This window comes from Cajanus cajan, chromosome 1 (assembly GCF_000230855.2).
Source record: "Cajanus cajan strain Asha chromosome 1, NIPB_CcT2T_4, whole genome shotgun sequence".
Lineage (NCBI taxonomy): Eukaryota > Viridiplantae > Streptophyta > Magnoliopsida > Fabales > Fabaceae > Cajanus > Cajanus cajan.
The window spans coordinates 61,217,457-61,289,545 of NC_138517.1; the positions used below are offsets into that span (position 1 = coordinate 61,217,457).

The 72,089-nt window shown below is 41.6% G+C and overlaps 2 protein-coding genes across 6 annotated transcripts; both read right to left on the reverse strand.

Moving 5' to 3' along the window:
• Positions 1-19,686: 19,686 nt before the first annotated feature.
• On the reverse strand, positions 19,687-49,687 carry LOC109792801 (maltase-glucoamylase, intestinal protein). 5 transcript variants are annotated; one of them, XM_083061313.1, is made up of 4 exons: positions 49,495-49,687; positions 49,163-49,400; positions 47,059-47,111; positions 19,687-20,168 (listed from the first exon to the last, which is right to left on the reverse strand). In XM_083061313.1, exons 1-4 carry the CDS (start codon positions 49,546-49,548, stop codon positions 19,881-19,883), a joined length of 633 nt encoding a protein of 210 aa, XP_082917439.1. In that variant the 5' UTR covers positions 49,549-49,687; the 3' UTR covers positions 19,687-19,880. The 5 variants fall into 5 exon arrangements, with proteins under 5 accessions (XP_082917439.1, XP_082917435.1, XP_082917444.1 ...); XM_083061309.1 differs by having other exon boundaries at positions 49,163-49,403; positions 49,495-49,683; XM_083061318.1 differs by having other exon boundaries at positions 19,687-20,116; positions 49,163-49,403; positions 49,495-49,679.
• On the reverse strand, positions 37,727-42,699 carry LOC145950242 (uncharacterized). Its single transcript, XM_083061304.1, has 2 exons — positions 38,961-42,699; positions 37,727-38,877 (listed from the first exon to the last, which is right to left on the reverse strand). Exons 1-2 carry the CDS (start codon positions 39,802-39,804, stop codon positions 38,816-38,818), a joined length of 906 nt encoding a protein of 301 aa, XP_082917430.1. The 5' UTR covers positions 39,805-42,699; the 3' UTR covers positions 37,727-38,815.
• Positions 49,688-72,089: the final 22,402 nt, after the last annotated feature.

Genomic DNA, 72,089 nt, shown 5'->3' on the forward strand with positions numbered 1-72,089 from the left:
CAAGATATGGCCCATGCAAAACTCTAATTGGGCTTTCCAAGCCCATCGGGCCCATCGGGCCTTGACTGGCCCAAACCTCCATGTCTAGCCAACTCCTCTGGGATCCTTCAATATGTCACCTCTTGCCTTCCTAGGCATGATTCCATCAGCTGGTGCAGCAAGGCCCGTGGGGTCACAGGAGAGTCGGGATCTAGCTGAGTTCCGGAAATGCCATCCTCCGCAATTCAAGGGAGATGCAGACCTAGAGGTAGCTGACCACTGGATCTGTGAGCTAGAGAAAATCTTTATACTGCTGGGATGTTCTCAGGAGAGGAGGCTGGCATATGCTGTGTACATTTTGGTTGGGGAAGCTGAGCATTGGAGGAGGGGTACTCACCATATGCTGACCGCTAGAGGAGTGGTTGTTGATTGGGAGTGCTTTAGGAGGATGTTCTTGGAGAAGTACTTCCCTGAGAGCGTGAGACACGCCAAGGAAGCTAAGTTTATGCGGTTGCACCAGGGAGGGATGACAATATCTAAGTATGTGATGAGATTCGAGCACCTGACTCATTTTTATTCACAGACTATATCTGAGGCCTGGAAATGCAGAAATTTTGCTGAGGGGTTGAAACAGGAGCTGAAGAGGGTGGTGGTGCCTATGGCCATCACTGAGTTTCTGGCCTTAGTGGAGAAGGTGAAGGTTGTTGAGCGGTTGGAAGGTGGCAAACGTGTGGTGAAGACTGTTGAGGGACCAGCTGGGTCTAAGAAAGGAGGAAATCAGAGGAAGCCATATGATAAGCCCCACCCACAGCAAGGGGGTGTCGCCACCGGCCCGAAACGGGGCTTTCGGCATTCGCGAAGGATGGTTGGACTCTTTTATTTGTTTAAAAATGTTGATTGCTAGAATGACTTATTCTCAAACTGAGACCTCGTCAAACGAGCAATTTTATTAAATGTCTCACCAATCCATATTAATCCCAAGCGGGACCCTCCATGGATTAGTGGTTTTCGCAAAAGGAGGGTTCGTGGAGTCGCCACCAATGTTTTGCTCAAAACATTGGAAAAAGGGATAAGGCAATTGATTTTATAAATCAACTTTGGCCATTACAACCAGAGTCGGGTAAGGGAGTCGGTTACGCGTGGGGAAGGTGTTAGCACCCCACAGCGCCCCTTTCGGGTTCCCTATGACAGATTATTTCTAAAATAATAGCGTAAGATTACTAAATTACCCCTATTTATTATAAGCGATTATAAATTAACTATCTACATGATGACAGTTTAAATATGCACACAGAAAGCAGTAAAAGGAAGGATTTAAGAAGAAACCTCTTGAAGCGTGCTTTTATATATTGAGTAAAACTGGGAAGCTTTTTGGCGTTCCCTCGCTCTACAAGCTCGCTCGCTCCTTCCTAAAAACTTTTGACTATGGAAATCCGGAGGATTTCCCTTCGACTAGGTTCGAATCTCCAAGCTAAGTGCTCGGAATTCCAGAACTTCGTCGGATCGACTCCCAGAGAGATTTCTAGGGCAGAACACTGCTCAAAAACCCCAGAATACTCAAGGAGGGAGTCAAAACTGAGTGAAAAAGTGTCGAATGACGTCCAATTGACGTCATATTTATAGGGAATAGGCGCAATACGGCCTACAGGGGCAATACGGCCGTATTGAAATTTTTGAACTTCAATACGGTCGTATTGAAGTTCAATACGGTCGTATTGAAATTCAGAAATTTCAATACGCCCGTATTGAGTTCGCTGCGGTTGTATTGAAGTGTCAATACGGTCGTATTGACTTCAGTACGACCGTATTGAAGTGTCAATACGGTCGTATTGACTTTAGTACGGCCGTATTGGGCTTTTTCCCTCCACTTCCTTATTTTGAGCTATTCTAAGACCTCTAGACCTACAGAGAACCCTCCTAGGGCCTTCGAGGAGTCCTTCTGGCTGATTATCCTTCAGTCTTCGAGAGTCTTCAAGCTTTATTTCCGACCCGGACAATTTTAGGGGTCTACAGCTGCCCCCCCTTTACTTAGTCGGACGGCCTTTTGGTGTATCGGCTGACAAGTAAAGGAGTTGACCCAATTGTCCGGGTATTGTGCCGACCTTCTGACTTGTAGCGTCTTCCGGTGGAAAAATGTTGAGTAGCCTCCCCAGGTGGGTGCATACCTCGGCGCTTCTGACATCCTCGGTAGCTGAGTTTACCTTCTCCAAGGTCAACTTCACTCGCCGCCCGAGCCGGAAGTTGGACATCAACGCGCCTCTGATGACGATGATGGTTGAGTACCCGCCTCTCCAGGCTTAGCTTCACTCTTTGTTCGAGCCGGAAGCTAAGTATCCTTGTGACGACGGTGAGCAGTATGAGTTTTGCCTCTCCAGGCCTAGTCTCGCTCTTTGTTCGAGCCGGAAACCAAGCACCTTTGTGACGACGGTGAGCAGTGTGAGTTTTGCCTCTCCAGGCCTTGCTTTGCTTGTTGCCCAAGCTGGAAGCTGTAAGTACCGTCTCTCCAGGCTTAGCTTCACTCTTCGTTTGAGCCGGAAGCTAAGTACCTTTGTGACAACGGTAAGTGGTGAGTACCCCTTTTCCAGAGATAGCTTCGCTCATTGCCCGAGCCGGAAGCTGCATGCCTCCGTGTTTGTGACGACGGGGTAGCGTGAATATCTCCTTTCCAGGGATTCGTGATGATTTTGTCTCCGCAGTCCACGATGCTGCTTCGACGGTTGTTTCTGATTTTGTGCCACTAGGGGCTGGATAACGCAGGGATCCGTCTAGGGGATGTGCAGTTACTCATAGGTTCTTGTGTCCCAACTTTCCATTGCGTAGTTGGTGTCCACTGGGGAATTTCTGATTCCTTTGGGGTGCAGACACAAAGATGCTCTTTCTGATGTGAGCGGTGCCTTATGATTGGCTGACGTCCTTTCGACGTTGGTGGAGTATCCCGGTTATCCTTGTTCGGGTAACTCTTTTTGATTTTCTGATTTTTTGCTGCCTCTGTGTAGGCTGTTATCCGCTGGGGATTCTGGATGTTGATTTTGTCTCCACAGTCCACGATGCTGCTTCGACGATTGTTTTTGATTTTTGTGCCACTGAGGGCTGGATAACGCAGGGATCCGTCTAGGGGATGTGCAGTCATTCACAGGTTCCTGTGCCCCAACTTGCATTGCATTGTTGGTACCCTTGGGGAATTTCTGACTCCTTGGGGTATAGACACAGATGCTCTTTCTCTCTGAGTTGAGCGATGCCTTATGTTTGGCTGACGTCCTTTTGACGTAGGTGGAGTATCCCGGTTATCCTTATTCGGGTAACTCTTTTTAATTTTTGGATTTTGTTGCCTCTGTGTAGGCTGTTATCCGCTAGGGGATTTTGTCATTAGTTGTGATTGGCCTCTTCTGTTAGGCGTATCAGCTTGACGTTCAATGATTGGCTGAAAAGCCGAATTCCGCTTGGGGAATTGTTGTTGATTTTTCCGATTTTTCTCTTCTTTGAAGGAATGCCTCTGTGTAGGCTGTTACCCGCTGGGGGATTTTGTCGTTGATTTTGATTAGCCTCTTCTGTTAGGCATATCATCTTGATGTTCAATGATTGGCTGAAAAGCCAAATTCAGCTTGGGGATTTGTTATTGATCTTTTGGATCTTTTCTTTTTGAAGAAGTGCCTCTGAGTAGGCGAATTATCTTGATGTTCGGTGTTCGGCTGAGTGCCAGATTCCGCTTGGGGAATAATTATTGATATTTTTTATTTTCTTCTCCTTTTTGCAGGGATGCCTCTTGAGTAGGCGATTGGGGATTTGGGGATCTTATTGTATCCCAGAGTATTATTTAGGAAGCCTCTACAGGCTTAGCCTCGCTCAGCGCTTTGAGTCGGAGAGCTATCTTCCACTGAGGAAGTGTTAAGTCCTTTGACTTGTATATACTGTTTGGATGATCGCACTTCCATTGGGGATTGCGTCGATCTTGCTTTGATAGCTCTCGCTGGGGATTTTCCCGTGAGCTTGAGCTGAGGTTTCCTCTGGGGAGTATTATTTCTGCGAGCCTCTCCAGGCTCATTTATTCTGTACAGTTGGGGAGTATTATTTCTGCAAGCCTCTCCAGGCTTTAGTTATTCTGAGGAAGTATTATTTCTGCAAGCCTCTCCAGGCTCAATTATTCTGAAAGAGTATTATTTCAGCAAGCCTCTCCAGGCTCAGTTATTTTGAGAGTATTATTTCAGCAAGCCTCTCCAGGCTCAGTTATTTTGAGAGTATTATTTCTGCAAGCCTCTCCAGGCTTTATTCTGAAAGATGTGAAATCTTTGTCTTTTTTATCGACTTTTGACTTTTTCTGTATGTTTGCCTTTTTTGTCATTTTTTGGCTTTTTCTGTATTTTTGCCTTTTTTGTCATTTTTGGCTTTTTGCTGTATAGAAATTAAAAGTGCTAAAGAAATTAAATTCAGTTATTATGAGAGAGTATTATTTCGGCGAGCCTCTCCAGGCTCAGTTATTTTGTAGGAGTATTATTTCGACAAGCCTCTCCAGGCTCAATTATTCTGAGAGAGTATTATTTCGGCGAGCCTCTCCAGGCTCAGTTATTCTGAGAGTATTCTTTCGGCAAGCCTCTCCAGGCTCAGTTATTTTGTGGGAGTATTGTTTCGGCAAGCCTCTCCAGGCTCAGTTATTCTGAGAGTATTCTTTCGGCAAGCCTCTCCAGGCTCAGTTATTCTGAGAGTATTCTTTCGGCAAGCCTCTCCAGGCTCAGTTATTCTGTATGACGCTGTTGATTTTCTGAATCTTTGCATTTTGTTTGCTGCTGTCATACACAAGCAATTTTTCTATTTTTTCTATTTTATGTAGTTGCCTCATGACGAGGTCTTTGAAAATTTCTTTATGGCCAATACGGCCGCATCCATTTCAGTACGCCCGTATTGAGTTGAAATTTTGTTCATAACCCTGATTTTAGTACGGGTGTACTGAACATGGTACAGGCGCATTGTTTTTTCTGAAATTTATATTATTTATTATTTTTTGTTTTTTCAATAAACAGAGAATAAGTGATCTTCCAGTACACCTATCATCTGTATGCATGTATGCAGTATGATGCACCTAATTCTATTTGATTCTCTTCTTTTTTTTTTTTTTTTTTTTTTTTTTAAAAGAATTAACCGATGCGTTTTTGTGTTTGGATTTTGCCATTCCTCCAGACGGACTGTGCGCTGCCGACTTCTGTAACCGAGGAATGATGCGTATTATATTTGAGATTTGGTGTCATCAACCAAATGATCCTTCCCTTTCTTTAGAAGATGTGTCAACCCTCCTATTGACCACTATATCTCCATGTTTCCACTAGATTATTCAAAAATCGTTGGGACAAGAGAGAAAAGAAGGAAAGGATATATCTTCAAAAGTTTGTGTTTTAGAGGGGATTATTTTATTTTTGAAAAATTGTTTTTGTAAGCATGGATGGCCAAGGTAGGCTTATTGTGTTTAGGTTTGTTTGTTTAAACACTTATGAGGTTAAGCACATCTTTGTTATTAATGATTGTGCTTTGACAACTTGGATAGCTTTTCTTGAGCCCCTTTGTTGAATTCAATTGATGGTACCATCATGGATTTATTCTGTTTTTTTGATCGTCCTTATTTTTGCCTAAAAACACCCTTCCGTGGTATTTTAGCGGACTTTTGTTTTTGTTCATTATTTTGTAACCCTAATTTTTGCCTAGGTCACCCCTTCGTGGGATTCCTAGCGGGTTTTTGTCTTCATTTTGTAACCCTAACTTTTGCCTAGGTCACCCTTTTGTGGGATTCCTATCGGGTCTTTTGCTCTTATTTTTGCGCAGTCCCCTTTTTGGGTTTCCTGCCGAGCTTATTATCTTTAGGATTTCTTTATCCATGATGGTACTTATTGATGCCAAGAAAAGGTGCTCCAAGCTGTCGTGCACACTTCCACGCAAAATGATGTGGGTTTATTATTTTTAAGACGATTTTAACCTCATTCATGTTTATTCAAACAGGGTTAAATAACGCGGTCTAGAATTTTATTGCAAGCGAGAAAAGAAGCAATAAGAAATAATAATGAATGATTTTATTATAATCATAGTGGAAACATGTGCCCTATCGAGGCTCGGGGGTCGGGCTGTCCCCGAGGAGTGATCTCTAATAGTCACTGAGTCTATACATCCCTATCGGAAGGAGAAGGACACTTGATGACAACAGCTGGCCTTGACGTTTGTGAACTAGCCTTCCTAAAGATCTGGCTTAAAGAACGTCGAGAAGGATCTTGGTTCCTCTTCGTCCTTTGATCTTTGTTAGGGTTGTATCTTAACCCTTGTTTCCCCGGATTGTCTTTGATAATGGGTAGCTCCGGGATTCCTTGGGAGTACTTGCCCAATCCTTGTCCTGGCAAGTATCCGTTCTTTGTGAGCATATGGGCTACCTTCTTCATTTCTCGGGGAAACGTTTCAACATTGGCAATTTCCAATGCTTGGAAGGCGGTTTCCAAAGCTTCCTCTGCTGCATCCACATAAGGTATGTTGGATGGCTTGCTGATGAGTATGTCATCTTCAGCTTGTACAGTCACCAGTTTGTCACCCAGAATGAATTTGACTTTTTGGTGGAGCGTAGAGGGTACAGCTTTCGCATCATGAATCCAAGGTCGGCCTAGGAGACAGCTGTATGCAGGAGTAATATCCATCACTTGGAATTCGACGTTGAAGATGGTAGGTCCAATTTGGATTGGAAGATTGACTTCTCCCACCACTTCTCTTTTAGAACCGTCGAAAGCTCGAACGATCATGTTACTCGGGCGCATTTGGATTCCCTTGATTGCCACTTGATCAAGAGTTCTTTTGGGCATCACATTCAAGGAAGATCCGTTATCCACCAAGACTTTTGCGATGTGGTACTCCTTGCACTTTACAGAGATATGCAAGGGTTTGTTGTGATTAGGTCCCTCGGCGGGGATTTCTTCATCGGTGAAAGTGAGGTGATCATTAGCCGTGATGTGGCTAACAATTCCCTCAAACTTGTCTTGGGAGATGGTATGCGACACATATGCCTCGTTCAAGACCTTCAACAGAGCTTGCCGATGCGGTTCGGAGCTTAGGATCAACGACAACAAAGTGATCTTTGCTGGTGTCTTGTGAAGTTGATCCACGATGGAGTACTCGCTTTGTTTGATGAATTTTAACAACTCATCAGTCTCCTCCTCGGATTCTCTATCTTCCTCGGTTTTCTCCTTTTCTTTTCCTTTACTCTTGGGAGCTTTATCGTGCAGATCTTCGGGAGAGTAGATCCTGCCACTCCTAGTCATGCCCCCAAGTCCAGCGATGTTGGAGATGTCGCTGTCGGCAGAAGAATGGACGTCGTATGTCCATGGCACAGCCTTATTTGTTTTGTAGGGGAAAGGCCTTGGAGCGATGATCCTTAACGGTGTCGGACCTTCCCTTTCGTCTGTCTTGATTACCAACAACGGAGTCGCCGTGTGCTTGCTTGGTGCAGTTGTTGGTTTGCATTTAATGACCAATGGCGTGCGATCCATTCTGAACATACGCATCGATTATTTCTTTCTTTTTATTAATATTTATTATTAAATTACCGGGAGAGATAAATGCAAATGAATGACTATGAAATGCAAAGGCAATAAATCTCAAAAATACTGTTTTATTCATTAAAGAAAGTGTACAACTTTATACAATGCTTTGAAGCAATTTTTTACAATAAGAGAAAAGCCGGTAAAAACCCACAGGCGGGTTCATGTTTCTTTGCCACTCATCTTCGGCTTCCTCGACGTGACGACCCATTGCTTTAATCTGTGTATGGACCGCTTGGCTCATATCGTCACTGATTTTCTGAGCCTCCTTCGCTTTCTGAGTATAGTAGTTGATCATGGCCTGTAGCTCATTAAGCTCGTCTTCGGCTCGATCCTTCTCCTCTCGGAGTCTAGCCATTTGTGCTAGTCCCTCCCTTTCCTTTTTGCGGAAAATGGAAAGGTTTGCGGCTTGTTGTTGAGCAACTTCCCGCCATTGTTGTGCATCGGATCGAGTCAAGAGCAGATCGTCTTGCATGTTCTTGATCAACTGTGCCTGCCTTGCATGTTCGGCTTCAAGGTATGCTATCTTTGCGTTGACTTCTTGGAGTTGACTACTCGGTTCAACCTTTGGCATTTTGGATGCCCGAGTAGTCTCCTCGTTGAGGTTAGCACACTCATCCTTGAGCCGCTCTATCTCGTGGTCTTTTTTCTTGCATTGCCTTTGAAGACCATCAATAGTAAAACTGGATTCTTCATTTTTTTCTTCAAGAAATCTCATTTGAGCTTCCATACTTTCCAGCTTTTTGGTCACGGCGTCGACTTGTTCTTGCATTAACCTCCTTGTGGTTGTGGTTGCGCAAGGGGTGGATGGTTGAGACACCCCTCTCTCGTTCCTCCATATCTCATAGTCGGTGGAGGCGGATACCCGAGGCTTTCCAAGCTCTCGATCTTCCTCATAGATTGGTTTCTCCCACGCTCTAATGACGGCGTGCATGTCCCTCTGATGTTCGGAATCGAAGAAGAAACACAACCCTCCAAGCTCCTCTTTAGTAGGAACAATTTGAGTCCTCATGAGTTGCCTCATAGCCAATCTAGGTGAATAAGTTATGCAACCTCTGAGGCCCATTAATGGTATGCTTGGATAATTGCCGCATCTTGTCAATACATTGTTTGGACGGAACCAAGGACAAACCCACGTGAAGTGCTCAATACTCCACTGTTCCATCTCTTCCTTCCACTCGGAAGCATACCGGCGGCGTACGGGGATCTTCGAAAAACTTCTCAAAGGATCGGGCAAAGTCCCCATATGACTAGAGGCATAAAAGTGTGTGATGCCCCACACATACAACAAGGAGGTACAGCATCGGATAGTTTTCCCTTGCTTCTGTTGAGATAGGCTGACAGAAAGCAAGGTGTCGGCAAGAATGGCAGGCACGGGACTCTTCATATGTACGTCCCAAGCGAAGAAGGCGTCCATGGCAGCATGGTCCACTGTGTTAGCGTGAAAGGGGAATAGGATCGTCCCAAACACAGCTAACGCAAGAGTCTTGTTGAAAGCTAACCAATCTCCCTCACTAGCCAAGGAAGAAAGGTGGTCTTCGATCATAACAAGCTTCCAACCCTTGATACTGCCGTTCCCCACTAAAGCAGATAATCGTGGTGGTAGTTTGACCTGAGTGGCTACTCTCTCTACGGCCACATGGTTCCCCTGAAAAAGGTAGACCCCAGCTGATTTAGGCCACCGTAACATGAGCTCGTACTCCTCTAGAGTAGGAACCAGGTCAAACTGGGGGAACTCAAAACAGTGCAGATCGGGACTCCAGAAATGAACCAATGCCCTCAGAAAAGCCGGATCCACACAAATCCTCATCAAATCGAGAACTCGCCCATAAGATTTCTCAAACTCGACGCGAGCCTCTCTTGACATCAAGGTACAGAGGTGATCCAACCTCTCAGCACGGTATAATAGGAAGTCCACTTTCTTTAATGGCCTTTGCACCTCCCTAGACCTCTCCATAATCTACAATATAATGCATGATATGAGATGATGGCGATGAATATGCATGCATAGTGTTTATTTAACTAAGCATTATCATGTTTTTGGGATTTTCCTAATATGATGCATGATATTGCTTGGTTTGGGTAAATATCATTATTTTTTGATATTTTGTACCTTTTTGTATTTCTTGTATTTTTGGGTGAAAAGGAAAACTACCTATATGAATGCAATAAAGGTAGATGTTAACACCACGTACTAGAAGATCCTTATTTCTATTTATTTTTATTTTACTAGGGATGTTGTATGTTTAAAGAATGCAAATGTATGCTCATACAATGTCACATAAAAATGCACACACAATTCACTCATCCACGAACAGTCACGAGCAAATTACGAGGTAGGGGTCTCCTGCAGAAAAGTGCATATTCAAGGAGGATCTAACTGTTCTCACCAGTCCAAGGCCCCCAAGGTGCCCCCATTATAGGGACCCAATTCCTCTCGTCGTAGGTCGATGGAAAGCTCCAACGCACCGTCGGACTCAAGTTCATGGTTATCACCTTGAGTGATGTTTTCCGACAACGGTCTACGGGCACCTATAGACCCATTCGACAACCGGCCGTACTAACATCCACTCCCTATGGTTAATCACTCATGCCCCCGGGTATAGAGGGAACTGTTGTGTGCAAAGGTTTGTGTGCAGTTTTTATTTCAAACAATTGCGGAATTTAAACATACAACAGTTATTTAAAGCCATATAATAAAACATATTATAATACAAGCAAGGGGTAATGAAGTAGTTTTAACTATTATTTGTTAAAAATAATCTGTCACTAAATGGGACTGACTCTCGAGGCTTCCCCAGTGGAGTCGCCATCTGTCGCCACCGGCCCGAAACGGGGCTTTCGGCATTCGCGAAGGATGGTTGGACTCTTTTATTTGTTTAAAAATGTTGATTGCTAGAATGACTTATTCTCAAACTGAGACCTCGTCAAACGAGCAATTTTATTAAATGTCTCACCAATCCATATTAATCCCAAGCGGGACCCTCCATGGATTAGTGGTTTTCGCAAAAGGAGGGTTCGTGGAGTCGCCACCAATGTTTTGCTCAAAACATTGGAAAAAGGGATAAGGCAATTGATTTTATAAATCAACTTTGGCCATTACAACCAGAGTCGGGTAAGGGAGTCGGTTACGCGTGGGGAAGGTGTTAGCACCCCACAGCGCCCCTTTCGGGTTCCCTATGACAGATTATTTCTAAAATAATAGCGTAAGATTACTAAATTACCCCTATTTATTATAAGCGATTATAAATTAACTATCTACATGATGACAGTTTAAATATGCACACAGAAAGCAGTAAAAGGAAGGATTTAAGAAGAAACCTCTTGAAGCGTGCTTTTATATATTGAGTAAAACTGGGAAGCTTTTTGGCGTTCCCTCGCTCTACAAGCTCGCTCGCTCCTTCCTAAAAACTTTTGACTATGGAAATCCGGAGGATTTCCCTTCGACTAGGTTCGAATCTCCAAGCTAAGTGCTCGGAATTCCAGAACTTCGTCGGATCGACTCCCAGAGAGATTTCTAGGGCAGAACACTGCTCAAAAACCCCAGAATACTCAAGGAGGGAGTCAAAACTGAGTGAAAAAGTGTCGAATGACGTCCAATTGACGTCATATTTATAGGGAATAGGCGCAATACGGCCTACAGGGGCAATACGGCCGTATTGAAATTTTTGAACTTCAATACGGTCGTATTGAAGTTCAATACGGTCGTATTGAAATTCAGAAATTTCAATACGCCCGTATTGAGTTCGCTGCGGTTGTATTGAAGTGTCAATACGGTCGTATTGACTTCAGTACGACCGTATTGAAGTGTCAATACGGTCGTATTGACTTTAGTACGGCCGTATTGGGCTTTTTCCCTCCACTTCCTTATTTTGAGCTATTCTAAGACCTCTAGACCTACAGAGAACCCTCCTAGGGCCTTCGAGGAGTCCTTCTGGCTGATTATCCTTCAGTCTTCGAGAGTCTTCAAGCTTTATTTCCAACCCGGACAATTTTAGGGGTCTACAGGGGGTCCTGTCATTAGGCAACCTTCTGACGCTGCTAGGGGAGGAAGACAGGGTGGAGGTGCCACTCTCAGATGTTACAGGTGTGATGGGCCCCATTTTGTCAAGGATTGTCCACACATGGAGAGCCAGTGTTTCAAGTGCCATTAGATGGGTCATGAGTCGACTAATTGTCCCGCTAGGAACAGACCGGAGAGAGATGCCCAGAGGGGTGGTTGATGGAATAACACTAAGGCCGAGAAGACCAAGAGGTGATATATTAAAGGAGGCAAGAGGAATGGGTTAGTGAGGCCACTTTTGGACCTTAGCTCCTAAGTTCTTGTTAATCATAGAATTTATTTTACTTGTATTTCCAATTTTACCCTTGTATTTTGGGGTGTTTAGGACTTAGAATTTATTTTCCCTTGTATTTCCCTTTTTACCCTTGTATTATGGGGTGCTCTAGATGATTAGGGTTTTTAATTTTGGGCTAGGGTGTTAACTAGAAGGGTGACACATTTTTTTGGTGTTCATTGGATCTATTTTTGGTGTTAGAAAGGCTTAGGCCCAAGTGGAGGGCAAAGGTTGCATGGTCTTATCATGCACCTAGATATAGCCAATCTAAACCCAAAGATTCCATCCTTGGCCACCAAGTTGCATCTAGGGTTCATTTGCATTTCATTTGGAATGCATTTTCCTACTCCAAATGCAACCCTAGATGCCTCCCCTCCTATAAATACCCAACACCCCACACCTTGTAAATACTTTGGATATTGAATATAAAGAGAGCCTTTAGTGCCTTTATATCTTTCCTTAGTCACCCTTGGCTATTTTCGGCCAAACCCTACCATATCCACCTTGAGAGAAACAACCCTAGAAGTGGCCTTCATCATCATAAAGTGAGCCAACCCTAGAGTACCATTCTCAAGCATTTCCTCAAACACCTTCTACCCAACCTTCATTTTCGTCCATTCCATCATCATCCACCCTAAAACCTTGGTCCACCTTTGAAGAACTTGATCCTTGGAGAAGGTGTCCTCCTCCTTGCTCATCATCTCAAGTTCATGCAAGTAAGGATGCCATCAGTGGTGCCCAGAGAGGCGATGCTTAGAGGGGTGACAGACCCACTACAGCTGGTAAAGTATTCGCTTTGACTGGGGCTGAAGCTTCTACTTCCTCAGATCTCGTGAAGGGAAAGGGTAGAGCTGCTGGTAAGGATGTGATGATTCTTTTTGACTCTGGTGCTTTGCATTCCTTTATATCTTATGCTTGTGCTGCTATGCTGGGTGTGCCTGTGTGTGATTTGGGGTTGAGACTGCTAGTGTCGATGCCCGCTTCTACTTCGATAGTTGCTTCTGAGTTGTGTGCTGGCTGTCTTATTGTTGTGAATGAGAAGAGGTACAAGGTGAACCTGATCTGTTTACCTTTGGTGGATATTGACATAATCTTAGGGATTGATTGGTTGTCTGCCAATCGCATCCTTATAGATTGTGCCAATAGGCGGTTGATCTTTCCTCAGGTGGAGGAGGAGCTGTTGATTTCAGCTGGTCAAGCTGAATCATTGCTGAGAGATGGAGCAAAGTTCTTTCTTCTGCTTGCTGCTATGAGTGTGGAGACTGAGAGAGTTATAGCTGATATTGATGTGGTGAGGGACTTTTTTGAGGTGTTCCCTGATGAGGTGTCGGGATTGCCTCCTGTTAGGGAGATGGAGTTTAGCATTGACTTGGTTCTAGGTGCGGGGCTAGTGTCGGTGGCTCCCTATAGGATGCCTCTTGCTGAGCTAGTTGAGTTGAAGGGTCAGTTGGAGGACCTGCTGGAGAAGCAGTTGGTGCGACTGAGTGTATGTCGTGGGGTGCTCCTGTGTTGTTGGTAAAGAAGAAGGATGGAGGTAGTCGACTGTGTGTCGATTTCTGGCTGTTGAACAAGTTGACCATTAAGAACAAATATCCACTTCCTCGAATAGATGACTTAATGGATCAACTAAGGGGAGCATCCGTTTTCTCGAAGATTGACTTGAGGTCGGGTTATCACCAGATTAGGGTGAAGGAGAGTGACATACCGAAGACTTCTTTCATGACTAGCTATGGTCACTACAAATATGTTGTGATGTCGTTCGGTGTGACCAGCGCCCCAGCTGTGTTCATGGATTACATGAATAGGATTTTCCAGCCCTTCTTGGATAAATTCGTGGTGGTATTTATTGATGACATCCTGATTTATTCAAGGACCCCGGAGGAGCATGGAGAGCACTTGCGGTTGGTGCTGGAGATTTTGAAGGCGAAGCAGCTGTACGCTAAGCTTTCAAAATGTGAGTTCTGGTTGAATGAAGTGAAGTTCTTGGGACATGTGATCTCAGCTGAGGGGATTGCTGTTGATCCGGCTAAGGTAGAGTCGGTGTTGCAGTGGGAGCGTCCAAGGACTGTCACTAATATTCGGAGCTTTGTGGGTTTAGCGGGTTACTATCAAAGGTTCATTGAAGGATTCTCTAAGATAGTAGCGCCTCTGACCCAGCTGACAAGGAAGGAGCAGCCATTCATTTGGACAGATGCTTGTGAGCGGAGCTTTGATGAGCTGAAGAGGAGGTTGACTACTTCTCATGTGCTGGTGTTGCTAGATTCTGGTGAACCCTTTGATGTGTACTGTGATGCTTCTCACCAGGGTCTGGGGTGCATGCTGATGCAAAACAGGAAAGTAGTGGCATATGCTTCAAGGCAACTGAAGAATCATGAGAGGAATTATCCCACTCACGACTTGGAGTTAGCAGTTGTGGTGTTTGTCTTGAAGATATGGAGACATTATTTGTATGGTGCTCGGTTCAGTGTCTTCATTGATCACAAGAGTCTGAAGTATCTGTTTGATCAGAAGGAGTTGAACATGAGGCAGAGACGGTGGATGGAATTTTTGAAGGATTATGATTTCCAGTTGATGTATCATCTTGGTAAGGCCAATGTTGTGGCGGATGCGTTGAGTAGGAAATCCATCCACATGTCTAGTATGATGGTGAGAGAGTTGGAGCTGGTTGAGGAGTTCAGAGATCTGAACCTCTGTGTGGAGTTAGCTCAGGATCACATTAGTTGTGGGATGATTACCATAACTAGTGAGTTCTTGAGGCAGGTTGGACTTAAGCAATTGCAAGATGTGGAACTGGTGAAACTTCTTGGTTTGCTGGGTACCGAGAAGGCTGTTGGCTTTGAGCTGGGTGAAGATGGAATCTTGAGGTTCAAAGGCAGAATTTGCCTACCTCAAGATGCTGAGCTGAGGAGAGCTGTGTTGGAGGAAGGCCACAAAAGCAGACTTAGCATACATTCGGGTATGACTAAGATGTACCAAGACCTCAAGAAGACTTTTTGGTGGTCTGGTATGAAGAGGGAGATAGCTGAATATGTGGCGGCCTATCTGACCTGTTAAAAGGCAAAGGTTGAGCATCAGAAGCCGAGTGGGTTGATGCAGCAGATAGAGATTCCGGAATGGAAGTGGGATAGTATCAGTATGGACTTCATCGTCGGGTTGCCTAGGTCAGCTAGGAATAGTGATGCTATCTGGGTGATTGTTGATCGGTTGACCAAGTATGCACATTTCTTGCCTGTCAACATCAAGTGGTCCTTGGAGAAGCTGACGCAGTTGTATGTGAGGGAAATAGTACGGTTGCACGGGGTGCCTTCCAGTATTATTTCAGACAGAGATCCAAGGTTCACTTCCAGATTTTGGCAGAGTCTACATCAAGCCTTAGGCACGAAGCTGAAGCTGAGTTCTGCTTATCATCCGCAGACGGATGGTCAGTCAAAGAGGAAAATCAAGTCCTTGGAGGATCTGTTGAGGGCATGTATGTTAGACCACTTGGGTAGCTGGGAGGAGGTCCTACTGTTGGTTGAGTTCACGTACAATAATAGCTTTCATGCTAGTATTGGGATGGCGCCGTTTGAAGCCTTGTATGGCAGAAGATGTAGGACTCCTCTGTGCTGGTATCAGGATGGTGAGTCAGTGGTTGTGGGACCGGAACTGATCCTACAGACTACTGAGAAAGTGAAGATGATTCAGGAGAAAATGAAGACCACTCAGAGTAGGCAGAAATCTTATGCTGATAAAAGGCGCAAGCCTTTGGAGTTTACTGAAGGGGAACATGTGTTTCTGAAGGTGACCCCGACTTTTGGTGTGGGTAGAGCAGCTAAAGGCAAGGAAGTTGACACTGAGGTTTGTTGGTCCCTATCAGATCATACAGCGTGTGGATCCGGTTGCTTATCGGTTGGCTTTGCCACCGTCTCTTTCAAACCTACACGATGTATTTCATGTGTCCCAGTTGAGGAAGTATGTCCATGACCCAAGTCATGTGGTGGAGCTGGATGATGTGCAGGTGAAGGAGAATTTGACTTTTGAGAAGTTTCCAGTAGCTGTGGTTGATCATAAACTGAAGGAGCTGAGGGGCAAGTCTATTGCTCTGGTGAAGGTGTTGTGGGATGCAGCTACCGGTGAGGCTACTTGGGAGGTGGAACAGTAGTGCAAGGAGCGGTATCCATTTCTTTTCCCAAGTAAGTCTGTTTTCGGGGACGAAAACTTTTGTTGTTGGGGAGGTTGTGAGACCCTGCTTTTTCCTTTTCCTTCTTCCGCTCTCACTCACAACACTCTCTACTCTCACTTTGCTGATTCTCTCCTTCAACCTGGTGTTTCTTTGTTTGGATTCAAGGTGCTGATCCTTGAGGGTTTGGACTTGCTGTGGTGCGGATATTCTTTTCTCCTTTTCTCTTCCCCTTTCTAGCTCGTCTCTTTCCTCGGAAGCTCGAATTTCTTCACCGAGGTAAGGGAAGCTAGGTTTTTGCGGTTTTTGGTTGCGGATGAGCCCTAGAAGCTCATTAGATGCTTGTTGATGGCTGATCTTGGCTCTAATTGAAGAAAATTCGTTTTCGGGTTTCGTGGTTTCGGGTAAAAATTTGGGGTTTTCATTGATTTGTGGTTGCATGAGTAAAAAGATGTTGTTTTTGAACCTTTTGATGTAAATGTGAACTATTAGATGGTTTGCATGTGGATTTCCTGGCTATCTTTGCAGATTTTTGAAGAGATTTTTGAACTTTGGGAGTTGTTGCTGAGCTTCGCGCTGGGCGCCGTTCTTCGCGCCGAGCGTGTGACCATCAGGGGATCCATTTAGGCAAGCCTGCCGGGTGCAAAGGTGTGTGCCGGGCGAGCTTGAAAATGTGAGCCTTTGGATGGCCCACGCCGGGCGTGACTTGGACCACGCCAGGCGCGATATCAGTTATGACATGTTTTGGGTTTTCTGGTGCTGCGCTGGGCGCGATTCTGTCGCGCTGGGCGCGAAGACTCCTTGGGAGTCTCTTCCATGGGGGCACCAGGCGCAATTCGAATTGCGCTGGGCGCGAGACCTTGGGAGGTCTCTGCCTTCCCCGCGCTGGGCTCGGGTTAGGGCGCGCCGGGCGCATGAGACTCTTTAGAGTCTCTACCTAGGTCTGCGCTGGGCACAATTGGTATTGCGCCAGGCACGGGTGAGCCTTGGGCTCTCTGGCTGGGTCACGCCAGGCGCGGGCACTCTTGCGCCGAGCGTGCTGGCCCCTGGTGCTCTCTGGTTGTGCCACGTCGGGCGCGACCATGAGTGCACCGGGCGCGTATGATGAGGTGGAATTATATGCTGAAATTGTTGATAGATGTTGTTTATGCCGAACTAACCTGTAATTGATGAATATGCTGTGCTGACTAGGTGATAATGCTGAATAATGATGTTAAGCTGTAATAGAGGTATATTGTCGTGCTAAGATGGGCTGTTATTGATGATTTTTAAATGTTGAATTATAATATTATTGTACTATAGACTATTGAGCTGAGTTGTGAGTAGTAAGTTGTGCTGAATACTACTTAGGTGTGTTGTATGCTGATTTGCTGTGTTGTGTTATGATGTGAGCTGTGTTAGCTGGGCTGTTAAGTTGTGTTGTGTGATGTTTTGCCACTAAGTGGTGCTGTTATAGCCGCTAAGTCGGTGCTGTTATTGCCGCTAAGCGGTGCTATTATAGCCACTAGAGTGGTGCTATTATTGCTGCTATGCAGTGCTGGTATTGCCGTTTTGCGGTGCTGATATTGCTAAATGTTGTGATGTATTATAAGCTGATCGATGTGCTGATAGCTGTAGCTATTTTCCATTCATATTGTTATATATGTATGTTGATTTCTTTTCACTAGCTTACCCTTTGTTGTTTCCATTGTGTTGGACTGTGATGATCATACATTGTATGGAAGCAGATTAGGGATAGGTTGGTGGCTAGTGGTAAGTCTGCAGCAGGCAGATAGAGCTTATTCTCTTGGGTGTTTTGTTGTTTTAAGCTACTTGGTGTAGTAGCTATTGATGTATTTTGTACACTTTAACTCTATCCAGACTTGGGCCATGTATATATATATATTCTAGACACTATATGTATACACTTGTTCCTTTCTGCATGGTGTTTCTAGTGTGCCATGCCGTGTGTAGAGACCAGTCGGGTCGTTACATGTGGCCTCTCCCTAGACACTTGAAACATTTTATATCACTAGTCTTTGTGCTAGTGTGTGGAGTGTGGGTACCTTTACCCTTCTCTTTGTTCTTATCCTTATTCTTAGCTAATTCCTTGGAGGGTTCTAAAATATTTTTCTTTTCAAAATATTTTTCCTCCTCCATGTAGTCTTTCCTAAGAGATCTAGAGTGGGAGCTTTCTCTTTTAGAAGAAGATTTTCTTAACATTTGTTGTTCTACCCTTACACAAAGTTGAACTAAGTCATTTAAGTCCCTGTAGGGTAGTAGCTCCACTTGGTCTCTAACCTCTAAGTCAAGACCACTTAGGAATCTAGCTACAGTGGTGGCTTCCTCCTCTCTAATACATGCCCTCATCATGTATAGCTCCATTTGTTGCATATATTGTTCAATAGTCATATCTTTTTGTTGGAGCCTTTGGAGCTTGTTCATAAGCTCCCTACCATAATAAGAGGGAATGTGTCTCCTCCTCAATGCACTCCTAAGATCATTCCAATATTGGATAGGAGGATCATTGTGGAGGCGCCTCTCTCTTTCCAAAGAGGTCCACCAATACATTGCATGCCTTTGAAAGCTAAGGGTTGCAAGTGGCACTTTTCTCTCTTCACTCACCTTGTGGCAAGCAAAGAGTTGCTCTACCTTCATCTCCCAATCAAGGTAGGCTTCCACATCATCCTTCCCAAAAAATTGAGGGAGATCCACCTTGGATTCCCTAGGTTTAATAGTTCTTCTAAGGGAAGGTTGATAATGGTTACCCACGTTAAGGCTTTCATTAGGAGATGTGTATTGTGAGTGGGTGCTCCTACTCCTTCTCTTTTGTTTTATCATTTCTTCTTTAAGCTTTTCTTCTTCTTGTCTAAGAATTCTCAATTCCTCCTCTAGATAAGCAAGTTGGGCTTCTTTTTCAATTTTCTTTTTCTTTTTGAATGGCCTCTTGCTTTCTCCATAGTTTAAGTGATTTGAGCTCTTTTGTTAAGTAAGAAAGACTTTTTGGAGAGCCCTCACTTTCACTAGGATAGGAATCTTGAGACATTTTTAGAAAAAAAGGATTTTCACACAAAAATAGTTTTTAAAGAAAATAATAGTTTTGAAGTGCTAGACTTGGCACTTGGAGGTCTAAGAGTACAAATTGAACTTTGGACGGAGGTGAGCTACTAAAGAGCCACTTAATAACCAAGCCTCTTCAAGTAGAAATCTCTAAACCCCTTTGTACTTTGCCTTTCACAAAATGTTTTCACAAAGTTCTTTTCAAAAGAAAAATAACAAGCAAGTGCCTAGTGTGTACAATTAAGCAATGTAATCAAGACTTTAAATCATAAATTGCTTGAAAACATAAATGGCATGAAAACATAAATTGCTTGAAAACTTAAATTGTTGAAAACATAAATTGCTTAAAACATAAATTACATGAAAACCTAAATTGCATGAAAACTTAAAGACAAGAAAACATAAACTAGGCATTTAAGGCAAGTAAACCTAGATGAGAGCTTGGAAAGTACCAAAGACTTCCAAGGACCACTCTCACAAGCACTAAACGTTTTTACCTATTTGAAAACAATAATGAGAGATGGAGTTACACCAAAGGCACTCCAAGACACTCCTAATAAAGGCCTTGTACAAAAATGAGAAAAATTAAAATTTACAAGAAATGAAATGCAAATTTACACCAAATGAAATGCAAATTTACACCAAATAAAATGTAAATTCACACCAAATGAAATGCAAGTTCACACTAAGTGAAATGTAGTGGCTGCACCAAATTTTAGAAATCAAAATTCAGCCACTAAAGTAGTGACAAATTTAGAGATGGATTTAACAAGGAAAATTTTTTAAACAAAAATTTCTGTCTCTAAACTAGTCACTAGTTTTTTTTACAAACTTTCTAAAAAATTGTTGTTGTGTCCTTTTCCAAGTTTCTCCCAAGTGCAGCAACCTCTCCAAGTGTATCTCTCCTCTCTTAGGAATAACCTTGATGTTGGTTATTCCTAGGTGTTTGTCTCCCACCAATAGTTTTCCACCAAAGAGAATAGAAATCTCATAGGCTTCCACAAACACTTCAAGATGATATCCTTGTACTTGGCTTTCCACACCTTCAAAGAGGCACTCAACACACCTTAAGTTGATGGAGTTATATAGGAAAAACTGAAAAAGCACAATTAGGAAAAGATACACCAAGTGGTAGAATTAAAGAGACAAGACTAGAAAGAGTTCCAATGAAAGACAGACAACAAATAAGGCACCAATGAAGCAAGCACTCAAAGGAGTCTCCTATCAATGGCTCTAGAGTGGATTACAAAATTAAAAGCTAAGATTACAAAATAAAATAAGACTCAAACAATCAATATGTGGCTGGACAGAAAATTTACAAGGCAAGCAAACCAAAATCATAAAGCAATTTCACACAAAATTTATACTCCTTGGCTTTTTCTTGTACTCTTTCTTTATGAATCTTTTTGTAACTTCTTTTACCCTTTTTCTTTTTCTTTTTGTACAGGAGTTTAATGCCTTTTAAACATGTAATAATCTCGAAATTAAAGAACTAAAATTGCTTCCAAATAATTCCACAAAACAAGAGGTATACTAGTGAGAATGCTTTAGAGTCATGCCGTTTGGTTTAAAAAATGCAAGTGCAACATATCAACGATTGATGGACAGGATTCTGGTTAACATGATAGGAAGAAATGTAGAAGCGTATGTAGACGATATAGTGGTGAAGTCGGATTCTGGACAATCACAGGTTGTTGATCTCTAAGAACTCTTCGACACAATCAACAAGTATCACCTGAAACTTAATCCAGATAAGTGTTCATTTGAGGTAAAAGCAGGTAAGTTTCTAGGATTTTTATTGTTTCATAGAGGAATAGAGGCTAACCCAGAAAGATGCTCGGCAGTGATCAACATGTGAATCCCACAAAACGTCAAAGAAGTACAACAATTAACAAAGAGAATCATATCTCTTTCTCGTTTTGTGGCTCGAATAGCAGACAAGGCTATTCCTTTTTTCCAGTGTCTCAAAAAGAATGAAAATTTTAGGTGGACAAAAGAATGTGAAAAAGCTTTTTGTTGTTTAAAAGAATGTCTCGGAAGCCCCCCCGTTCTATCCAAACCGATTGAGGGATACCCACTTCTACTATATGTAGCAGTATTTGACCAAGCAATGAGCACTGCACTAGTTCAAGATGTGAAAAATAAAGACCAAAGACTCATTTATTTTGTAAGTAAAGTGTTTCAAGGCGCGGAAATACGATACAACAAAATAAAGAAGGTGGCTTTAGCCATCTTGGTTACGACTCGAAAATTGAGACATTACTTCCAGTCATATCAAGTGGTAGTTCGAACAGATCATCTAGTACGACAAGTCCTTCATAAACCCGATCTAGCAGGACGGATGATGAAATGGGAAATTGAATTATCCGAATATGGATTACAATATGAGATGAGAGGTCTAATAAAAAGTCAAGCTTTGGTTGATTTCATCCTTGAACTAACCAATCCGATTGAGCAAGGAGTTGATAAGGAGACAACATGGGTCCTATCTGTGGATAGGTCATCCAATGTTAAAGGAAGTGGGGCTGGTATTATTCTCGAAGGTCCAGAAGGGGTTCTCATCGAACAATCATTGATGTTTGAGTTCAAGGCGAGCAATAACCAGGCAAAATATGAAGCTTTGTTAGCTGGAATGGTGTTGGCACAAGAAATGGGTGTGACGAATTTAGATGCTAAAAGTGATTCTCAATTGGTGACAGGACAAGTCATTGGGAACTTTCAAGCAAAGGACCCACAATTAGCTCAATATTTGGAAAAGGTTAGAACAGTGGCTTCTTTATTCACCAAATTTTCTCTTGTCCATGTACCTAGAGAGCAAAATTTTCGTGTTGATTTACTCTCCAAATTGGCGAGTACAAAGAGACCGGGAAATAGCCGATCTGTGATATAGGCGACTCTAAAGAAGCCAAGCATATATGTAGGTGAAGGGGAGATAATGTTTGTGCAAGATGAGCAAGACTCATGGATGGGTCCCATAATCGCATTTTTGGAAGAAGGTAAACTCCCGACAGATGCTCGTGTAGCTAGAATGTTAAGTAAAGATTTAGCTAGGTATACCATATTAAGGAGAAAACTCTACAAGAGAGGTTTCAGTACTCCCCTGTTGAGATGTTTATCCCCAGTTCAAGCGTCTCGAGTAATTGCTGAAATACACGAGGGAGTTTGTGGAAGCCACTGTCGCCACCGGCCCGAAACGGGCTTTCGGCATTCGCGAAGGATGGTTGGACTCGTTTTATTTGTTTGAAAATGTGGATTGCTAGAATGACTTATTCTCAAACTGAGACCTCGTCAAACGAGCAATTTTATTAAAAGGCTCACCAATCCATATTAATCCCAAGCGGGACCCTCCATGGATTAGTGGTTTTCGTAAAAGGAGGGTTCGTGGAGTCGCCACCAATGTTTTACTCAAAACATTGGAAAAAGGGATAAGGCAATTGATTAAAAATCAACTTTGGCCATTACAACCAGAGTTGGGTAAGGGAGTCGGTTACGCGTGGGGAAGGTGTTAGCACCCCACGGCGCCCCTTTCGGGTTCCCTATGACAGATTATTTTCTAAAATAACAGCGTAAAATTACTAAATTACCCCTATTTATTCTAAACAATTATGAATTGACTATCTACATGATGACAGTTTAAATATGCACACAGAAAGCAGTAAAAGGAAGGATTGAAGGGAAACCTCTTGAAGCGTGCTTTTTATAAAAAATGAACTGGGAAGCGTTTTGGCGTTCCCTCGCTCTACAAGCCCGCTCCTCGCTCTCCTAGAACAAAATTTTAACTAAGGGAATCAAAGAGATTTCCCCTCGACTAGGTTCGATCCTCAAGCAAAATGGCTCGGGCTCAAGAACTTCGTCGGATCAACTCTCCGAGTGATTTCTAGGGCAGAACACTGCTCAAAAACCCCAGAATACTCAAGGAGAGGGTTCAAACTATGTTGAAAAGTGTGGAATGACGTCCAATTGACGTCATATTTATAGGGAATAGGCGCAATACGGCCTACGGGAGCAATACGGCCGTATTGAAATTTTTGAACTTCAATACGGTCGTATTGAGTTCAATACGGCCGTATTGAAGTTCAGAAATTTCAATGCGCCCGTATTGAGTTCACAGCGGCTGCATTGAAGTGTCAATACGGGCGTATTGATTTCAGTACGGCCGTATTGAAGTTTCAGAAACTTCAATACGCCGTATTGAGTTCGCTGCGGCCGTATTGAAGCTTCAATACGGCCGTATTGAATGCAGTACGGCCGTATTGGGCTTTTTCCTTCCACTTCGTTATTTTGAGCTATTCTAAGACCTCTAGACCTACAGAGAACCCTCCTAGGGCCTTCCAGGAGTCCTTCTGGCTGATCTTCCTTCAGTCTTCGAGAGTCTTCAAGCTTTATTTCCGACCCGGACAATTTTAGGGGTCTACAGCTGCCCCCCCCTTTACTTAGTCGGACGGCCTCTTGGTGTATCGGCTGACAAGTAAAGGAGTTGACCCAATTGTCCGGGTATTGTGCCGACCTTCTGACTTGTAGCGTCTTCCGGTAGGAAAATGTTGAGTAGCCTCTCCAGGTGGGTGCATACCTCGGCGCTTCTGACATCCTCGGTAGCTGAGTTTACCTTCTCCAAGGTCAACTTCACTCGACGCTCGAGCTGGAAGTTGGACATCAACGCACCTCTGATGACGCTGATGGTTGAGTACCGCCTCTCCAGGCTTAGCTTCACTCTTTGTTCGAGCCGGAAGCTAAGTACCTTTGTGACGACGGTGAGCGGTGTGAGTTTTGCCTCTCCAGGCCTTGCTTTGCTTGTTGCCCAAGCTGGAAGCTGTAAGTACCGTCTCTCCAGGCTTAACTTCACTCTTTGTTCGAGCCGGAAGCTAAGCACCTTTGTGACGACGGTGAGCAGTATGAGTTTTGCCTCTCCAGGCCTTGCTTTGCTTGTTGCCCAAGCTGGAAGCTGTGAGTACCGTCTCTCCAGGCTTAACTTCACTCTTTGTTCGAGCCGGAAGCTAAGTACCCTTATGACAACGGTAAGCGGTGAGTACCCCTTTTCCAGAGATAGCTTCGCTCATTGTCCGAGCCGGAAGCTGCATACCTCCGTGTTTGTGACGACGGGGTAGCGTGAATATCTCCTTTCCAGGGATGCGTGATGATTTTGTCTCCACAGTCCACGATGCTGCTTCGACGGTTGTTTTTTGACTTTGTGCCACTAAGGGCTGGATAACGCAGGGATCCGTCTAGGGGATGTGCAGTTACTCATAGGTTCTTGTGTCCCAACTTTCCATTGCGTAGTTGGTGCCCACTGGGGAATTTTTGATTCCTTTGGGGTGTAGACACAAAGATGCTCTTTCTGATGTGAGCGGTGCCTTATGATTGGCTGACGTCCTTTCGACGTTGGTGGAGTATCCCGGTTATCCTTGTTCGGGTGTCTCTTTTGGTTTTTTGATTTTGCTGCCTCTGTGTAGGCTGTTATCCACTGGGGGATTTTGTCGTTGATTTTGATTAGCCTCTTCTGTTGGGCGTATCAGCTTGACGTTCAATGATTGGCTGAGAGCCAAATTCCACTTGGGGAGTGATTATTGATTTTTATTTTCTTCTCCTTCTGCAGGGATGCCTCTTGAGTAGGCGACTGGGGATTTGGGGATCTTATATATCCCAGAGTATTATTTAGGAAGCCTCTACAGGCTTAGCCTCACTCGACACTCGAGTTGGAGAGCTATCTTCACTGAGGAAGTTTAAGTCCTTTGACTTGGATATTCTGCTTGGGTGATCGTACTTCCATTGAGGATGTCGTCGATCTTGCTTTGATAGCTCTTGCTGGGGATTTTGAGTCCAAGAGCATGAGTTGAGGTTCCCTCTGGGGAGTATTATTTCTGCGAGCCTCTCCAGGCTCAGTTATTCTTTGATATGGAGGATGAGGAGTATTTTGGTAAGCCTCTCCAGGCTTAGTTATTCTGTACAAACTGTTTGTTGGATTTTCTGTATCCTTGCTTTTTTTATTTTCGGCTTTTTCTGTATTTTGCCTTTTCTATGTTTTTGGCTTTTGCTGTACAGAATTTAAATTGCTAGAGAATTTTGAATTCAAAAGTGGCAAATTTCATTACTAAAAGTGAATTTGTACAAGAAAAATTTGAGAAATGGGGCTAAGCCCATCCAAACTAGTACATGAAAAAGCACTAAAACAGAAGCCAGTCTTCACTCCTCTGCTGGCGGGTCCTGTGGCGAGTCCGGGAAGCGGCGATGCATCCAGATGGAGAGGTTGTCGAACCCTTGCACCAGGGTATCTAGTCGGGCATCTGTACTCTGCTGCCATGTGCCGATGCTATGCTGAAAAGCATCGAATCGAGTATCGATGCTTTGCTGTAAAGCGTCAAAGCGGGCATCAAAGTAGGCCCTATCCGACTGCGAAGTGCCGGTCTCTGGTTGTGGGCTGCCATCGCCCTCAAAGTCGAGGTCATTGAGGATGTCAGCATAGGCATCGGGGCCATCTACTCGTACAAACCCTCCAGCTGATCTAGTAATGATCCTCATACTAATCAAAGTGGTAGCACCGATCAGCTTTGGCGCCAGCGCCCTTGGCTCTTCACCGTCGGGGCATCCCCATGTCTCCGCCAGCTGTGAAAGGAGTGGGGCGACCAGGATATACCCCTGTCTAGATCCTCCTCCCTCTCGCGCCCCCAGCTTCTTCACATGCTCGAGGAAGAAATATCCCGGGTTGGCCTTCCGTCCGGTGGCCATGCAATATAATGCCAGCAGGTCCGGACGAGTAATCGACTCGGGGCTCTTGGACCTGCCGTGGATAGTACTAGTAAGGATCTTGTGGCAGATCCGAAGAGCGGTTGGAAGCCGGGAGCCCTTTACCCCTGAATGGTAATCCTCTCGGCCAGTGAGCAATCTCCACATGTCAACCGGAGTCCACTGATCAGGCCACTCGCATATGGCATCACGAAATTCCAGCTGATCAGTGCGGCTGAAAAATCCCGCCTGGACATTGAATTCGTCCAAAGTCAAGGAGCGGTACCCCTGATTCATCCAGAAATCAACCGAGCAGACATCTTCCCCATAACTGTTCGTCGACTCAGTAATACCGACGGAGGCCAGGAACTCCTTCGTGGCTGTCAAGTACAGCTGAGAAGGGGGATCAAGGAGAAATCCCCATCCTATGCTGCCGAAGTAACCCTTGACGTCATCCTCCAAGCCCACTGCTCGGAGAAGGTCAAAGTCAAGCACCCTTGACGGCTCGAAGTTGAACGTCTCTATGAGCTCCAGCCGTTGCCTGTGTCGGTCTGTCATCTCACGTCGAGCTGGGGCTCTCTGTCTTTTTCGGGATGACTCTGCCATTTCTGAGAAGCTATCTAGGGTGCACTCACAAACAAAATATGCAGGGAATGAAGATTGGTATGCAAAAATGAGAGGGGGGAAGGCTTATTTATAGAAAAGTTTTCGCCAGTACGGCCGTATTGAATATAATACGGCCGTATTGGCTTTACCGTTACTGCACAAATGTGGCAATCAATACGGCCTGTATTGAATGGAATACGGCCGTATTGAGCGTCAATACGCCCGTATTGTGTTTAATACGCCGTATTGAATACGAAACATTGCTTCAACGTTTACCTTGATACGCCCGTATTAAACTCAATACGGGCGCATTGATTTTCATTTTTTTTTTTTTTTTTTTTTTTTTTTTTTTTTTTTTTTTTTTTTTTTTATAAACAGAGAATAAGTGATCTTCCAGTACACCTATCATCTGTATGCATGTATGCAGTATATGATGCACCTAATTCTATTTGATTCATTTTTTCAAAAGAATTAATCGATGCGTTCTTCTGTTTGGATTTTTGCCATTCCTCTAGACGAGCTGTGTTCTGCCGATTTCTGTAACCGAGGAATGATGCGTATTTGATTTTGGGATTTGGCATCATCAACCAAATAATCCTTCCCTTCCTTTAGAAGATGTGTCAACCCTCCTATTGACCACTATATCTCCATGTTTCCACTAGATTATTCAAAAATCGTTGGGACAAGAGAGAAAAGAAGGAAAAGATATATTTTTCAAAAGTTTGTGTTTTAGAGGGGATTGTTTTATTTTTGAAAAATGGATTTTGTAAGAATGGCGGGCCAATGGTAGGCTTAAGTGTTTAGGCTTGTTCGATTAAACACTTATGAAGTTAAGCACATCTTTGTTATTAATGATTGTGCTTTGACAACTTGGATAGCTTTTCTTGAGCCCCTTGTTGAATTCAATTGATGGTACCATCATGGATTTATTATTATTCTTTTTCTTTTTGATGACCCTTACTTTTGCCTAAAACACCCATTTGTGATGTCTTAGCGGGCTTTTGTTTTTGTTCATTATTTTGTAACCCTAATTTTTGCCTAGGTCACCCTTTTCGTGGGATTCCTAGCGGGTTTTTGTAACCCTAACTTTTGCCTAGGTCACCCTTTTGTGGGATTCCTAGCGGGTCTTTTGGTCTTATTTTGTAACCCTAACTTTTGCCTAGGTCACCCTTTTGTGGGATTCCTAGCGGGTCTTTTGCTCTTTAGGATTTCTTTATCCATGATGGCACTTATTGAGGCCAAGAAAAGGTGCTCCAAGTTGACACACACACTTCCACATAAAAATGATGTGGGTTTATTATTATTAAGATGATTTTAACCTCATTCATGTTTATTCAAACAGGGTTAAAATAATGTGGTCTAGAATTTTATTGCAAGCGAGAAAAGAAGCAATAAAGAATTAATGAAGAATGATTTTATTATAATCATAATGGAAACATGTGCCCTATCGAGGCTTGGGGGTCGGGCTGTCCCCAAGGAGTGATCTCTAATAGTCACTGAATTTACACATCCCTATTAGAAGGAAAAGGACACTTGATGACGACGACCGGCCTTGACGTTTGTGAACCAGCCTTCTTAAAGATCTGGCTTAAAGAACGTTGAGAAGGATCTTGATTCCTCTTCGTTCTTTGATCTTTAACAGGGTTGTATCCTAACCCTTGTTTCCCCGGATTGTCCTTGATAATAGGTAGCTCCGGGATTCCTTGGGAGTACTTGCCCAATCCTTGTCCTGGCAAGTATCCGTTCTTTGTGAGCATATGGGCTACCTTCCTCATTTCTCGGGGAAACGTTTCAACATTGGCAATTTCCAATGCTTGGAAGGCGGTTTCCAAAGCTTCCTCTGTTGCATCCACATAAGGTATGTTGGATGGCTTGCTGATGAGTATGTCATCTTCAGCTTGTACAGTCACCAGTTTGTCACCCACAATGAATTTGACTTTTTGGTGGAGCGTAGAGGGCACAGCTTTCGCATCATGAATCCAAGGTCGGCCTAGGAGACAGCTGTATGCAGGAGTAATATCCATCACTTGGAATTCGACGTTGAAGATGGTAGGTCCAATTTGGATCGGAAGATTGACTTCTCCCACCACTTCTCTCTTAGAACCGTCGAAAGCTCGAACGATCATGTTGCTCGGGCGCATTTGGACTCCCTTGATTGCCACTTGATCAAGAGTTCTTTTGGGCATCACATTCAAGGAAGATCCGTTATCCACCAAGACTTTTGCGATGTGGTACTCCTTGCACTTTACAGAGATGTGCAAGGGTTTGTTGTGATTAGATCCCTCGGCGGGGATTTCTTCATCGGTGAAAGTGAGGTGGTCATTAGCCGTGATGTGGCTAACAATTCCCTCAAACTTGTCTTGGGAGATGGTATGCGACACATATGCCTCGTTCAAGACCTTCAACAGAGCTTGCCGATGCGGTTCGGAGCTTAGGATCAATGACAACAAAGTGATCTTTGCTGGTGTCTTGTGAAGTTGATCCACAATGGAGTACTCGCTTTGTTTGATGAATTTTAACAGCTCATCAGTCTCCTCCTCGGATTCTCTATCTTCCTCGGTTTTCTCCTTTTCTTTTCCTTTATTCTTGGGAGCTTTATCGTACAGATCTTCGGGAGTGTAGATCCTGCCACTCCTAGTCATGCCCCCAAGTCCAGCGATGTTGGAGATATCACTGCCGGTAGAAGTATGGATGTCGTATATCCATGGCACAGCCTTATTTGATTCGTAAGGGAAAGGTCTTGGAGCGACAATCCTTAACGGCGTGGGGCCTTCCCCTTTTTTTATCTTGACTACCAACAATGGCGTCGTCGTGTGTTCGCTTTGCATAGTTGTTGGTTTGCATTTTATCACAAATGGCGTGCGATCCATTCTGAACATACACATCGATTAATTCTTTCTTTTTATTAATCTTTATTATTAATTACTAGGAGAGATAAATGCAAAATGAATGACTAATGAGATGCAAAGGCGATAAATCTCAAGAATTCGATTTTATTCATTGAAGAAAGTGCACAACTTTTTATACAATGCTTTGAAGCAATTTTTTACAAAAAGAGAAAAGCCGGTAGAAACCCACAGGCGGGTTCATACGTCGTTGCCATTCTTCTTCGGCTTCCTCAACATGGCGTGCCATTGCTTCAACTTGCAAGCGGACGGCTTGGCTCATATCATCACAAGTCTTCTGAGCCTCCTTCGCTTTCTGAGTGTGATAGTTGATCATGGCCTGCAGCTCGTTCAGCTCGTCTTCGGCTCGATCTTTCTCCTCTTGGAGTTTAGCCATTCGTGCCAATCCTTCCCTTTCCTTTTTGCGGAAGTCGGAAAGGTTTGCGGCTTGTCGTTGAGCGACTTCCCGCCATTTCTGTGCGTCGGATCGAGTCGATAGCAAGTCCTCTTGCATGTCCCTGATCAACTGTGCCTGCTTTGCACGTTCGGCTTCCAGATGCGCTATCTTTGCGTTGACTTCTTGGAGTTGACTACTCGGTTCAATTTTTTGCATTTTGGATGCCCGAGTAGTCTCCTCATAGAGGTTAGCACACTCATCCTTGAGCCGCTCTATCTCGTGGTCTTTCTTCTTGCATTGCCTTTGAAGACCGTCAATAGTAAAACTGGATTCTTCATTTTTCTCTTCAAGAACTCTCATTTGAGCTCCCATAATTTCCAGCTTTTTGGTCAAGGCGTCGACTTGTTCTTGCAATGCCTTCCTTGTTGCTGTGGTTGCACAAGAAGTGGATGGTTGAGGCACCCCCCTCTTGCTCCTCCATTCCTCATAATCAATGGAGACGGATACCCGAGGCTTTCCAAGTTCGAGATCTCCCTCATAGGTTGGTCTCTCCCACGCTCTTATGACGGAGTGCATATCCCTTTGATGTTCGGAATCATAGGAGAAACACGACCCTCCAAGTTCCTCTTTAGTAGGAATAATTTGGGTCCTCATTAGCTGTCTCATAACCAATTTAGGCGAGTAGGCTATGCAACCTCTGAGGCCCATCAATGGTATGCTTGGATAACTGCCGCATCTCGTCAATATATGGCTCGGATGGAACCAAGGGCAAACCCATGTGAAGTGATTAATGTTCCACTGTTCCATTTCTTCTTTCCACTCGGAAGCATATAGGCGGCGTACGGGGATCTTGGAGAAACTCCTCAATGGATCGGGCAAGGTCCCCATATGACTAGAAGCATAGAAGTGTGTAATGCCCCATACATACAGCAAGGAGGTGCAGCATCGAATGGTTTTCCCTTGCTTCTGTTGAGACAAATGAACAGAGAGCAAGGTGTCGGCAAGAATGGCAGGCACGGGACTCTTCATGTGTACGTCCCAAGCGAAGAAAGCGTCCATTGCAGCATGGTCCACTGTGTTAGCGTAGAAGGGGAAAAGGATCATCCCAAATACAGCTAATGCTAGAGTCTTGTTGAAAGCTAACCAATCTCCCTCACCAGCCAAGGAAGAAAGGTGGTCTTCAATCATAGCAAGCTTCCAACCTTTAACATTGTCGTTCCCCACTAAGGCAGCTGATCGTGATGGTAATTTGACCTGAGTGGCAACTCTCTCCACGGCCACATGGTTATCATGAAAGATATAGACCCCAGCTGATTTGGGCCATCGTAGCATGAGCTCGTACTCCTCGAGAGTAGGAACTAGGTCAAACTGGGGGAACTCGAAACAGTGCAACTCGAGACTCCAAAAATGGACCAAGGCTCTCAGAAAGGCTGGATCCACACAGATCTTCATCAAGTCGAGAACTCGTCCATAGGATTTCTCAAATTCCAAACGAGCCTCTCGTGGCATCAAGGTACAGAGGTGATCCAACCTCTCGGCACGGTACAATAAGAAGTCCACTTTCTTCAACTGCCCATGCACCTCCCTAGATCTCTCCATAATCTACAATACAATGCATGATATGAGATGATGAAGATGAATATGCATGCATAGTGTTTATTTGAACTAAGCATTATCATGTTTTCGGGATTTTCCTAATATGATGCATGATATTGCTTGGTTTGGGATAAATATATATTTTTTCTTTTGAATATTTTGTATATTTTTGTATTTTTTGGGTGAAAAGGGAAACTACCTATATGAATGCAAATGAGGGTAGATGTTAACACCATGTACTAGAAGATCTTCATTTCTATTTATTCTTTTTATTTAAATAGAATAGGGATGTTGTTTGTTTAACAAATGCAAATGTATGCTCATACAATGTCATATAGTCAATGCACAAACAATTCACTCATCCACGAACAGTCACGAGCAAATTACGAGGTAGGGGTCTCCTGCAGAAAAGTGCATATTCAAGGAGGATCTAACTGTTCTCACTTGGTCAAAGGCCCCCAAGGTGCCCCCATTATAGGGACCCAATTCCTCTTGTCGTAGGTCGATGGAAAGCTCCAACGCACCGTCGGACTCAAGTTCATGGTTATCACCTTGAGTGATGCTTTTCGACAACGGTCTCATAGGCTCCTATAAACCCATCAACCGGCCGTACTAACATCCACTCCCTATGGATTACCACTCATGCCCCCGGGTATAGAGGGAACTGTTGTGTGCAAAGGTTTGTGTGCAATTTGTATTTCAAACAATTGCGGAAATTAGACATACAACAGTTATTAAAGCCAAATAGATAAACATGTTATCATACAAGCAAGGGGTAATGAAGTAATTTTAACTATTATTTGTTAAAATAATCTGTCACTAAATGGGACTGACTCTCGAAGCTTCCCCAGTGGAGTCGCCATCTGTCGCCACCGGCCCGAAACGGGCTTTCGGCATTCGCGAAGGATGGTTGGACTCGTTTTATTTGTTTGAAAATGTGGATTGCTAGAATGACTTATTCTCAAACTGAGACCTCGTCAAACGAGCAATTTTATTAAAAGGCTCACCAATCCATATTAATCCCAAGCGGGACCCTCCATGGATTAGTGGTTTTCGTAAAAGGAGGGTTCGTGGAGTCGCCACCAATGTTTTACTCAAAACATTGGAAAAAGGGATAAGGCAATTGATTAAAAATCAACTTTGGCCATTACAACCAGAGTTGGGTAAGGGAGTCGGTTACGCGTGGGGAAGGTGTTAGCACCCCACGGCGCCCCTTTCGGGTTCCCTATGACAGATTATTTTCTAAAATAACAGCGTAAAATTACTAAATTACCCCTATTTATTCTAAACAATTATGAATTGACTATCTACATGATGACAGTTTAAATATGCACACAGAAAGCAGTAAAAGGAAGGATTGAAGGGAAACCTCTTGAAGCGTGCTTTTTATAAAAAATGAACTGGGAAGCGTTTTGGCGTTCCCTCGCTCTACAAGCCCGCTCCTCGCTCTCCTAGAACAAAATTTTAACTAAGGGAATCAAAGAGATTTCCCCTCGACTAGGTTCGATCCTCAAGCAAAATGGCTCGGGCTCAAGAACTTCGTCGGATCAACTCTCCGAGTGATTTCTAGGGCAGAACACTGCTCAAAAACCCCAGAATACTCAAGGAGAGGGTTCAAACTATGTTGAAAAGTGTGGAATGACGTCCAATTGACGTCATATTTATAGGGAATAGGCGCAATACGGCCTACGGGAGCAATACGGCCGTATTGAAATTTTTGAACTTCAATACGGTCGTATTGAGTTCAATACGGCCGTATTGAAGTTCAGAAATTTCAATGCGCCCGTATTGAGTTCACAGCGGCTGCATTGAAGTGTCAATACGGGCGTATTGATTTCAGTACGGCCGTATTGAAGTTTCAGAAACTTCAATACGCCGTATTGAGTTCGCTGCGGCCGTATTGAAGCTTCAATACGGCCGTATTGAATGCAGTACGGCCGTATTGGGCTTTTTCCTTCCACTTCGTTATTTTGAGCTATTCTAAGACCTCTAGACCTACAGAGAACCCTCCTAGGGCCTTCCAGGAGTCCTTCTGGCTGATCTTCCTTCAGTCTTCGAGAGTCTTCAAGCTTTATTTCCGACCCGGACAATTTTAGGGGTCTACAGCCACATTAGAGGAAGATCATTAATGCATAAAGTGTTGAGAACTGGATATTTTTGGCCCACATTAAGATCAGACTATGTTGATTTTGTCAAAAAATGTGATAGTTGTCAAAGGCACGCAACCTTGCACGCGGCCCGGCAGAGAACTTGCATTCTATCCTATCTCCATGGCCTTTCAATTGATGGGGAATTGACCTCCTTGGACCATTTCCAAGAGCAATACGTCAACTAAAATTTCTCATTGTAGTTGTTGATTATTTTACAAAGTGGGTAGAAGTAGAACCAATTGCTACAATTACGGCTAAAAAAGTCAAATCCTTCATTTGGAAAAAACTTGTTTGTCAATATGGGGTTCCATGTGTTATTGTGGCAGATAATGGCACCCAATTTGCAAGTAGCCGAGTGCAAGAATTTTGCAAGGAGGTCGGCATTTGCATGACCTTTACGTCTGTTGAACATCCTCAGTCTAATGGACAGGTTGAGGCACCTAATAAAGTAATCTTCTTAGGGTTGAAAAAAAGATTGGGTGATGTGTAAACTGGATGGGTTGATAACTTACATCAAGTACTGTGGTCTTATCACACCACACCACATTCATCCACCCATGAAACCCCATTTCTCTTGGTGTATGGGACTGATGCTGTCATTCCAATATAAATTTCTGAGCCCAACCTCCGCGTGTCATCTTTTTCAAAGGGTTCATCAAATGAGGGACGTCAGGCAGATCTGGACTTCATATAGGAAACTCGAGAAGTTGCTAACATTAAGGAAGTTGCAGCTAAGGCATGTGCAGAAAGGAAATACAACTCTAAGATCAAACCAAGGGCATTTCAAGAGGGAGACTTAGTGCTAAAGAAAGCTCAGCCAAATCAACTTGCAAACAAACTTTCGCCAAAATGGGTAGGACCTTATGCATTTCAGAGGTCGTTGGAAAAGGAGCATATCGGCTGAAGACTTTAGAAGGGGGTGATATTCCACGAACTTAGAACGCGGCTAGTCTATGATTTTGTTATAGATAAATTTCTATGTAATAAATGCACTCTTTTCCTCACTTGGCCTTTTTATCCCATTATGAATGTGAAAGAGTTTTTGGCCAAGAAGGTTTTTAACGAGACATTTCAAATAAATAAATCAATTTATGTTCCTTGTTCATCATGCGTGTTTTAAGGTCGACTAAATTCTGATTTAACGACTTCACCAGCATACACCCTTAGCGCTGAAAACGCGTTTTAAGGTCGACTAAATTCCGATTTAACAACTTCACCAGCATACATCCTTAGCGCTGAAAATGAGTTTTAAGGTCGACTAAATTCAAATTTAACGACTTCACCAGCATGGATTTACATATACAACCTATATCACCGTCAAGATCAAGAGTTCATTTTTTTTTACTTAAATTAGATATTTCGATTCCAAAATGAAAAATAAAATAAGTAAGGGGGATAATAAATTAGAAATTGAAAAAAAAAAATAAAGATTGGGTTGCGCTATACATATGAAAGAGTATACAATAATGATGTATTTGACAAATCAAATACCATCACCCTTAGCGCTGAAAACGTGTTTTAAGGTCGACAAATTCTGATTTAATGACTTCACCAGCATACACCCTTAGCGCCCAAAACGCGTTTTAAGGTCGACTAAATTTTGATTTAACGACTTCACCAGCATACACCCTTAGCTCCGAAAATGCGTTTTAAGGTCGACTAAATTTCGATTTAACGAATTCACCAGCATACACCCTTAGCTCCTAAAAAGCGTTTTACGGTCGACTAAATTCTGATTTAACGACTTCACAAGCATACACCCTTAGCGTCGAAAACGCGTTTTAAGGTCGACTAAATTCTGATTTAAGTACTTCACCAGCATACACTCTTAGCGCCGAAAACGCGTTTTAAGGTCGATTTAACGACTTCACAGCATACACCCTTAGCACCGAAAACGCGTTTTAAGGTCGAGTAAATTCCAATTTAACGACTTCACCAACATACACCCTTAGCCCTGAAAATGCGTTTTAAGGTCGACTAAATTTCGATTTAACGACTTCACCAGCATACACCCTTAGCGCCGAAAACGCGTTTAAAGGTCAACTAAATTCCGATTTAACGACTTCACCAGCATAAACCCTTAGCGCCGAAAACGTGTTTTAAGGTTGACTAAATTCCGATTTAACTTGACCAGCATACACCCTTAGCGCCAAAAAATTATGATTTAGTAATTTCACCAGCATACACCCTTAGCGCAAAAAACGAGTTTTAAGGTCGACTAAATTCTGATTTAACGATTTCACCAGCATACACCCTTAGTGCCGAAAATGCGTTTTAAGGTCAACTAAATTTCGATTTAATGACTTCACTAGCATACACTTTTAGCGCCGAAAACGCGTTTTAAGGTCGACTGAATTCCGATTTAACGACTTCACCAGCATACACTCTTAGCCCAAAAACACATTTTAAGGTCGACTAAATTATTATTTAACGACTTCACCAGCATACACCGTTAGCGCCGAAAACGCGTTTTAAGGTCGACTAAATTCCGATTTAACAACTTCACCAACATACACCTTTAGCACCGAAAACGCGTTTTAAGGTCTACTAAATTCGGTTGAAAGACTTCACCAACATACACTCTTAGCGCCGAAAACGCGTTTTAAGGTCGACTAAATTCCGAAAACGCGTTTAATCATTTTGAAGAATTAACACACCAATGCAGCCACACGCAAAAAAAAATGCGCGCCAACTCGGTCATTTCCTGAGCTAGTAATCATACACAAATTCGGTCATCATTCGATCACCCTACATATAATCAGTTAGTCATCAATTCGTGTGCTTAGTTATATTATATTTCAATCTTCACATCTAATGAGCTAATTCCTAGCCATTAATCCGTGCAACTAGCTTGGTTAATTTTGATATACTCATCCCATAATATTAAATGCCAGACGATCACTTAATATATTATTTACTTTTTGTACCTGCCTGAGGGTACACTCGTAATCTTCAGGGGAATATGAGGACCGAACGAGAGCTTTAGGTGGATTCTTCGGAGGGGGAGGTACCTGCAAAAGATACTCCGATGCTTAAGTCAGTGTGGGCACGATTTTCTAGGGTAATGAATGAACAGTGACATACCTTGTTACGTGTGACCTATTTATAGCATCTGACATGGGCCTGAGCGTGATGGGCCCTCTCAGATATTTACCAAATTAGGTAATACGGTACTAATTGGTCGTTTAGGCTTTAATCATGTACTTACCTTTCTTGATTGTGATTACTTGTTATGACTTGCTTAACCCTTCGGCAAGAGGCCGAGCCGGCTAATCAATATTAGTCGGAACGGCAAATGACCGAACCGTCTAGTCCGTATACGGCAGCCTGTATACTTCCGGTATGTTCTATGTCGGAACGGTACCTGACCGAGCCGACTCGATGAATGATGATGGTCCATATTTGCATTAACCAGACTGATGTCGGTTCTCGGCCTCATGCCGAGCCGACGTTGATGGTGATGCTTGTACGTGGCTATGCATGGGTGTCTGACGAAATGGCACGTGTTGGCCCACGTGACCGATACGGTCTCTCCGGTACACTTTCAATTCGGAATTGCGATTATGGACTACCAAAATATACACATTGTGTAGTTTAATCAACGGAGCAATTACGCGATTAGCCATTCAATTTATTTAAATATGATCGGAATTTCGAAATCAATTGACAAGTCGAATCGGTTGGTTCAGAAAAATAACGATGCGAAGAAATATTGTGGACCTAATAATCGAAATTCCACCATTCGAAACATTCCGATCACCATTAGACCAATAACATTGCAAATATAATATATCTATATATATATATATATATATATATATATATATATAATATAATATGATACCATACGTTATGAAAATTTCAGAAACTGCACGTTGATTAAACAAAATCCTATTCGATATTTACGTGGTTAGGTCACTACAAAATTCTTTTTTACACCATATGCTCGCTTCAAGTTTTATTACAAAGATTAAATCCCAAATTTTCTCAATTAGCAATAACTAAATTCGGCAAATATCTTGATTATAATCTTGGACAAATATATTTATCATTTATTCTCTTTAACAATTTTAAACTTCATACCTCATTCTGTTTCTCATTAAATTCATGCATCATTTATTTTATTTCCCAGCTATATATTCAGAAGTTGTTACGCTAATTGATTTGCGTTTTTGCTTTGAGTTTATTATATTCTACTCCAGCGCAACCATTCAAGAAATATATTCTGCTTGGGTCATACATCTTGTTTGCCTAAATTCATGTAAAACTAGACCCTACAAATTAGGAGACTCAGACATGGGATATCAAAACCTACGCCACTGCACTATTCATACAAAATAGTCAAAGCGGCTAAATGCATACATAACCAACGCACAAGCCAAACTAACAGCCAACGCAACATGAATCCGAATACAAAAACAAAAACACTGAATGCACAAAAGAAAAGCCCAAAGTCAAATTACTGGTAGTAAAACAAACGAGTAAGTGTTATGAAATAATTGAATAAGATGTTAACAAGTTTTCTTTTTTCTGTCGAGAATTCTAACAACAACTTCCTATTTATAATATTCTAACAGTTGAAACTAACTTCTAAATTGACAACTTAACAGACCCTCAATTAACTACAGCTGTTAACATCTTATTCAATTATTTCATAACAATGCCCTTCCCTTGGAAACATCCTTGTCCTCAAGGATGAAATAATGGAAACTTCTTCTTCAAATCATAAAATCCCACGTGGCATCTTCTGGAAGTTGATGCTTCCATTTAACAAGTATCTTAGTCACTGCAATACCATTTCTTTTCACTATCATCCGATCTAGTATTGTTTCAGGCTCCCTTTCAGCAAAAGCAGCATCGGCTTCATATGGAAGTTTATTGGAAGTTATTGCATTTCCCACATGTTTTTTAAGCTAGGAAATATGGAAAACATTATGCACTTTAGTGAAGGCAGAGAAGTATACAATCTCATAAGGATACTCTGGCGGAGCAGACCACAAACCCCATAGAATAATTAAGTGAAGGCAGAGAAGTAGCGTAGAAGAAAGGTTGCTAGAAGGATAGATATTCCAACACAACTCCACTCCCACGAACAAAATCAAACGCAGCAATGTTGGGTAATGCGTTCTCCACAACAAGTAAGGTAAGTTATAGAAGTACCATGAATAGAACTGGTAATGCAATGACCGAGCACATAAAATGGCAATGAAGTTCCCGACAAACATAGTTGTCACAATATGTTCTTTAGTAAGGACCTTGAGGGATGATGAACTGCTCTTGCCAACCTTCTTAGAAAAAGTGGAAGAGAAGAAAAGCGCAAACCTCAGTCTCATAAAGACATATCTAGAATGCAGAAATTTGCATAGCCCTCCTTCATGTTTGCACCAACTATAATGCGCAAATGCAGCAAGTGATAGGAGGTGGGCAGCCAACAAAAAGATTGCAAATCCCTTGTACACAAATACTAGTTCAGGGATGAATTTGAAGTTAACAGACCAGAAATGGATGAAGACACGACCAAGATTAAAGGCACCTGATATGTATGCAACTGATCGAATGCCAGATTTATTTGCCTCAGAATTCTTCCCGAAAGGAATAACAGCTTTCTCTGTCAATCCTGGTTTTGATCCCAATAGCCCTTTCTGTTTGTTCAATGATAACGACGACAACACGGAACTTGGTGCATTAGCAGCTTCATACATCCGAGCTAACGTGAATGCCTTTTGTACCGTAGTGGGTTGGAACATGCGCACCAGGATCTGGACATCTTTCTTTAATCCACCTAAAAAACAACTCAAAGTATATTGTTCTGACAAATTCAGTTTATTAATAATGGCATCGAACTCTTCATGATACTCTCCCACCGACTTAGTCTGTTGAAGTTTCATCAACTCTGCCATAGGATCAACACACACATGTCCAAACCTGTCTCTTACCAACCTACTATAAGCATTCCAAGACAGTAAAGAACAATTCGTAGTTTTTGCAAGAGCTGTGTGCCATTGTAAAGCACGTCCTTCTAAGTGAATTATTGCTAATTGTACACGACTTTCATCATGTGTTCGGTCAATTAAAAAGAAATTATCACACTGATAAATCCATTGGTCCACATTCTCACCATTAAACCGAGGAAAGTCAATTCTTGCCAATCTTGTACCACAAGAATACGCAGAATTACGATGCTCACCGCGGTTAGGGGTTGAATTCAATTCCCCAAGGGCAGATTGTTTCACTATCTCTTGTATCGTATCCTTTAATGACTCACTCAGAGTGCGTTGCATTGCACCCGCTAATTCTACCAACCGCGCTTCCAATCTTGTAGAAATGCATTCTTCCAAATCTTTCATTGTCGTCGCATGACGTGTAGAGTCTGCCATGGAAACGTGCTCCGAGAAAGATCGAAAGTTTGATACCAATTGATATGTATAGAAATAGTTCTAGGTGCTACCAGAACACGAAGAACCAATTAGAACGTGGAATCTTGAGAAAAGAAGAGTTTGAATTCCTTATTGATGATAGAGAGAAGAATACAGAGAGTTTACAAGTTTTCTTTTTTCTGTCGAGAATTCTAACAACAACTTCCTATTTATAATATTCTAACAGTTGAAACTAACTTCTAAATTGACAACTTAACAGACCCTCAATTAACTACAGCTGTTAACATCTTATTCAATTATTTCATAACAGTAAGGACGTCCTTAATCATCCTCGGGGGGATCAACTAGCTTTCCATCAACAACTTCCTTGAAATACACCACACCACTCAAATCTATTCCACCATGCAATATTCTCACTTGAGAGAAAGCTGCTTCAAACCCTTCAACAAATTTGTTGGCAGCATCAACCTTCGCAACATGCACGCAGCCTTCAGACTGTGCTAGCTCTCCCTTCAATGACTCAGTCTCGGCCTCAAATATTTAGGCTGATTCAAAGGCTTTTCCCCTAGCCATCTTCGATGCATCTACCTCAGTCAATAACCACTTCTCAACTTCTTGAAGTTTGTTCCCGTCAACAGCCACCTAACCTTTAACTTAGTGATCAATGTTTCATAACAAAATGTAAATACTTCATTATTTGATTGAGGGCCAATACACACAAGTTCCTTATCTACAAAGGGTTCACATGATATCTTCTTCCCTACCCTCTCGCGTAAACACATGCTCCCTCCTCAAGTCATTCATATAGTCCCAAGTGCAGCAAACAGAATGGATTTTCAATACATCTGGCTCGCCCAAGGATACAGTTGGGCATAATCCGTAGTTTCCTCCATCATTAAAATAAATAAAGCTTCAAGTTTTTCACCAATACCTAGCACTACCAACAAATATATAGAAGGAATGGGGCGAGAAAGGAAGTCGTACCTAGGCGGGGGACGGCAGAATCGTTATCAGACAGGATGGTCGGACGACACGACAGAGATCCCACTCCAAATGATAACCTAGGGTGCAAGGGTGGAAGAGAGGGAGAGTAAAACTCCTATAGTTGAAACTCCTAAATAGGAACATAAAGGTTGTATGGAAAACCCCGCAAAAACCAACAGTCACAAAATAAATGAGTGTAACCCTTTGTTAAAGGGGTTTGAAAAAATTAAATTAAATAAAATATATAAATAAATAAATTATATAAATAAGTCATAATGGTGACTTATGCATGAAAAGTAGCGTCGCTTTAATGAGTCGTCAAAGCATTTAATGTAGGTTACAGAGTTTTTGTATTCCCAAGAGACATGATGTATGGAGGCAAGCTAGGCATAAAACTACTGTCATAATGCCTTCATGTCTCCATTAGGCTGAGCTGGCCAAGCATAGGCTCTTCACGTTGCTAACGCTAGAGCCAAGAGGGTTGTGTAACCTCCAGGTCTCCAATTCTCCGACCTGACCGATCAATGTCTCTACGCGTCACCAACGCTCAAGCCAAGAGGGATGTGTACCCTCCGGATCTCCAATTTGCCGACTTGACCGATCAAGGTCTCTACGCGTCACCAACACTCGAGCCAAGAGGGTTGTGTACTCTCTGGATCTCCAATTCGCCAACTTGATCGATCCATGTCTCCGCGTCACCAACGCTCGAGCCAAGAGGGCTGTATACCCTCCGGATCTCCAATTTGCCAACCTGACCGATCAATGTCTCTACACATTACCAACGCTCGAGCCAAAAGGGTTGTGTACCCTCCAGATCTCCAATTTGCTGACGTGACCGATCAATATCTCCGCCTTGATAACGCGTAAGCCAGGAGGGTTTGTGTACCCTCCTGGTCTCCAATTTTTCGAGCAGTCCGAACAGAATATACCTTCTTGATCCCCATCCGACCGAACAACCCGAACTTTAGGCTAGTCATGGGTGTATTGATGAGTGAGTTCCAGTAAAACTAATCAAGGTTGTGATTTATGTGATTCTTGCGTAGATTCGATTACGATCATAAATGCGGTTCATAGGCTCATTATAGAGGAGGATCTGCACGCATTTAAGGGAATGAGGATCGAAGATCCGGATCACGTGTATAGGACCCATATAAATAAAGAGAAAGGGAACTGGTGAAAAGTAGGTTATTATCAGTCTTGAATATTCTAAGTCAGAACGACAGCTAAGCTCTCTTAGGGTTTACATCACTAAGGGTTCTCCGGCTGCTATCCCTTTACTGGAACAACTTCAAATTTGGGTATATAAGTCGTACTAGTAGCAACTTATGCTCCAACAATCTTGATTTATATCATGGTTTTTTCCTGCCTTTTAAACTAGAGTATCTACTTAAAACTGTCCGGGAGGGAAACAATGTTGCTGATATGCTAACAGATAAGGTGCATTTTATTCGGCAACCTTTTTGGGTTTATGACACCCCGGATGAGTGCAAGGAGGTTGTTATGGCTTGATTTTAAAGGGAATTGTTATTCCCGTGATGTAACCGTTTAGTTCTGTTTCACCTCCTTTGAACAAAAGAGTATCGACTTAATGAGATGACAGATGCACCTTGAGATAGGAATAGTAACAGTTGCTAATTCGTAATGAATATCACCATATCAAATCTAAAGCTGAATCGGCGAAAAAATAAATTAATAAAATAAAAACTCCCCACAGGCTAGCTGATATAAGCTGATCAAAGAATCAAGCTCGTAATTTGGTATAAATTTCTGTTAAGAATAACATCTGCCGAGCCAACAGCTCAGGATATTCCATTTTTTCAAAACTATGAAACGAGACAGGGTTGTCTGTACTCAACCACCTTGAATGCAGAACACCAAATTAGGAAGCCATTCCAATCTCAGAAGGTAATGAAAATTGTGACTTTCCTAAACACATTGAACATCCAATGCTTTCTCCACCACCTTTAACAAAGTGAGATGGAGTATAATCACACAAATCTGCTTATTTAACGATTGTTACAAAGATAGGACGAAATTGCGAGACAAGTAAATTTGGAGGATTGTTTTCTAACAACATAGATTTTGTGGCAACTTAAATATGAAATGTTGGAGATAAGATGATCCCATAGTTCAGTTTCTGCCATCGTCTACTTCCATAGTTTGAATTCTAGTCCTAGACAAAAAGGTTAGATAGATTGAACCACTTGCTTGATGCATATATACATTTCAAGCAATAAAAATAAAAAGGCACTAGATTATTGACTTAAGAAACAATATGAATGCAGGAAGGTTATCGAGAAACAAAGTGAAAATTGTACCGAGTAAGAAAATCAAAATAAAAGCAAATATTATTTTAACAAGATATACAAAGCTGATAGGATTGGATACACTTTTTGCAGGACCTGGAACACCTGAAACCTGGAGAAAGAAAGGCAATAAATGGAAAACAAGCTCAGCACTTGAAATGAATATATATATATATATATATATATATATATATATATATAAACAATTAGATGATAGATTAAAGGTGTCAAAATAATGTGGTTATAGAAATTTTTTTACTACTTTTAATTAAATAAATGTTTAGCATTTTGTTTCTTCTTATTAGTACATCCTCGACTGCATGGTTAGCATTAGTTAGAACAGTTGCATCTGCTTTTTAGCTTAGGTTTCGTAACAATGGTTGTGACCCACTCATTTTCTCTTCCTATATAACCTCATTGTACATGCTTGTCATTAATGGAAATACACATTCAATCTCTTATATCCAAGTTTCATTTTCTCAAAACTCTCAACTATAGTTTTCTAATATGGTATCTAGTGATGGTTCTTGATACCTTGGATAATTTCCCACCATGTCCCCCACCACCACTGAATTCATCTAGCTCAACTCTGATCACCTCTTGTGTCATCTCCCCAAACACTGAATGGTCACATCTTCCCTTTCTGCAAACAACAAATCCAACCAGTAATCAAAAGGTCATAAATTACACAACTTGGTTGTTACTCCAATCATTTTTCCCAAATTCTTGAATGAAGAGGATCAGAAAAATGGCAAGATCAAAGAAACCTATGCCATATGGCTTGCATATCTTTCAAGATCCACCCATGGGAACGTTGAGAGAATCCACAATGATTTTCACAATTGGACAACTTCGCTCTAAGCTACAAAGACCTAAACTTGGAAATCACTCAAAATTTCTCCTTCACATCAAAGCCTTTGTTGATTTCCTGTTTGTTGTTGGTGATCCTAACTCAACTTGAGCAATTAGATGTCATTCTTGAGGGCCTACCGTATGAATGTAATGTCATAGTCATCTTTATCAGTAGCAAGTGTTAGATGTATGAAGAGATCTAAACATGGTAAACAATGTAAACAACTAAAAATGAATCAAGAAACCAACTTCCCTCCATTGCCATTTGGTCCCTTCCCGGTCGTAGTTGTTGTGTCATAACCTTATTCTAACTTAGTTTTTCAAATTCTCACTCTTAATACCAAGTGGTGTCGTATATCAAAGAAAGAGCATTTTTAGTTAACCCAAGAGCAACACATCCTTATTATAGAATTTTGGCCATCACAGGCTTTCAACAAATGTGCAACATGCATGGAATATCAAATATTCACATATGACCATTGTTCATATAATGGAATGAATCTAACCTAAAAAAAATGGACCACATTAGAACCAAACTTCCCTTAAAACTAGGAAGCATTTCAATATGGAAATCTTCCCACAACTAAAGTGCATGTTTGCTCTGATATTCAAGGGAAACAACCAACATTGATATGGACATCAAAACTCAAGCCCATGAAAAGAATGATCAACAAGCCCAAGCCTATGATGAGGAGCATCAAGATCAGAACCCATTTCAAAACTTAGTTGGACCTATGACCAGAGGCAGACTTAGAAAGGTCCAAGAGGCATTGCTGCACAAGGTGGTCAATCTATTGGAGGACCAATTGTTGAAGGCTCAACACATGGAGGAGACAAGGCCGATTATATGTATAGCTTGCATGGAGAGCTGGGAGGCCCAATTGGGAGCTTTTAATGTTGTTTCTATTTTAAGTTCTAAAGTTTATTTTGGTTTTGTCTTGTAAAAGGCGTTGTAATAAAACTATATATGTGTGTGTGTATATATATATATAAACAATATGTTGGAGTTAGGAGTTGAACCTTGGGCTACAAGCATAGAATGTCGTCTTGTAACCACTAGGCTTACTAGTTTTGCATGTCATTTAGAGATTTTACTTTTCTTTTATTTACTCAAATGAGGCAAATCCATAAACTAAATTTGTATTAATCCTTTTGGATTCCAGAATGGAAGGGATTGGATCATTTTCTAAATTGAGTTTTAGCTCTGCTAGGATTCTTCTTGCATCTTTTGATCTTATCAAGAATTCTCCAATTCTTGTGGCGATCCTTATGCTTATCAAATGATCTTGTTTATGGTGCCTTCCCTTCCTTCCTACTCCCCATCTGACAAGAGGGCCCCAACTAGAGGAGGTTCCTCTAGAAGCAACAGATGTCGAGATGAAAATCAACCTTATGATGGATCTAGGTTCACCTCCCTTAAAACCCAACTAAGGTTCCTAATTGTTGAAAATAAGCATTTTATCAAGTAGGGTGAACCTAGCTCCAAATGAGCACCACACCTTCATGAACGAAATCACTAGGTAGGACTGGAAAAAGGCCATTGAACCTGACATTGAGTTCAATATACATGTGGTGCGACAATTCTTTGCAAATGCTTACATCCCTGAGGGTGTCAATCACCACAATAAAGCTTGGTTTGGGAGGGGGGTGCCTATTGACAATGATGGCACAACCATCAACCAATATATCAAGACCAATGTCTACCGCCAAGCGCAAACCTCTAAATATGATATTTGGAGGCAGCAACCCAGTGCTTACACTGTTATAGAGAATCTTCTTTGTGCACCGGGTTGGGAGTACAAGATAATTGGAGAACAGATGAACATCCCACTACAGATATTCAAAGCATACCTCCACCTACCTCAAATTAGGATGACCTTTATCCTGGCAAATGTGGCCCCAAACATGCATGTCAGACCTCACTACTAATATGGCATACTTTGTCTATGCCATCATGACACAGAAGAACATTGACATATGAGACTTCATCTCACAATGCATCTACGAGTTTGCTGAAGGAAGCTAGACTTGGTTTTCCTGCTTTAATTTATGGTTAATGCATGTCGCAAGGAATCTTGGTGTGGATGAGCCACATGGAGTACATCATACCTTTACTAGATATTGATGCTCGATACAAAGCCCACTTGGAGTACCTCCACCTCCCTGGGAGCCAAGAGCACCTAGAGAACACATGGAGGAGATGATAAGATGAGCACAATCATTGCAGCCAACCACCTTGCTATTGGATTAGTCATGGAGGATGTGCGAGGTTTCTCCCTTCACATGACCACTAGGGTACCAAGAACTTATCATTGCATCTTTACTGAAGAGTATGCAGCTTAAGTTGCATGGCCAGCTGGCTTTCAGGACCAGCAAGCTGCTGGTTAAGGAGGAGGCTAGGCGAAGCTGTAGTTGCTGATGATGATTCTATGCACTAACTGAGCTTCTAATCTTGATGATCACAGGTCAACCTCTATTGTGTGCATTTTCTTGGGCTTAATATAGTCTCCTAGGGTCCCAAAAAGCAAATGGTTGTGGCCACCTCTACTGCAGTTGAATATTGCAGCCCTACTTCAGCTACCTCAAAATTCAAACAGTATTTCCCAAGTTTCAAGTTTCTACCACACAATCTCCTATCCACTTTCTGGAATTAAAAAGCAAAATTATCTCAACCTCCCTGAGCTTGAGGGATGATTATTAGTGTATACTGGTTTCAATTAGGCAGCCCCAGCTGTTGGTACAGCTGGCAACTGATTGTCCGTTGCTATTAGTATTAGTATAGTTAGAACAGTTGCATCTGTAGTAGGCTTTGCTATTGCAAAGTGTGGTGATGACCCACTCATAATCACTTCCTATATAAACCTCCATGTACTGGCTAATCACTAATGAAAATACACATTCAGTCTCTTAAACACTTACTTTCAGTTTCTCAAAATTCTCTCAGCTGAAATTTTCTAATACTTCCTGTTATAAGTGAAATAAATCAAATAATATAAAAAGTGAATTGTAAATTTAAAAGTTAGCTTGAGAAAATGACATGATTGCAAAAAAAAGTGGGCAATTATTACAAAAGTAATTTTTCCTTTTGCTTGAAAAATGGAAATAAACTTACTGGTCCTGGAGGTGTCTGCATTGCCATCCGTTGAAATTGTACATTCCCCACTTCTGCAAACAATAAAAAAGAAATAATAGAAAAATCATTTTAATATCATACCCATTCAAAAATGTTATATATATTGACATCATGAATCGCTTTCAACATTCCTCAAACATGTTAAAATTTGGTTTTATATGCAAAATCTTTGAACTCGTTCTAGTGAAAATTACATTATCGTGTCTCTTTACTTAAAATTACTCTACAGCATTTACATTAAAAGATAAAAATGAAATACACAATTCCATCATGATTCTGATACATGAATTGGTGATGAAAGTACTATCTTAGTACGTGATATGCTTCACAACAAATTATACAAAATCATGTTGAAAATATCTGCTGACGTTATTTTAGGTACTGTGTGTTTGGTTTTGTAGAGCTTTAAGGAAAATTGATTCACTTTTTCACGTAACTAACAAAAAGAAACTCTGTATAACTTTTAATTTTCTAACATTTTTTTACGCAGGTTAGGAGGTTTCAACACAACGAAACATACGCGTAAATGTTTAAATGTTTAGTCTCATGTTGAAGAATTGATTAAGTCTAAAATTGATTGAGTTAACACAGTTAGTTTAGGTAGCTTTTGCTAGATCAAAAATTTTATACTGAGTTCCACTCCTTTAGAATAAAAGCAACCCAAACATGAATTACTTCATTATAAAATCAATTTTAACCAAAAACCAACTTTATAAAAAATAAATTTTGCAAACAATCACCGAAATACACATTTACATGGTATTTGATTGGAGAAATAGAGGGAAGCAAAACTCCTCATTCAATTTTTTACTCCCTCCAATATTGGGAGATTTGGATAGAGCAGGATTTTTTTTGCCACAAAAAGTTTAGATTATGGCAAGGCATGATCCTATGAAAGACCAAAGCCAAACACCAACCTCTGAGGATTTTTGGCAAGATTATAAATTGCTTATCTCATCCCTAGCGCAAATCCGCATGGATAAGAGGGGATTTAAAACATTTAGAGTATTACATCTAAAATATCTTACTTATATTTTGAAATTCAAAATTAAAAGATTACAAAAATAAAATACTTCTTAAAATTTCTACCCTTCATGGATCAAATAAGAAAAATGTCTCCTTCCATTATAAACCAAACAAGATAAAAAGTTACCTTTCTTCCCCTTCATTATTAAAATCCCTCTCGACCCCTCCTCTTAATCAAAGAGAATGTCCCACACCTTCCTTCCTCACTCCTCCATTAAAATCCCACGTTTACCCTGCTATGAACCAAACAATCCCTTAATAACATGTTATAACCAACATAAAGAAAGCAATCATACTTTCATTAAAATCTCTCCTCTCCCCTCCATTAAAATCCATTCCCATCCCTCCTCTTAACCAAACAGAATGTCCCTCTCCTTCCTTCCACTCTCCTCTCCATTAAAATCTTCCCCTTCTTTCAACCAAAAAAACCCCGTAATAACAAGTTAACTAATATGAAAGAAACAATCACACTTACCTTTTTCGATTTCTTGAGTCTAAAAAAAAAATATAAAAAATCTTTCAATCCATTTTTTTCATCTATATTTTTAAATTGAATTTCAATATTTTCTTAAAAAACTATGTCAAAAATAATTTTGAATAACAATGTAAGTTATCTATGGTAAATCTAAATATAATTTAGATATCTAAAAATATTAATTTATTACAAATTTTAATATAATATATCCCATTGTATAAAGGGATATTTCTCTAAGCAACCATTTATTTTTCACAAATTGTTGGACCATTAGATCCTCAATTGCTACGACAGAAAAAAAGAAAAACAAATAGAAAATCAGAAACGAAACAACTTATCAAAAACTACTCATAATCACTCACTCAATTACCTCTTTTTTATTGTATTTTTAATTTTTAAAAACTTAAGAGACACGAACCACTCTCTCCCCTAATTATATGTTTTAAAAATATTTATTTATCATAATTTTTAATTACATAAAAACAATATTTATCCCGTACAAATATCAGCAAATTTATACGTACGATGAAGTACAGTTACATGTATGATGAAAGACGAGAGGTGTTTGTTTATTTAACTTGCCTGAGAAAAGGTCAGGTAGGGTAACAGTTTGGAGTTTCCAACCGTCACCGAAGTTGGAAAGAAACGAAGTGGGGCCAAAAGCAATTGGTTCTTCCCCATCCTTCACTGCTTCTATGTGCGACGCAGCCACCACCGCTCCCTTCAGCTTCCGATTCATCAGTGCCACCGCGAACCCCGCCTCGGTGCCTGCCGCGAACCGCCGGGTCTTGCCGGAGCTTCTGCAATTCACCTCCACGTACTGCTGTTCGTTTCCACAAAAATCAGAATCAAATTGAATCACTAACGACGTCAACAGAATGAGATCGAGAGAGAGAGAGAGAGAAAGAGAGTACAGGCGATGGAGGAGAAGGAGTTTGCCGCCGCGGAGCCGACGAATTTTCAGCCATCAAATTTCAATTCAATGGCTAACGTTGCAGAGAGGACATGGGAATTAAGATTGACTTTTTTTTCTTTATCGAGTTTCGTTCTTTTAAAGAGAGTGAGAGGGAGAGAACCGCTCCCAGTTTGAAGGCCCAAATAATTGAGTTTGGATCTTAAAGGCCATTTATGATTTGGATCATGATATACTTTGGATCATGATATACTTCCTTTTGTTTTTTTTTTTTTAATAAGTACACTCCTTTTTATAAAAAAAAACAATTAAATTCTTAAAATGTTTTTAATTTTACATTCTTAATATTTAATTTAATATTTTTTTATATATCTTTTTTCCTTATTTTCACATGTACTCCTTTAATTTTTTTTCTTCCCATTTATTTTAGTAGGTAATTTTAATTCTTTTAATTTTACATTATTCTTTTTCTCTTCATCTTTCAACTTTCTGGCTAATTTCACCCCACCTATTTTAATTCTTTCAGTTTTACATTATTTTTTTTTATAACACTAAACTTAATATTAAGGTTTTTTGACGGGTGAAAGAAAAGAAAGTGTTGGAAGAAAAAATATGTGTCTAGTTTGATAGAAGCTGTCGAGGAAGCTACACGTATCTACAATATTATCATCTACCAGTTCTATGATTTGGGTGCATGTGAAAAAGTGAAAGAGATGAGAAAAAAATAGTAATATAAAAATCGAGAGAACTAAAATTATCCATTAAAATAAATGAAGAATTAGAAGAAGACAAGATGGTACATATGAAAATTAGAAAAGAGAAGGAAGCAGGTGTGTGAAAAAAATAGTAAATTTAAAGTTAAAGATGTAAAATTAAAAATTTTAAAAAATATATATATAAATATTTTAAAAAAAATTAAATAAAAGTAAAGAAAATATACTTAAAAAAAAAAAAAAAAAAAAAAAAAAAAAAAAAAAAGTGTACATATCATTAGCCTTATGATTTTTTTTGTTTGGACTTTTATAGCCCATCGTTTTGGAGAAAAGTTAATTTTGCTTTCTGTACCCCGGAGTTCTTCACGTTATATCTTGCAGTTATTTAAAAAATAAATTATTAAATAAATAAACATCCAAATTCAGGCGATTGTTATTTAATAAATAAACATTCAAATTCATTCGTGAATTTGGAAGTCACTCTCATATCAATCTATAAAACTAAAATTATAAAATATATTTTTGAAAAGTCAAAAAATAAATAACTAAAAATAATATTGATATATAAAATGATAACAAATAATTAACTTTAAAACTTTAATTGATATTTTAGGAACTTATTTCACAATTTCTTAATTTTAAGATCAAGTAATAAGTATTTTGTTATATGCCCCGTATTTTCTTTTTATGATTATTTATGAAATAAGCATTGTTTAAATAATTTTATATTAATTTAAAATAAAAGAATAAGATGAAAATGTGTGCAAAAGGAAAAAAATACAATGCAAAAATTTCATATTAAACACAAATAATATTTATATTTATGAATTGTTGTAATATCACAAAAATTAGTTAATCTACCTGTTCTTACCGGAATTTGACCGTAGGGGTGATCCATCCAGTAAGATCGGTGAGCCTCCTTTGCTTGATGTATTAGTGCTCCAAGATGGGGGAGGTACCTGCAAAAGAGACTCTGATGTCAAAGTTAGGGTTTGTATGAGTGATAGTCTCGTATAAGTAATGCACATACCTTAGAGTGAATTAGGGTTGCTTTGGGCTCTGGGCCTGAGATAAGATATGATAGCGGATCTCGTCTGGGGCGAGATCTTCGGTAATCAGTGATCAGATAATGGGTCTCGTATGGACGAGATTCTCGGGAATCAGTTGTGATCCACCTGAATGCCGAGCTGACGTCGTATGACGCGTGCCCGAGATCATCTGGCACTGTGATGCCGAGCTTGGAGCTCGGCTTCGCGGTACGGTCAGTACACTAGTCCCCCAAGCTCCGAAGACCGTAGGTCGAGGAGTTAAGACCGAGCTCGCCAGGGGGAAGTGACCCCTCGCGTTTGTCCACCTGTCAAGATGCCACGTGTGCAAAAGTCGTTTCGTATTTCGAAACGCGAGGTCGGCGCGTTAGTGGTCATGATGGTTATGCGATGATGGTTTCCTCTGTCATAATGGGTCTCATTTAATGCGTGGTCAGGCGTGTCCTTTGGGTGACACGTGTCGTGACCGTTTTGAAATTCTCGGGGAGAGTTTTTTCTTTTCGCTCACTTGCGCCTCTTTGTCTTCTTCACTTTACTCTTTCTTCAACTTCTTGCGTACGTCGCTTCTCTCGTTTTCGTCCGTTCTGCATCTTCGTTTCTGATAGTCTATGGCCAAGGCCAAGGAATCCAAGAGGAGATACATTAAAAGAACCAAGAGAAATGGGATGATTTTGAAGACCTTTTTCATATGTTGTAAATATCTTGTACATAGTTCTCTTGTATAGGCTTATTTTTGCCTTTGTATTTGTGAGGCACTTTAGTTTCTTTTATTAGTCATTACATATTGATTCTAGGGTGGGTTACTTGGAGAGTTTGACTCCATTTAACCTCTTTTGTTGATACACTCATTTTCTATTTTTCCAGTAGTAGAAGTGGGGTGGCATTTAGCAATGCTTGAGGGTGTGACTAGTAATTGGGCCAGAATTGGGCCTAGGCAAAATTTTACATATTGGACTCATTTTGCTCCTAATTTTTCATAGATTTGATTTAGCTAGGTCTCATCATCATTGGATGAACCTAACTAAACCAAATCAAACATTTTTGAAATAATCAAAGTGAGCAAAATAGGACCTTGGCCGCCCACCTTTGCCTAGCTCTTTGTCTTGGCCAAATTGCTTATCCTTTCTCAAAGTTGAGAAGCTTGTGCTACAAGCTTCTCCTAGCTTGCTTCCCAAGCAAGCTAAGTGAGAAGCTTGCTCCACAAGCCTCTTAACTAGCTTGGATGGTCAAGCCAACCAAACCATGGTTCACTTGAACCATGGTTAAGGTTAGCTTGCTCCATAAGCTACCTACTTCTATAAATTTGTAAACCTTTCATTTTCCCTCACTTTGGATGAATGAAATCAGAATTTCTAAAAGAATTCTCTCTTCTCAAAGTCTCAAAACCGTGGAGAACAAGTTCTCCCTAGTTCCTTCACAAAGGTTTCCACCTTTGTGCCTTGGAGCCTCCATCTTCTACTTCTTCAAGGAGTAACCGAGCACTCCTTAGTGCTTCTTCACCATTGGAGCTTCTTCAAAGGTGTTTCTTCATCATTGGAGTGTCTAACCTCAAGAGAAGAAAGGGACTTAGCATGGTTCAACTTGAAGAACATCAATCTTCTCCAAGTGGTTCCATCAGTTTCAGTCACCGTTTCCGGTAACCCCTTCGTTGTTAGGGTCATTTTCTGAAGAGGAGTACCAAGTACTTCCTTTTTACTGCCTTCTTTTCTCTTCTTCCCGATTTTTCTTCGAATCTTTCTTTTCTTTTTCATGGCTGGGGGGAGTAGTGCCGGTTCTTCTGCGCCTTCTCGGGGTAAGGCGCATGGTAAGGCAGTGGTTGCCGGGAAGGCCACCGCCGAAAAGAAGGATCCGCCCCGGGGCCCGGAACCAGGCATTCCTGGCTATGACTGGGTCAAGAGCAAGATGGCGGGGGTCCAAAGCGTGTTTCGGACCTTTCTTGAGGTCAACAGGATCTCCAGGTCATGTAGGGTTTGCGACCCTTCTATCTCCCATATGATTCGGCTTGAGCCTTGTCAGGCCGATGAGGGCGTGTATATGGGGAAGTCTACTGACCCTCCCTATTTCTATATGTACCAAAGCTTTTTTAGGGATTTAGGTGTCTGCCTTCCCTTCACTCAATTTGAGTGCGATTTTTTGAACTTCATCAATTCGGCTCCTTGCCAGTTGCACCCCAATAGTTGGGGTTTTTTGAGGGCTTTTCAAGTCCTGTGTATAGTATTGGGGATAGAGGTGTCTCTTCGCGTCTTTCTTCATTTTTATCAACTGAAGCTAGGCGCTCCGCCTTATGGTATTTTGTCTTTGAATGGGAGTAGGGATGGGGGTTTGTTTACTCTCTACTCCCAATCATATAAAAACTTCAAACAGGAGTTCTTCCGGGTTGCCCTTGTGGGTATTGACCCCTTGGAGGACGAGGTGTTCCACTTCGGCGGCTTGCCGAAGTTTCCTTTTTACTGGTGTCCCAAACCGTCTAGGTTTCATGATTTGGGCAACCTGGAGGCGACGACTTTAGAGGCAGCCACCATCGAAAACCTTGCTGCGCTCCCTCGCCCGCTGGATTGCAAGCTCGTTCTGTCACTTGCGAATTCGCCCTACAGGGAGAGGGGCTTAGAGAGTGAGTATTTCGTGTTTTTGTGGTTTGCTAGGGCTCGTGTAATTTCCTTTTATTGATGTGTTTTCGTTTTTGTTTGCAGGCATTATGGGGAAAAACTTGTGGCGCGAGCTTAAGCACCGCTACAACGTTACTGAGCTCGAGGTTCCCGAGCCTCCGGAGGAGGATGCTGCCCCCCTGAAGGCTAGCCGGAAGAGAAAGAGGGAGGGAAAAGAGATCGGGGGAACCTCGGTCCCTCTAGGTGTCGAGGAGGTGACCTCCAAGGCCGCTGATGCTGATGCGATGGATCTTACTGAGAGTCCACCGCCCCAGGTGGTCTCTGAGGAGGTGGCTCAGATTGCTGAGCCTACTGTGCAGGCTGCCGAGGTGAGTGTCCTTTCTCTTTATGCGCATCTTTTGCGCTGACTTTGTTTGGTTTATCGTGGTGATATGGGTTTTCTTGTAGGCCGGGGTGGCTGTCACTGAGGTAGGAGTACGGGCGGCTGAGCAAGTTGCTCGAGTTGCCGAGGTGGTGAGTATTGTTTCTTCGGCTTTTCGTTGCCTTTTATTATGCTATCTTGTCTTTTCACCTGGGGTTGTTTTTCGTAGGCAGGAAATGCTGCCGGGATGGCGACCTCCGGCGCTGGGCCAGTTGCTCCCGCCGTCGAAGAAGTGGTCCCAGCCACCGAGCGGGCCTCCCATGCTGCTGGGGTAAACAGTGTTAACTTGTTTTTGTGATTCCCCGTATGCCACCTTGTTTATTTTCTGACATGGGGTTGGTTTTCGCAGGCGAGGTCAGAGGTTCCCATTGTGGACTCCCTGGATGCCGAGCAGGGGATGTCAGTTTATGCCCCCGTTGCGGCTCGCGGAGGGAGCCCGAGTTGTGAGGCTCCCCCGTCCACTGCTGCAGCCTCGGCGCCGCCTTCGGGCTCGCCACAGGGGGCTTCCCGGAGCGGATATTTGGCCCATCGCTTTGAGAAGGGCCTTTCGAAAGTGCGGCTGGACCACGTGAGTGCCTCAGCCGACATGGACTCATTGTGGAGCTCAGGGGTGATCGCTGAGAAGTTCTTCCCTCAAGGTTCGTTGAGCTCCGAGGACCAAGGGCTGATAGAGGAGGTCGGTCCTGAGGATAGTTTCGATGCTGCTCAGGTCCTGCTGTAGAGGATTATGGGCATCCTAGGCCACTAGAAACCGAGGTGGGCCAAGCAGCAGGGGAACTTGGCCAAGCAGCGAGAGGACCTGGCCAAGCAGCAAGAGGAGCTGGCCAAGCTGAGGGGTCAGCTTCAACCTTGGAACGATGCGAATAAAATCCTGAGGGAGAAGAAAAAGGCTCTCAGCACTGCCCTTGATGAGGCGAAGCAGCACGAGGCTGAGCTCCGCTCTGCGCATGGCGACCTTGCACGGGTGCAGAAGTCTCTTGAGATTGCGTTGCGATCCAATGAGGCTTATGCCTCTCAGGTGGGGGAGCTGCAGGAGCTCGTCGCCTTCTCTCGAGGCCGCGCTCGCTCCTTAGAGGATGAGGTGACCTCTTCTCGTGGCCAAGTGCAGGCTTTGGAGGACGTTGTGACCTCTCTTAAGGGAGAGTTGGCGGTGGCGGCTGAAGAGCGCCTCCGTAACGAGGTCATTCTTGGTGGCCGTGAGGACGAGATTGCCACCTTAAAGGCGGAGCTCGCGGAGCTGGTAGCAGGGAAGGCGGCCACGGACAAGAGGCTCGCGGAGGTCGAACGCTCCATTGTGGTTGAGCACAAGAGGGGCTTCCAAAAGGCTGCTCGTCAGGCTCGGCTTCTTGCTCCCGGATTCTACTTTTCTTCCATGCATGTGGAGAAAGTCGTCCGTTTTGGGAGGCTAGTCAAGGAGGACGATGCCGACGATAGTTCTAGCGGGGGTGCTTCAGCGTAGGCTGCCTTTGTAATAGCTTCGTCTATTTTTCTTTGGATTGAATTGATGTTCTGAATTTTGAGAACTTTGTTTGTATATATATATATTTTGCTCTATCTTGTCTGTATTTGCGTTCAATTTTGGCTGTTCGCGCAGTTTGAGGCACATGTTTGGTGTCTAATATATGCTTTTGTATATGGTGATACTTCTACCTTGAGTTGGTGAAGTCGAGATTCGAGGTCGGCCTTAGTTTTTTGTGTAGTTGGATTTTTTGTGGGAGTTCGAACTGGCTGTAAATGAATGTGTTAAGATTCGTATTCGACCTCGAATTTTGACTAAGTAATTGTTGTGAAAGTTCATAAATGACCCTAGACTGGAGTCAAGGTCAGAATTCGACCTTAAGTCGGTCGTACCGGGGTTTGAATTCGACCCCGGTATTGAGAGTGGGGTGTGCTTCGCCAGGGTTCAAAGTCGTCCTCAGGTTAGTGGTTTGGACTCGACCTTAAGTAAATGTGTTGAGGCTCGTATTCGACCTCGGATTTGAATTAGACGATTTGGTTAGGTTCGGACTCGACCTTTATCGGGAGTGTCGAGGCTCGTATTCGCCCTTACACTTCGATTTTTGAGCAACTGATTTTATTGTGGTTTGGATTTGACCGATTTTATTAAGGCTCGGGTTTGACCTTGAAAGTGCCGAGGTTCGTATCCGACCTTAGGCTTTGGTGGGGTTCGAGCTTGATCTTAGGTTTGAGCAAAATGATTTAGCTAAGGTTCGAACTCGACTTTTAAGCGGGGACATCGAGGTTCATACTCAACCTCGGTTTTGAGTAAAACGAATTTTTGGCGAGGTTCGTGTTTGACCTCGGATCCGGATGCTGTGGTTCGTACTCGACTTCATATGTTAAGGGAGGTTCGGGCTCGACCTCGGACTTCTGTTTGGGTGAGCGTTTCTGTGAAGGTTCGAAGCCCTCCTTCTAGCGCCGAGGTTCTGAGCCGACCTCAAACCGGAGTGTAGTGAATTGGATAGGTGGTCCGTATTCGCCCTTAAGTTTAGTGTCATGTATGTTTTGTCACGGTTCGAACTCGACCTTAGGTATACGGCTCGTACTCGGCTTTTAACGACAATGTCGAGGTTCGGACTCGACCTTAGATTTAGGGTGTGCGTGTTTCATCGAGGTTCGAACTCGATCTCGGATATGTGGTTCGGACTCGACCTCAGAATAAGTTATTGAGGTTCGAACTCGACCCTTGACAAGAGCGTCGAGGTTCGTATTCGACCTCAGAATTTGAGTGAAGTGATTTGATTAAGGTTCTGAATCGACCTTTAAAGAAGGCGTCGGGGTTCGTACTCGACCTCGAATTTGCTATTTAATTGAGGTTCGAACTCGACCTTAGCGGAAATGTCGAGGTTCGGGCTCGACCTCAAATTTGAGATATGCTATTTAATTAAGGTTCGAACTCGACCTTTAACGAGAGCGTCAAGGTTCGTACTCGACCTCATGTTTGAGATAGATTATTTAATTAAGGTTCGAACTCGACCTTTAACGGAAGCATCGAGGTTCGTACTCGACCTCGGATTTGCTATTTAATTGAGGTTCGAACTCGACCTTTAACGAGAGCGTCAAGGTTCGTACTCGACCTCATGTTTGAGATAGATTATTTAATTAAGGTTCGAACTCGACCTTTAACGAGAGGATCGAGGTTCGTACTCGACCTCGGATTTGCTATTTAATTGAGGTTCGAACTCGACCTTTAACGAGAGCGTCAAGGTTCGTACTCGACCTCATGTTTGAGATAGATTATTTAATTAAGGTTCAAACTCGACCTTTAACGAGAGCGTCAAGGTTCGTCCTCGACCTCATGTTTGAGATAGATTATTTAATTAAGGTTCGAACTCGACCTTTAACGGAAGCATCGAGGTTCGTACTCGACCTCGGATTTGCGCGTTTGCACAGTTAAAGTTCATTTTTATCCTTTAGATAATCAGGAAAATAAGAATATGAGATGAGCGAAAGGAGTAGTTTTATTTATGGTGCTTGTGTGCCTCGTTAAAAACCCTCTCAGTCAAAGGCTGAGGCGGGAAAAGAGTGCACAGCTTTGTTCACACTGAAAGAAGAAGAGAGACTTAAAAACTTAAGGGGCTATGGTGGGGGGATTCCCCTTGCTTTGCTTGCTTGACGAGGAAGTCTTCAGGTTCTCGGCGTAGCATTGCCGAGCTGTTTTCTGATTAGTTTTGACGGAGATGACTTTACCGTCCTTGCCCGGGAACTTCATGGTGAGGTGTGGGGTTGACACTACCGCTCCGAGTTGGTTCAAGGTTGGCCTCCCGATGATGATGTTGTAGGAAGTGTTGGCTTCCACGAGGAGGTACCGGACCATGACCCGCCTTGTATCCGGTGGCGTTCCGAAAGTTGTCAGCAAGTCTACGTATCCCCGGGTGTGAACTCGCTCTCCTGCGAAGCCGACTAGGGGCTCCGTGTGAGGCTGGATGAGAGAGTGAGGGACGTCTAGTTTGAGGAACGTTGGCCAGTAAGCCGAGCTTCCCTGGTTGATGAGTGTTTTCTGCACTTTCCAGTTGGCTATCTCCACAACGATGACCATGGGGTCATCCTGGTTAGGGTTGACGCCGGCGTAGTCTTCGTCGGAGAAGGAGATCGGCGGTGAGCTTTGGTGCGGGGCCGAGGTGGTAGAGTGGACGCAGTTGATGTTCTGTAGGTGCCTTCTTTGAGCCGAGCTGCTGGCGCCTCCTCCCGCAAAACCACCTGCAATCGTGTTGATTATTCCCCGCAAGGGGGCTGAGTCTGTCTCCTGACTTATTTCAGCCTGTACCGCGCCATTAGCATTTTGCTGGGACCCTATGGGTAAGTTTGTGCGAGCTCCTGACCCGCGACCTCTCCCGCGTCCCCGGCCTCCAGAGCCACCTCAGGAACCTGACTGTCGCTGGATGTAGTGGCCGAGGTGGCCTGCCTGGATGAGTTCTTCGATGCGGTCCCGGAGCGTGCGGCACTCGTCAGTGGTGTGGCCATAGTTCCTGTGGTACCGGCAATGTTTCGACTTATCGGCGTTGTTGGGGGTGTGGCCGGGTGGTGGAAGGGCTAGTAGGTTATTGTTACTGGCTTCTTCCAGGATGTGGACTCTCGGGGCGTTTAGGAGAGTGTAGAAGTCATACCTCCCGCTTCTGTTGGCTTTGGCTGGCTTCTTGAATTGGCTGTCATTATTGACTTTTACCTTATCTTTGTGGCCCTGCTCCGGTTTTGCGGGGCCCTTCCTGCGAACTTGGTCGCGGAAGGCCGAGTGCTCTTCCATCTGAATGTAGCCGGCGGCGCGGGCACGTAGTTCATCCATGTCGCGGGGGCGTCGCGGCATAGGCTGTCAACGAACGATCCGGGTTTCAGTGCCATGAACATGGCGTGTAGGGCGACCTCCGGGTTTAGATTCCGGATGCGAACCGAGATGTTGGAGAAGCGCTCCATGAAAGCTCGCAGAGGTTCATTGTCGTTCTGCCTGAGGTTGGCCAAGGCGGCCGAGGTTGTGTGGTGAGGCCGGCTGGTGGCATATTGTGCCATGAATCGCTGTACCAAGGTGGCAAAGCTGTCGATGGATCCGGCTGGTAGTTGGGTGTACCAATGAAGCACGAGTCCCTTGAGTGAGGTCGGAAAAACCCTACATAATATAGCGTCGCTCTTAGTGTAAAGGTTTACCTGAGTTGTGTACGAGTCTATGTGCTCGTCGAGGTCCGTGGTGCCGTCGTAGCGGTCAAGGTGGAGGGGCTTCCACCCGCGGGGTAGCGGGGTCTCCATGATGCCATCCACAAAGGGATGACGGCGGAAGGGTTCTTGGCCCTCGGAGACGTGGGTGGGGGCCTTGCTGGTACCCTGCTCTGTTCTGTGCGTTGATGCATGAGACTGGTGCGTGGCTGGTCGTGAAGTTGGTGCCTTAGTCATCGCTCGGGACTGGGAGGCTGAATGTGTCTCCTCCTCATGATCGTCACTGTCGTGCGGAGGTTGATTGGAGTGATGTCGAGGGAGCTGGGCGCGGATGCGCTCATTCTCGGCGCGTAACGTTGCGAGGTCTGCTTCATTAGCGGTTCGCATTGCCGCGAGGTCATTCTCATGCTGGGCACGCATGTTCTGGAGGTCGGCGTCGTGCTGTCGTCGCATCTGCTCGACTTGGTCGATCAGCTGCCTCAGGGTTGCAGCGTCGCTGTCCATGGTAGTTGAGTGGCTTGCGTCGTATGCTGCTCGTCTGATGTGGCTTCTAGTAGAAACCATGCAGGTGGCCGATAAGAGTTGTCTTGATCGGCCCCACGGTGGGCGCCAAATGTTCTTACCGGAATTTGACCGCAGGGGTGATCCGTCCAGTAAGATCGGTGAGCCTCCTTTGCTTGATGTATTGGTGCTCCAAGATGGGGGAGGTACCTGCAAAAGAGACTCCGATGCCAAAGTTAGGGTTTGTATGAGTGATAGTCTCGTATAGGTAATGCACATACCTTAGAGTGAATTAGGGTTGCTTTGGGCTCTGGGCCTGAGATAAGATATGATAGCGGATCTCGTCTGGGGCGAGATCTTCGGTAATCAGTGATCAGATAATGGGTCTCGTATAGACGAGATTCTCGGGAATCAGTTGTGATCCACCTGAATGCCGAGCTGACGTCGTATGACGCGTGCCCGAGATCATCTGACACTGTGATGCCGAGCTTGGAGCTCGGCTTCGCAGTACGGTCAGTACACTACCTTTAGTCAAAATTATTTAGTTGTAGACTACATAATATCAAATATAATCACCATATACTTATATGCAGTTAGGCAAATGAGTTGTAGAAGTGTTTGATAACAAAATAACTGAAATCATGATAACACAAATAATATTGTATTTCTCAATTAACTATTTTAAAAATTAAACTATGAAAATATATTTAAAAAATTAGAAATATAAAGTACTTATATATAATAATTGGACTTCTAACAAAAAAAAATATTTCTTTTTAGATATGCATTTTTGTTGTAATTAAAATAAATCACTTATATAAAATTAGATAAATAATTTATTTAAATTTGTTAATGTGTGATAATACATGTATATAACAATTAGTGCACAACTAAAAAAAAATAAAGTAATTCAATAGTTTAAAAATATTTATAAAATTATATAAAAAAAAATATAATGTTTAAAATTCAAAACTTTTAATAATTTTGTTAACTCAAATTATAAAATGACAAAATAATTAAATTATTTTATAACTATATTATAAATAAGATAAATTTTATTAATTTATGTATTTAGTTATACTATCATAGTTATTATTTAAAGAGACGTTATAATTATATTTTAAAAATGTTAAATTATTTTGCAAGTTTAAATATCAAATGATAAAAATAATCAATTATTTTACGATTATATTGTAAATAAAAATAAAATTAAAGAATATTTAAGTTTCATAAATTTAGTTCTCTCCTTAAGATTTAGTTTCATCACATTATTGATCATTTTTCTATAGAATTAATTGATTTATAGTTGTATAACTAAAGTTTAAATCAACTTATCTTTAATATATAAAGGTTGTGATAGACTATGGCCAAGGTCAAGGAATCCAAGAGGTGATACATTGAAGGAACTCTTGAACAAAATACATCTTTGATATTCTCGGTTCATAACAGATAATCTATTCAAGGAACCAAGAGGAATGGGATGATAGACCATGGGCCAAGGGCCCAATCACTAGAGCTATAGCCACCTTGAAGACCAGTGGGCTTTCCAAGTCCAAGGTACTCTTCAATTTGGACCACTCTATCATCAAGAGAAGGCATAGTTCTAGTTGTAAATATCTTGTACATAGTTCTCTTGTATAGGCTTATTTTTACCTTTGTATTTGTGAGACACTTTAGTTTCTTTTATGAGTCATTGTATATTGATTCTAGGGTGGGTTACTTGGAGAGTTTGACTCCATTTAACCTCCTTTGTTGATACACTCATTTTCTATTTTTTCAGTAGGAAAAGAAGGGTAGCATTTAGCAATGCTTGAGGGTGTGACTAGTAACTGGGTCAGAATTGGGCCTAGGCAAAATTTTACATATTGGACTCATTTTTCTCCTAATTTTTCATAGATTTGATTTAGCTAGGTTCATCATCATTGGATGAACCTACTAAACCAAATCAAACATTTTTTAAATAATCAAAATGAGCAAAATGACACATGACCGCCCACCTTGCCTAGCTCCTTCTTTGGCCGGAATTACTTCTCTACTTCTCAAGGAGTTGAGAAGCTTGTGCTACAAGCTTCTCCTTAGCTTGCTTCCCAAGCAAGCTAAGTGAGAAGCTTGCTCCACAAGTTTCTAAATTCACCTAGAAGGTCAACTAACCTTACTATGATTACTAGTGAACCATGGTTAAGGTTAGCTTGCTCCTTAAGCTACCTACCTCTATATATTTGTAATTTCTACTCTTGTAATCACTTTTGACATATTTTGAGAAATAGAATTCAGAATTCTCTCTCAATTCAAGAGTTTTAATTTCGTGGAGAATCTCCTTCTCCTAGAAGCTTCACAAAGGAACTTCTCCTTTGTGCTTGGTTCCTCAAGTTTCTCTCCTTCTAGAGAAACCGAACCACCATTATTGCTTCTTCAAGCTTTATGAAGCTTGAAACTCCTTCATTCTTACCTTTCCGTGAAGAACCTCAAGAGAAGAAGGGATTTATTTGGTTCAACTTGAAGAAACATCAACCATCTCCAAGTAGTTCCATCAGGTTGTCCTTGACACTTTTAATATGGTTATAGAATAGTTGATATGTTCAATGTAACACTATACATAGTATAATAATTGTTTAGAGTTTAGTGAACACTAGAGAAAAAAGTATATAAAGTTTTATCTAAGAATGGAGCCTCATAAGCTCATTCTCAAAGAGTTATTAAGAGAAGTTTTAGATAGAAGGGCTCTGAGTCCATGAGCTCCTTTCTCTCCCAAATTTCTCTATTTTATTACTCTTCCTCTCTAGATCAACAATCTATTCTGTCTTTTCTTTGAATTCAGGCTAGGAAGCTTGATTTTAGCATATTGAAGTTTATGGGTCAGTCGTTTGGAATTTTCTTCTCCTTTTTCCTTTCTTGGCTACTATGAGCCAATTTTCAGGTGAGGGAAGCTAGGATGTAGATTTTTTGTTTCATGTGAATTTAGAAACTCAGTGGAAACATGATTTGTGGAAGGATTTGTTGAATCAAGGAGATTTAGTACCTTTGGGGTTTTCGGGCCATTTTTGGGATTTTGGTGATTTTGATGCACTAGGTGAGTGCATGTTGAATTTGAGGATGTTTTTAGATTGTATGATGCTTGTTTGTCATGCTAGATGGATTGCATGTGATTGGTTTACTAAGATTTGTAGGTTTATGCTTCGATTTTTGAAGTTGAGATGCTAATGTATGATTATGTTGGGTATGCCTTCATGGCACCGAGTGGGCATTCATCAGGGGTGGCCATTTCACAATCATGTCGGGCACGAGGTTGGTCTCATTGGGAGTGATTTGAAATGGGGGCCTCTGGATGAATGGCATCGAGCGTGAAGAAGGCCACGTTGGGCACGATTAGGGATGGCAAAAATACCCGCACCCGCGGGTATCTGCGGATAAAATCTGCTATGGATAATAAATGGATAGGTTAATTGGGTACCCGCGGATAATGAGCAAGAATAATTTTTTGCCCGTTTATAAATGGGACGGGGGCGGGTATGATGATATCCATACCCGCGACTACCTGTTTAATATTATTTCTTAAATATCCTAATTATCCTTGTACCACATAACCCTAAAACTACACTCTCTCATCTTATTTTCTTACAAAAGAGAGGTTGATGAAGTTACCAACATGTGTTAAGCATGTTATAGAATTATGTTGGATGTAATTTGATTAATTTTCTAGCTTTGATTGGACCAGTAAGATTTATAAATTTTAAGTTGTTTACTTTCATTTAGAATTATGAGATTGAATTATTGTAACTTTGTGATGAGATTTTAACTTACTTGTGAGATGAATGTATTTTAAGTTATTGATTATGTTGCCTTTTTATTATTATTTCAACAAAATTAACGTTAAATACAAGTTCAAAATTAACATTGAATTTTTATTTTTAATATTTCAATGATATTAAATATAAACTTAAAATTATTTGTAATATAATTTTTTAATTTCTTAAAAAATTTATAAATGTTCATGGATATCCATGGATATCCGTGGGTATTCAAGAAATTCATGGATACCCGCTTAATGGATACCCGCACGAATATGGGGTGGGTATGGGGCCAATTCTCATCTAGCGGGGCGGGGACGGGTTTACTATTACCCGCCCCCATGAGGCCCCATTGCCATCCCTAGGCACGATGATGGAGGAGGCCCATGGGCTAAGGGCCCAACTACTAGGGCTATGGCAAGGATGATGCATGAAGAGTGGGCCCAAGCCCAAGGAAGGCCCACCACTTTATTTTGTTGGGCTTTGTCTCAAGCCCATTAGATTAGGGATAGTATAGGTTTGGGCCTTAGTGCCTTGTATTTCTTTTGGGGCCTTGTATTTTCGGCCTTGTAGCTTAGGATTTACATTTAGAGGTCATTGGAATTTAGGGTTAATTAAGGTTGCATGTGAATTAACATTAGCATGTAATTAGCTTGGCATTTGAGAGGCATTTCGGCCATGTGCACACATGCACATGGTGTGACCTAAATGCAACTCAAATGAGAAGCTAAATTACATGCCAAATGATGAAGCACATGGAGGTTCCGGGTTTGGCTCCCAAAATTTGAATTTTGACTTCAAATTTTGGGCGCCTAAGGTTAAGTAACCATACCATGGTTTTATTTAACCTTAGGCTAACCCAAGGAACACTTTAACCTAATTTTACTCTATATATTCTCTTTGGCCGAAACTTGTACACACTTTGGATTATATTGAATGAGTATTTCTCACATAGAATTCTCCTTCTCCGAAGTCACCTTACTCCTAGCTTCTACCCTACTTGAGAGCTTCTCCTTGTAGAGCTAGGACACCATTCTTCTTTGGACTTAGCTTGAAGCAAGCTTAGGTCACCTTGATCCTTTTTGGCGTCTCCATTCCTTGAAGTTTCTCCAAGGAATTCCGTGAAGGATTGAATCATCCATGTGCATCCAAGTGGAAGCACATCAAGTGGTATCAAGAGCATCCGGTTTGTCTTCAAGAGATAAGTCTTGATCCTTATCTTTTGAAATTTGTGATCCGTGGTTCATTCATCTTGTGTTCATCTTGTTTATTTTGTATTCATGTCATTTTAGAGTTGATTCCTTCCTAGATCTATTTTCTTGTCTTAAAATTGATGGATCTAGTTTCGGTTTTGCTTGAATGATTCATATATGCATTTTATCTTGAATTGCTTCCATGAATCATGCTCCAACTCTTTTGCCTATTAGGAAAATTTTCTGCCTATGAACTTTTTAATTTCTTTGAGTCATATTGAAAATTTTATTCGGTCATTGATTGCTTGAGTTTTAATTTTTGTTTTGGAATCCATGTCTAGTAGGTATGTGTAGTCCTTTCATGTTCATCAATTATTAGCTTGATTTGTGATGCGTTTGAATTTGTTTTTTTTGAATTTTGATCTAATTTCTGGATTTGGCCAAGATCCACTAGTGTTTGGTATAAGCTCATAATTTTTGTTTTGAATTGAGTTCATGAACTACTACTAGATCATTAGTAGTTCTCTTAGAAAATATAGGTTTCCTATGCTAGAAAATGTCTTAAAATTTTTTTTTCTCTAATCCGTGAGGTTTGATCTTATTTGATTGGATGTATGCTGGAAATTGTGTTTGTGACCTAATTTGAATTTGAATTTGGAGCCTAAAACCGTGCATGTGCCATTCAAATCTACAAGCATGATCCATTTGTCTTGAATTTGAACCTAATTTGGCTTGTCATTTGGCATTTCTTTTGAATCCGGTTTTGGTGTTTCCTTTAAGTGACCGAGATTTATACGAGACATAAAAAAAAACTTATAGTAAAAGGCAACTCCTAAAGATTTAAAAAAAAAAAAGTTTAGAAGAAAGATCAAAAGAAATTCAAAACAAAATTGATTAAAAAAAATGCTACACTTAATTTGAAAAGAAAAAGCTAATCAAGGAGTTTAAATTCTCATTTTGTTTCCTCTCGGTTTGTAATTGTTTTTGAATCTTAAAATTTTCAGCTATTCAATCTTTGAGTGTTTTGGTTTTGTTCATCTATTTTAGAACTAATCTAGGTCATTCTTTTCTTGTTCTAGTCATCTACTCATTTGTGTTATCTAAACTTGTCATTTCCTAATCTAGTCTTGTCTTCTCTACTTCTTCAATATTCTTTGCTGCACTTATAATTGTTTAAATTCAAAGTGTGACCTAAGTTTGACCTAGCCTATCTTCCTAGAAGCTAGTTCTACAAGGGTCATCAAAAGAAGCCTAAGAAAAAGAGGAGGAAGGAACATAGGTGTCTCGGATTTGACTACTTAAACACAAATACCATACACATTCTTGGCTGGACATTTTGTGGTTGCTGGACTGGACCAAACCGTGAAGATTGGTGGAGATTCAAATTGAATTGTATTTGTAATTGTTTTAAAAAAATATATATATATATAAGTGTTAGTGACGGATTTTAGTGACTAATTTTCCTTACTAGTTTGAAAATTTGTTTTCAAATTTGGTCACTAATCCATCACTAATTCTTGGTGGCTGTTTTTCATAAATTACTTTAAGCCACTTGTTCTTTGTTGTTTAAAATTTTGTTCATACCTTGTATTTGGCCTTTAAAGGAGTGTCTTGGAAGTGTCTTTGGTACACAAACATCTCTCCTTAGGTTTAGCATTTTCGTTAGTACTTGGTGGGAGTGGTCCTTGATTGATCTTTGGTATCTCTCAAGCTCTCACCCTAGGACACATTTAGGTAGTTTTATTTTTTGCTTAATACTTGTCTTTACTTGCTTTCATACGACTAGTATCTCATAGTTCACAAAAACATCAAAAAAATAATTTTCATTGAAAAGAATTTGGTAGAGATTAACTACAAAGGGGATTAGTAATTTTTACTTGAAGAGGCTTGGTTTTTAAATGGCTCTTAGTAGCTCACCTCCCTCCAAAGTTCAATTTGTATACATAATCCTCCAAGTGCTTAGTCTTAACCTTGCACAAAAACAATTGATTTTAAAAATTCATTCATCAAAAAGCATCTTTCTCCTATAATGGAAGAGTTTTCTACTCCTCAAAGTGATAGTAATTCAAGTGATTACAATGACTTGTCAAAAGTAACACATGAATTAAGATCACTTAAGCTTTGGAAAAAGCATGAAGCCAAACAAAAACTTAAAGAAAAACTTGAAAGAGAGGCTCAACTTGCTCTTTTGGAGGAAGAAATTCGTTTATTAAAGGAGAAAGAAGAAAAATTACACCACAAGCACCGAAGTAGACATAGCTCCCAACATAGCTCAACCCTAGGAGAGTCAATGAATGATGATAGCCTTGCTTTAGGAGATCATTATCAACAACCTCCTAGAAGGGTGCATAGGACCCCCAAGCCAAGGGAATCTAGGGTAGATCTTCCCTATTTCCATGGAAAGGATGATGTGGAGGGGTACTTAGATTGGGAGATAAAGGTGGAACAAATCTTCACTTGCCACCAAGTGAGTGAAGAAAGAAAAGTCTCCTTAGCCACTCTAAGCTTCCAAGGTCACGCCATGTATTGGTGGACTTCTCTTATGAGAGATAGGCGTCTCCATAATGACCCTCCAATTCAATATTGGAATGAATTAAGGAGTGCCTTGAGGAGGAGGCATATTCCCTCTTACTACACTAGGGAGCTTATCAATAAGCTCCAAAGACTTCATCAAAAAAATATGACTGTGGAAGAGTATAGACAAACGATGGAGTTATACTTAATGAGGGCTGGTATTAGGGAGGAGGAAAATATTACCATTGCTAGGTTTTTGAGTGGTTTAACTTTTGAGATTAGAGATAAGGTTGAGCTTCTCCCTTATAGGGATTTGAATGATTTGGTTCAACTTTGCATAAAGGTTGAACAACAAAATTTGAGAAAAAGTTTTAAAACAAGCTCATACTCATCTTCTTTCTCTGAGTTTGACTATAAAAGGGAGGGTAAGCAAAATGATTTTGAAAAGAAAAATACTTTTCCCTCCACAAATCTAGACAAGGGTAAAGAAAAAGAAAAAGACAAAAAAACAAACACCTCACACACTAGCACTAAGTCTAGTGATATTAAGTGCTTTAAGTGTCTTGGGAGAGGCCACATTGCTTCTCAATGCCCTAACAAGAAAGTGATGATTTTAAGGGGCCAAGACATTTATAGTAGCCATGATGAAGCTACTACTTCTTCATCTTCAAGTGAGGATGAAGAAGAAGCAAGTGAAGGAGAGTCATGTGAGGTCACTTACCCTTACAATGGGGAGCTTCTTATGATGAGAAGGGTCCTTAACAACCAACCTAGTGATACACAATCCCAAAGAGAGAACATCTTTCATACAAGATGTAACATTTCAAACAAGGCTTGTTCTCTCATAGTGGATAATGGATCTTGGTGCAATTGTTGTAGCACTAGGATGGTTGAGAAGTTGGGTTTGACTACCACACCCCATCCAAAACCTTATCAACTTCATTGGCTTAATGATGATGGGGATATGGTGGTCAACCAACAAGTGGAAGTAGAGTTTTCTATTGGGAATTATCAAGACAAAGTTAAATGTGATGTAGTTCCCATGGAAGCTTGTCATATTTTATTAGGGAGACCATGGCAATTTGACAAACAAACTCATCATGATGGTCTAACTAATAAAATAACTTTCACACATGAGGGTAAAAAGTTTGTGCTTCATCCTTTATCACCGTCACAAGTGAAAGAGGATCAAGTACAAATGAAGGCCAAACGTGATAAAGAAAAAAGAAAACAAAAAAAAGTTGAAAAAAAAGCTTCTAAAAATTGATGAAAAAGAGGATTCTAGAGAGACTAGTGTTCCCTCTCTAGAGATAGTTCAAGAAGAGATTTTTGATTTAAAACCTTTACATAAAACTTCTCTCTTTATTGAACCATCTTCTCATATCCTCATATGTAGAGGAACACTAACTTGCACTGCCACATCTTCTTTGGAAACTTCTCTATGATGGCTTCCTCCTTCCATGGTTGATGTAGAGTATGAAGGGGAAGACCTTGCCCTTGATCTAGGCTCACCAAAGGGTAGACAAAAGGTGACTTATGATAGGAAAAGGAAGATAGGCGTGAAGTATGTTTAGGGTGGTGGAAGTGTTTTAGGGTGGTGGTGTATGGTTGCTCAAGTTGGCTCACTCCAAGTGTAGGTGGAGGCCACTCTAGGGTTTCACTCTCCAAGGTGGAGAATGAAGGAAGCTAGCCGAAACTAACCTAGGGACTAAGGATAGGATTTAAGGCAAGAAAATGCTCTCTCAAATTCATATAATCCAAAGTATTTACAAGTGGTGGGGTGTTGGGTATTTATAGGAGGGGAGGCATCTAGGAATGCATTTGGAGCAATGCATGGCCGAAATTCACAAGGCAAATGCACTCCAAATGAAATGCCAAATGAACCCTAGATGCTACTTGGTGGCCAAGGATGGAATCTAAGGGGTTAGATTGGCTATTTCTAGGTGCATGATAAGTCCATGCAACCTTTGCCCTCCACTTGGGCCTAAGCCTTTCTAACACCAAAAATAGGTCCAATGCTCACCAAAAATGCGTCACCTCCTCATGTAACACCCTAGCCCAAAATTAAAAACCTAATCATCTAAAGCACCCCATAATACAAGGGTAAAATGGGAAATACAAGGAAAATAAATCCTATGACTAAAATACCCCAAAATACAAGGGTAAATTTGGAATAAAGCAATAAATTCTATACTACTCAAATTGGCCATAGCCATGAACCATGTGATGGGTCTCACATGAAGTGAAGTACCAAGGATGGTCCTCCATCATACCCTCCTTCTTGAGAAGGATTTGACCTCAAATCTTTAAGCTCTTCCATTCCATTGATCCTTCAAAAGATGTGAAACCACAATTAGGGAAGTAAAAAATACTAAAACTTTAGCGATGCAATCCTTAAGTACACAATTTGTTGAATGAAAGTGCTAGGGAAAGGAGAGAGCCAAAGAGTCATCACCATTTAAATTATTGGCCCCATGCAATTCTTTCACCAAATCATCTATCTTAGGGATTGGGTGCCTTTTATGCAATGATGGCTTTTAAAAAGGTGCTCATCTCCATTGCCATCTTTCTTTGGCACCAAAAGAAGGAGGATGGCACAAGGGTTAAGGTTCTTTTGAACCTAGCCCTTTGTCTTCAAAGGAAAAATTCTTTTTTTCTTTTCTTTTCTTTTTGTTTTTGTTTTTGTTTTTCTCTTCATCATCTTTCTTAGCCTTTAGTTTGAGTTGGTCCTCATTCACTTGAGAGGGTGATAGAGGACACCACACAAACTTCTTACCTAAGTGTTGGAAACTTATTTTATTGGTGAGGCCATCATGGATTATGTGCTTGTCAAATTGCCATGGCCTCCCAAGTAAGACATGACTAACCTCTAATGGCACTATGTCACACAAAACATCTTCTTTATAGTTGCCAATAGAGATTGGTATGCTTACTTGTTGGTTAACTACAACACCTCTCTCCTCATTGATCCATTGCATTCTATAAGGTTTAGGATGAGGTTTTGTAGTCAAGGCTAACTTATCAATCAATCTAGTACTACAACAATTTGAAGTTGACCCACTATCTACAATGATGAGAGAACAAGTATTTTATAGAATTTTGCATTTTGTTTGAAACAAGTTCTCTCTTTGAGATTGTTCAATGTCACTAGGTTGATTGTTAAGAAGCCTTCTAACCAATAGTAAGTCTCCTTCACAAGGTAAAATTTCTTCCTCGGAGTCTATGGCTTCTTCTTCACTACTAGAGGAAGATGAAGTAGCTTCATCAAGGCTACTATAGTGATCTTGGGCTTTTAAAACCATGGTTTTCTTTGTAGGACATTGAGAAGAAATATGTCCTCTTCCAAGACACTTAAAGCACTTGATTTCACTTGACTTAGACTCTTTGGAAGGTGCTTTAAAAGATGAATTTTCTTTTTCTTTTTCTTTTTCTTTTTCTTTTTCTTTTTCTTCTTTGGGATAAGGTAGGGAAGAGTGGCCCTCCTTCTTAAAACTCTTGGAATAAGAGGGAGTGGAGTCTTTTCAAAAAGGTTTTCTTGTAAGTTGATGCTCCACTCTTGAGCAAAGTTGAACAAGTTCATTCAAATCCCTATAAGGTAGAAGTTCAACTTTGTCTCTTATCTCAAGATTAAGACCACTTTGAAATCTAGAGATTGTGGTCCTCTCTTCCTCCCTAATCCCAGCCCTCATCATTAGCAACTCCATAGATTGCCTATATTCGTCCACACTAGAGGACCCTTGTTTCAATCTTTGTAGCTTGTCCATAAGCTCTCGGTCATAGTATGGAGGAATATGCCTCCTTCTTAAGGCACTACGGAGCTCATTCCAATATTGGATTGGAGGCTCATGATTTATTCTCCTTTCTTTTTCTAAGGAGGTCCACCAATACATAGCATGCCCTTGGAAGCTAAGGGTTGCTAAAGAAACCTTCCTATCTTCACTTATTCCATGGCAAGAGAAAAGTTGTTCAACTTTCATTTTCCAATCTAAATAACTTTCAACATTATCTTTGCCATGAAATGGGGGAAGAGTGATGTTAGGTTCCCTATTGGAAGACTCCCTATTTCTATGATACCTTGGGGGTCTTTGATAGTAATCATCATTGTGATGACTACTAAAGAAGATATCACTTGGAGGTTGGGTATGATGCCCTTCCTCCTCATGAACACTTGCATGCATATGCCCCTTTCCTCTTGAGGGTTGAGGAGAAGTGACTCTTGGTCTTGAACCACTAGCCTATCCTCCCACAACTAGTCTTTCAAGCAATCTTTTTATTTCTTCATTATTTCTTTCAAACTCTTTTTCTTTTCTTCTCAATTCTTCCTCTCTTTTTATATTTTCCTCTTCTTTTTTTCTTAGGTACTCTTTCAATTCCCTAAGTTCATCCCTAACACTAGACCTAGTACTACGAGAATTATGACCATGAACACTAGAATGATCACTCATCTTTGATCCAAAAAGGTTTTCACAAAGTTGTTTTCAAAAAGGGTTTGAAATGGTTTTCACAAAGAGTGAGTGATAAAAAGGTTTTCACAAAAAGGGTTTTCAAGGTGCAAGATAGGTAGGAAAAGGCCTAAGTGTACAAAGTGAACTTTCAAGGGGAGGTAGACTACAAAGAATCACTTAATAACCAAGCCCTATCAAGTAAAAATCACTAAGCCTTTTCTACT

Coding starts and splice junctions, on each gene's coding strand:
- LOC145950242 (XM_083061304.1), bottom strand. CDS start 39,804: ATGGCAGACTCTACACGTCATGCGACGACAATGAAAGATTTGGAAGAA. Junction 38,878..38,960: donor ATCAGTTGCATACATATCAG/GTGCCTTTAATC, acceptor TTTGTGTACAAG/GGATTTGCAATCTTTTTGTT.
- LOC109792801 (XM_083061309.1), bottom strand. CDS start 49,548: ATGGCTGAAAATTCGTCGGCTCCGCGGCGGCAAACTCCTTCTCCTCCA. Junction 47,112..49,162: donor CCTACCTGACCTTTTCTCAG/GCAAGTTAAATA, acceptor TATTGTTTGCAG/AAGTGGGGAATGTACAATTT. Junction 20,169..47,058: donor TGCAGACACCTCCAGGACCA/GTAAGTTTATTT, acceptor GTGCTTTTTCAG/TTTTTCCTATATAACTCCAT.